Source organism: Cynocephalus volans, chromosome 5, assembly GCF_027409185.1.
Source record: "Cynocephalus volans isolate mCynVol1 chromosome 5, mCynVol1.pri, whole genome shotgun sequence".
NCBI classification, from domain to species: Eukaryota; Metazoa; Chordata; class Mammalia; order Dermoptera; family Cynocephalidae; genus Cynocephalus; species Cynocephalus volans.
The window spans coordinates 6,555,147-6,625,603 of record NC_084464.1 but is presented as its reverse complement, the minus strand read 5'-3'; the positions used below and the strand labels follow the sequence as shown (position 1 = coordinate 6,625,603).

The window sequence follows — 70,457 nt, the reverse complement described above, 5'->3', positions numbered from 1 at the left end:
CATATCCAGATTTCTCATCATGGGCAGGGGATTAACCCTTTAGCTCCTGATATAAGTTCTGCATACCTTGTTACTTGTCTTATTGGCCCGTCCTAGTCTCAGCCTCTAGTGGCTGCTTATGTTAGTAATTCCCCACACCTTCTCATTATTTGGTCACCGTGGGCTTGTGGGGCAGTGTGCATTATTTGCATAGTGCAGACGGGGAGAGGTTACTTTGTGCAGCACCTCCCCCACGGTAAATGACAGAGCTGGGAATTGCCCAGGACTTCTGACTCTAATACCTGTGTTGTTTCTTTTTCTTTTTTGACAGTTTTTTTATTGAAAGATAATTGATTATATATATTCGTGGGGTACAGAATCAAATATCAATACATGTGTACAATATGTGGTGATCAGTCAGGATAATGAGTGTACTCATGTTTACAAAATGTAATCAGTCTTTGTGACCCTTAACTAATTTCTTGCCACCATCCCCTGCTTCCCACCTCTAATAACCATAGTTCTGTTTTCTCTTTTTTTTTTTGAAAGTTTATGTATTATTGTGATTGTTTCTTTCTCTTTTTCCTTTCATTTTCTTTCTTTATTTTAGCTCCCACTTATGAGTGAGGACATGCAGTATTTCTCTTTCTGTGCTGGCTTATTTCACTTTACATAATTTTCTCTAAGTTCATTCATTTTGCTGTGAATGGCAGAATTTCATTATTTTTTTTATGGCAGAGTAGTATTCCATTGTGTATATATACCACACTTACCTTATCCACTCCCATCTGTCAATGGACATTTAGGTTGATTCCAACTCTTGGCTATTGTAAATAGAGCTGCAATACATATGGGAGTACAGGTGTTCTTTGACATGATGATTTCCATTCCTCTAGGAATGTAACCAGCAGTGTAGCTGGGTGTATACCTCAAGAAAAATACCCAAAGGAATATACCCAGCTACACTTTAGGGATTGCTGGGTTGCATGGCAGTTCTACCTGCAGTTGTTTGAGGAACCTCCAGACTGTTTTCCATAGTGGCTGCATTAATTTACAGTCCCAGCAGCTGTGTAGGAGGGTCCCCTTTCTCCACATCCTTGCCAGCATTTGTTGTTCTCTGTCTTTTTCATAATGGCCAGCATAACTGGGGTGAGATGATATCTGCGTGTGGTTTTGATTCGCATTTCCCTGGTGCTGAGGGACGCTGAGCATCTTCTCACGTATCTGGTGGCCCTCTGCAGATCTTCCTTTGAGAAATGTCTATTCAGCTCCTTTGCTCATTTTTAAACTGGGTTACTTGTTTTCTTACTGTTGAGTTATTTGAATTCTTTGTATATTCTGGATATTAATCCTTTGTCAGATACATAGTTTGCAAATATTTTCTCCCATTCTGTGGTTGTCTTTTTGCTCTGTTGTTTCTTTTGCTGTGCAGAAGCTTTTTAGCTTGATATAATCCCATTTATTTATTTTTTCTTTTGTTCCCTGTGTTGTTTCTTAATGACTTCTTGAAGAAAGGTTGGGAGGACTGCTAGTAAAATCTGCCTTTTGGCCCTGCAGTAGGGGCGCTTCCGTGAGAAGGCTCCCGTCCCTGTTGTGCTCAGACCTCACAAAAAAACTGTGCCATTGTTTCTGTTGCAATGCTGGCTGGGTCATGATGGCCCCTAGGTTTAGGAATTGTGGAAGATTAAAGCCATGTTGTTAGAGTGTTTCAGGGAAATGGGACACTGATTTACATTGAGGAAAACGTAAAGCTCATGTTTCACTTTTTGATTTTTTCAGCAGCCCCAGAGCTTCTGTAGCCACAGTGCTTGCTCATGAAGGCAAAGGGTGCAGAACCAGGCAGCCCTTTTACGGGAAATATCATTTTTACAGGCCTGGCCCTTGACGTGGTCGGGTTTAGCAACTTGTTTGAGACCACACGGGGAGCGGAGCTGGAGGAACAGCTGGCAACAAAGCTTCCTCCTTTCAGCCAAATGGTCTTTCCTAAAACTATCTACCTTCTTCAGGAAACTAGTCTTTGAATAGCAGCCTACCCTCCACCGAGAACCTGGGCTGGAAGATGGAGAGAGCTTTCCACTGGGTGAGCTGTGTGGCCTTGAGTCACCGGGATGAGTCAGGAATGGGCAGCAGTCATCGGAATGGATGTGTGAGCTTGCTAATCGCATTTCTCTCTGACTTCACTGGCTCTTCACAGAAGAGATTACTGATGCTTAGAGAATGGAAGTTGCCTGTCCTAGGAAGGGTGTGGGACTGTTCTGCTGGAACAGAGGTTCACTGCCCTGGCCCTTTTATTAGTTAAAAGGCTTACATTGTCACTGGCTCTTTGCAAGTATTCATTTAGAATCAAGTTTTATACTCATAATCATTAGAATTGTATGGCTCTCGTCTATTGCACTCTAGCTACTTAACTAGTATATTTGAAGCTATGGGCCTTTGGACATATTCTGCTTCTATAAAAATTTGAGCACTCCAAGACTCCCTTTGGGAATTCTTTTGGTGGGTGTAATTCTTTTGGTGGATGTCAGACAGAGTCACAAAAATCAGTGTTCTGCAACTTTCCCCTTGGTGACAGATCGTGCCTCATATTTAACTTTTTCTGTTTTTAAACTATGTCTCTAAGCATCTATTACCACCTTTTTGACAGTTAAGACAGCATCCTTTAGAAAGTTAAATTTGCTCTGTACTGAACTAGCCAAGAGGTAAATAAACCACAGGCAAGCCAGCTTGTACTGTGTGATCTACAGTTTCTTTGAGTTTGTTTTGGATTCACTGTTTAGTGTAGGTGAGGAACACTGCTGAAAAAACATAAAAAACCGTTCTAGAGACCTGCTATGGTAGATTTTCAGGAGTGCCTTCCATACTGAACTTTTTAACAGTGGTTCTTAGTGGAGTCATGCCTTGTGACCTACACTATTACTACATTTTGTAAATGTGAATTCTCTTTTTTCTTGGTACTGAGAGTAAAACATACAGATCCAATTAAAGGTTGTATGCATAGCCCAGTGTTCATCAGTGCAGTGAGGGAAATAAACCACCAGGTGGCTCAAGTAGAAAGCCTTTGCATTGCATTTTTTAGTCCCTGATACTTACCCCTAAGTTTTACATTTGATTGTACTTCAGAGAGACTGTTCAGTATAAACTATTACAAGAATTTATTTATTTTTCTCACACAGTCTTAGAATGCTAAAGCAGAAAGTTGATTGTTTTGAATTGTCATTAACATTTACAAGTTTTTGAATACAAATGCGGTGTTTGCTTACGCTGAAATAAGTGCCCAGTTGTCATCTTGGAATGTTATGATACATTGTATATTTACATATTTATTTTGACATACATCTTCCATAGTTGCAAATAAAATGAATAGATATTTAATTTCACTTTTGAAATTTAAACTGTAAGCCTGGTTTATATTGTCTTAGTTTATACCTCACTCTTCAGAAAAAAACAGGAGACACACAATACCTATGAAATCAACACATAATTTTTATAGACTTATTATTATTCCCCAAGAAGAACTTTAAAAACTTATTTTATTCCATGAAAAGATAGTTGCTATATAGATTCCCGTTTACATTAGGAGAAAAAGATTAAAATGCAAAAGTATTTGCTTTATTTTAGAATAAATGTGCAATAAAGTTCAAGTAAATTATCCCAGTTGCCCTTAGCAGACCAAGACACGGCATCTTAATTTTGGTTCTCATACTTTTTATTTTCAATCACAGAGTTCCTAGAATTGGAAATTTTTTCCTGATAAGCTTAAGGCATAATGGAATATAAAACACTTTTTTCAAAAATTTAGTGTTCAGTTTCCTATTTATCTAACGTCTTCTTCCTTTTGCTTCAGAATTTTCAGACAAAGTCTTTAGGTCCTGTAACTTCTGTTAGAAGAGGAGGAACAAGGGAAAGAAGGTGAAGTTCAAGTGTTTTTTTCTTTGTACTAATTCTAGCTAAAGTGTTTTTTGAAGAAAAGATGAAATAAGTTTTTAAGAACATGTTTTAAAATTACTATGATTTTATTTACTCTTGTTAATTCCACCTAGAGTATTATTACCTGAGAAAGGAAACCAAGGTCTTTATTGATATTATTAAAAGTAATGTTTTTTTTTTTCTTTTTAGTGAAAAAAAAAATAAGTCTTTGATAATTCTGAAGACTGTTTGAGGAGTGATTGTGGCTCACAGAACAGCATTTGTGGAACATCGCTACTGGACTTGGCCGGCAGCAGTATTACTGTGTCTGAAAGTCGTACATTGACTATGCTAACCTTGCCCCTTTATACATGGTCATCCAAGTAGTAACGAAGCCTTCAACAACGGATCTTTGCTATGGTATTAATTTTTGTCAAGGAAATTGATGTGATTTTAAAGAACTGTCACTGTGTGTGAACTGGGTAGGGGAAGCTATTTGTGTGTTTTCCCCTCCCCCATGATTAGGAAAATAAAACAACCAAAAAGCGTGTGTGTGTGGCACGCTTTAATTCTAGTCATCTTCTATTTGTATTGGTAGCTTGGAACCTTTTTTTGTCCTAATGATAAGGGAACTAGACATGTGAAACATGTTGATCGATAAAGGAAGTAAAATTGGTAGAAAATGCTTAAAGATATAATTTAGTGTTAATATTTTAGCTGTCATGTTTATTTATTGGTTTTAAACAACTATATATATGTGTGTGTGTTTAAAACATACTACATGAGGAACTGACCTTTAAGAATCATGAAACATATTAGGGCACTTCAAAAAGATCATGGAAAGATTCACATGATCTTTCAATTCTGTTCTTCCACAAACTTTTTGAAGTACCCTTGTATTTTCCCCAAGTTTCTTTTTAAAAAAATGTTTTTTAAACATTTTAAAACATTTTTAAAAAAAAGTTTCATTGTGAATATTTTAATGTCATTTCTTCCTTCTTTAATTTCCTTTTAAATTAGTTTTACTATATATGCTGATTCAGAAATTAGTCATTTTTAAATTACAGAAATTTAAAAACTAAGCTTTGAATCCAAAGGAGCTCATGTATAGAATACAAAAGCACCTGGATCAATAGATGCCTTTCCTTCTCACATACACGCAGTACAAACTGCTGACAATGCTGAGATTAAGTCAGGATCTCCTGAGGCATGGGAGCCATCTCACTTGACTTGCATCACGCTAAATTGAGAATGACAGGTAATATTAATAATGCCTTTTTCCTCTATAGCACTTTCACTAAGCTTCCACTCTTCTAGGGATTCATGTGGCCGTTTCATGTGTATTTGCCACTTTTCTAGTCTTAAAATGAAATTCACGGATAACATATCTTAACTACACACATTATTTTAAAAAAAATCTATATATCGTTTTTATTACCACAAAAAAGGAAATAAAAAGAAACTTGTTTGCCAGGAGAGCCAATGTTTTAGTACACAGAGGTGTAGACACTGCTGCCCTCGAGCCTTTGATGGAGCTCTCCAAGGCCTGCACCTCCGTAGCATCCCCAAGTGTGGGACGGCCGCAGCCGCAGGCTGCCACAGGTGCTGGCAGCGGAGACTCAGTAAGCGCTAGTGGTCTGCTCTTAGTGTCGTCATTTTTGAAATGGTTGAATTTGGAATAAAATAGTAGTTCTTAATACATACTTTGTCCTGAATACAACTTTGGAATAAAGTAGTCATCTTTAATACATACTTTGTAACACATAGTTTGTGCCTGTGTAAAAAATGAGTTAGGTTCTATGCTCAATAATAAACAGGTTTTTTTTTTTTACCCACATGAGTATCCAACAAGACTTTAAAAAGTTGTGAGGAATGCAGGACAGTCTTTGGCTGTGTGGACTGTCCTGGGCATTCCTAGTCTCCACCCTCTTAGAACCAGTAGCATCGTCCCCCAGTCACTGTGACAACCAAAATGCCTCCACAAATCCCTAAAGCCATCCTTAGGGCTGTGAGAGCCAATGGGTAAGCCCTAGCAAGGTACCACATGTCCATTCAGCACCACCGTTAGGAACCTGCCTTGTGGCAGTCAGCGTTAGGTGCTGCAGAGCTGAGGTGAGCGGCACTTGTTTTCTTCCTAAGTGAGTACAGTCCCGTGCTCAAGAAAGCACATGTGCCATGTCAGGGAACGTGGGGTAACGTGGCCACAGGAGGGATCCAGAAAAACAATACCTGTGGATCATTTCAAAGATGAACTGTTTTCCTCCTGCCTTTATGTTGTCTCCTGTATTGCAGAAGCCCCTCGGGGTCCTGGCCAAGAGGCCACTGCCCTCAGGAGCACTGGGTGGGATTCCAGCTCTGCCCTCAGGAGAAGAGACCGAGAACTAAAACTAGACTTGTCCAAGCCTTGGTGTTGTCATCTGTAGAAGTGATGGTCATGAGACTACCTATGCAGTGGGATAACTGTGAGAATTACAGATTTTGTGTAAAGACAGCTCAATGTCTTATACATAGTGAGTGCACAAAAAGTTGCCTTTTACTGTTTTTTTTTAACAACAGAGAGAAAACAGGCCATCAGTAAATAGAATTAGGGTTACTCTAGTACTAAACTAATTTGCTCTTTTATTAGAAACATTTAAAAAATAAAATTCCTGCGGTTTGCAATGTCAGGTTTCCATTTCACATTTGCTCTTTTTTCCCATCTCTGGTTATTTTCTTCAGAAATAAAATACAAAATTTATTAAAAAAAGCATTTTGTGCTTTTAATAAAAGTTGCAGGTTGAATGTTTTCCATTGGCTAAGTTGCCTGCCTGAGCTTAATGACCTCTGTGAGGTGGAAAAGGAGCTAGGAGTAGAGAGGACTCCGAGCAAGAAGTCTGCTGAAACATGTGCAAAGTGACCAACATCTGTAAAAAGTTCACGTTTCGTTACGTAAGTTGTCCCATAACCTCACTGCACCTCATCCTTTAGAACAAAAGAACCGCTGCACATTACCATCAGCCTCGTAGTCATGAAGTCATGAGTTACATTGGTCACAAAAGTTTTGGCAGAATGGATCTTTGTGTTGTAGTCGTTGGTACTCGCAGACCTCGACCATCAGTTATACAGCAGAATATCAAAGCCATTCCCATAGCCAGTGGAATATAGACAGAGAAAAAATTATTTTCAGGTGTGAAGGTATGTTTCCAATCCTCCAGAAAGGTGTACTAGTTCTATGTTCTGCAAATGCCATCAAAATGAGCATGCTCTGGAAGCACACCCAGAACTATAAAGGCCGGAGATTATAGACGGCAAAGTGAGCAGAGTGCCAAGAGCAGTGGCCTCTACTCTTGGTTTCTAAATAATATGCATTCCTGGCCCTTCCCAGATCTATGTAGCCAGGATTTCTTAGGGTGGGGCCAGGGGGTCTTGCTTTGAACAGGTTCCCCACCTGATTCTGATAATGATATGAATTTGGGAATCACCATAGGGATTGGAAAATAAACTCTCCAAAGACAGGACTAGCCTGCATTTTTGATTGTCCATTTGATCTCTGTACCTGGATGCTCTCTCTAAGTCTCAAAGTCCACACAGCTAAATTCAAACATCTGCACTCCATCCTCTCCCCTCCCCCAACTCCTGGTTCTGTTATCAGCGTGACTTCACTCCCTGGTGCCCAGGCTTGAAATACCAGTTTCCTTGGTATGGTTTTCTGCTTCCCTTTTTTCCTCAGACCAGTCAATCACCATGTGTTCTGTCTCTTCCCTGCATCACAAGCTTTGGCCATAATGGGCACTGGCTCTTCTCCTCCCTGTCTCCCGTCTCTCGAGTGCCCGCACTGAGTGTGGCATCCTCCTGCCTGTGGCCTCTCCTGTTGCTCTTCTGCTGTCCCTCCTAGCCCGGCTCCAGTTTCGTGTGCTCAAGGATGGCTTCCTGGGCCTCCTTCAGCAGATGTGCCCTTGCCCTCCTCTGAATCCTCTGCCGTGTGTTGCAGTTAATCAGTGATTGGCTTTTTGTTATTGGACATTAAACTCCTTGAGAACCAAGACTTGTCATCTTGACATCCCAGCAGCACTTAGTGAAGAACCGTGACCATGGTGGATGAGGTAATGACCGTTTGTTGTATTCTTTATTCCATTGCTGCTAAGAACAAGAATTAAAATCTCTTACTACTTTTTCCTACCTCAGTAGTGAATCTATCCTTATCAAAATAGAACATTTTGCTTCTTGTTTTTTGTTTTAAATCTCAAGGGGGAGGTTGATTATGTGACCAGCACAGGGCAGTTAGAGACGTCTCAGGTGAAGCACCTGGAGAGGCTAAAAGCAGGTCCTGGTGCTGCTTTTATAGGCAGCTGGAAATTACCTTTGGTTTTGGAAGGAAGGTGCTAAATAGAAAAGCTAAAATTATTTGTTTAACCGTTAATGAGGTTCAGCTAGATTGGACTTTGCGTCCAGTCTTTGTGTGAGAGAATTCTGAACATTTAGGTAAAAGAAATCCATAGCCAGTTGTATGCAGCGCAGGAGACTTTGTGCCCTCCCACTACCCCCTCACTGTGAATCCTCCTCCTTGGGAGACACAGGCATGTTGCCTCCAAGAATGCGGCGGGCTGTCAGCCTGAAGATAGAACCAGCCTGAGGATAGGGTATTGGCTTGTCAGTTATTAACAGACTGGATTAGGCTAATCATAATGGGCCGGTCATTTCTATACCAACCTGAAAGCTCTGCAGGGAGCCTGAAGACTTTACTTTTCTGCTTTCCTAGGCAAATTACTGTGGGTATTGTTTTTTAGGGTTTTAGAGGCAAAGAATTCTGAGATTTGAATCCACAATATTTTGCTCTTTAGTAATGGACTATACTGAAAACCCTTTTAATAACAATCCCTTTGAAGAAAACAATTTCAGCTTGAAAACCATTGCTCATTCCGTCCCAATGTGGACGCCCTTTTATATTGTCTGTTACAGTGAAAGAAAAGCAGAGGAAAGTCATAGCCTAGAGTTTAAACCTTTACTGTTTTACTTGCTTGGTATGTCATCTTATGCAAAGCTTTCTTAACTTAATTTTAAACCTCAGCCTTCTTTTCAGGAAAATGGGCATAGCGATGGTACTGCCCTCATAGGAGAAGATCTCATGGCAGATGAAATGAAATGGAGCGTAGCAAGCACCATCTCTCTCATAAGTGTTTTTTAAACCGAACACTGGGAGGCATTTCCTGTGCTGCTTTCATTTTGCATTTTGTTGAAGAGCTTGGTACTTCTCCAAGGAGGAGTTTGGGTCTACATGGATAAGAGTCAAGCTTGTGACTGTAACACAGGTAAACCAAATCCACAGAATGATGACTACGTCAGGTGAGAAACAAAAGAATGAAACTTGTTTCTCAAGTCACAGGTCTTGTCACTGTGACTTTGTCCCAGACCAATAGGTGGAGGTAAGCAGAATCTGAAGGCATATGGAGGCCCTCCTTTGGCCTGAGACAGGAGTGCTTTACCAACTGACTAGCTGGAGGCCCCTTTTTCTTAACTGGCTGCAGAGAGGGCCAGCTGAAACCAACTTATTCACCCATTTCTTTTGTGAACTTGGCTGATAAATAAAGAATATCTCTGGTCCTAAATGTTGTTATTGTAAAATTTATAAAGCAGACACGTTATAGAAGAAAATACAAAATATGGTTACCTAGAGAGCAGGAAATATTTAAGGATGTTTTAATGATCTCGCAAAGCTTTAAAACATTTATTGTTTTAAAACAGAGTATCACTAATGTTTAATAGTAGATTCCACTTTTAGTTAAAAGTATCAAATTTATCACATATAACTTTATATATAAATATATGTACATATATACTTATTTGTGAAATGCGGCAAATACCCAAATAAAGACTTCTTTCAGGTGTCTTTGGTTTAAAACACTAGCAACTGTAGCGTATTAGTACATATACACTCAGTAATTTCAGTCCCTCACCTTGAGTGTCAGAATCTTGATAAGTGAAACTGTGTAGGTAGTTTTGTGGTTTTTAGTCCTTGCTTGACAGAATGGATTTTTTTCCTTTAAATTAGTAAACGAACCTAAACAATGGTCCTCAGTGTGTATTACAAGTTAAATGCCATCACAAAGAAATAATCGGATTACTCCAGAATATGACATTTTTTAAGACAACTGACCTGGTTTTCAAAAAGTCATTTTTTTTTTAACTAGGGGGAAAGCATAGTGGATTGAATTGTGTCCCCCCAAACTCATTGAGGCTTGACTTGTATCCCCAGGTTTTCTGTAGTAGAAACTTACGAGTCCAAGCGGGCGTGTGAGCTCCGGGGTGAGCAGGTGAATCCAGGGAACGAGGCGGCGTTGGGGGCGCGGGTCACGGAGACGGGCGTCCGCCTGGTGCAGGTGGAGGGGCAGAGGAAGGACGGCGGGCCAGCCCCAGGCCGGGTGGGCAGCCCGCCGCCGGCCGGCTCGGAGGTGTTCTCGGGCGGCTGCTCCAGGACGTCTCGGAGCACCAGGGGATCCCACTGTGGCAGCGCGCGGGCCGCCTGCGAGATACGCCTGCCCATGACCTTCAGCGGCCTGAACCGCGGCTTCCCGACGCCCGCTGCAGCTCGCGGCGCGGCGCGCAGGCCGCCACGGCCCCGCTGCACAGCTGCCCGCTGCGGCGAGAAGAGCGAGCTGCGCGTGGACGGGTCACCGCGGACGGGAGCCGCCGCCGCTGCTGCTCGCGCTGCAGCCTCCGGCCCGGCCTGCAGGAGGCGCTGCCGCTGCCCAGCCCCGGCGGCGACCGCGCAGATCGCGCTGCTCAAGTTCAGCTCGCAGCGCAACGCCGCCGCCTGCCCCCAAAGGCACTGGTGGGAGGGCTGTCACGCCTCTGTGGAGGGCAGGAGGCCGTGGAGTGGCTCAAGACAGGCCCGAAGCAGCGACTACGCCAGCAGCTTGCGGGTCCCTCACTGCGGTGCCTACAGCTGCAGGGCAGCTGACTGGCCTTGGCTAGGGACAGGCTAGGGTCCCAAGGGGCTCGGGCTGCCCTCCAGCTGCTGTGCTAACAAATGAGGCTGGGCAGCCCGGTCTTCCTCACCAAGTGTTTGGGCACAGGACCTGCTGGCTGGCACCACTTCTGGTACCATGCGGTGATCCCTGGTCATCCAGTGCCTTTCAGCGGCCTTATCTGGGTTGCGCTGGCCGCAGATGGGCAGGACGGGCATAACATAGCTAAGGATGCGGCGTCCGCACAGCTGCTGGAGTCACTGAGTGAGTCTGGGGCTGGCTTCTTGTGGTCTGCTGGGGCTGAGCCAGGTGCCATCATGAAGCAGTGACCCCGTCCTCCACAGGCAGCCTAAACAAGGAGGCAGAGCCTGTGTCAGTCTCCAGCCCAGCAGGCCTGGGTGGCCACTGTCTGATCCCATTGGGGGAGGGGCGGGGTCCTGCCACATGTGTGACCCAGCCTCCCTGCTCGGGCAGGGCCTCATAGCACCTGGGTGGCTCGGGTTTGGCTTATGTGGTGGTGAAGGACCTTGCCCTCCCCCTCCCAGCCCAGGGTCAGACCTGACCCCATGGTGAAACCCACACCTACCTTTGTCCTGTCACCCCTCTTTCTCCCACAGCTCAGTATGAATCATGCTTATTTTCTTGATTTCTTTTGGTTGGATTTTATTTGCGGGGCCGGCTGAACCAAAGGGTCAGAAATCCTGCCGTCATCTCCACTTCTTGGCATCTGGGTTTGGCTTATGTATAGTTTTGAGTTTCTCTATGCTGGTTGTATTTATATTAAACTCCTGGCTGGTATAAAAAAAAAAAAAGAAAAAAGAAAGAAACTTACCCCCACTGTGACTGTTAAGAGGGTGGGAAATCTTGTTATGGTAGTTGAAAGGTGGAGCCTTGAAGAGCTGATTGGATTGTAGGACCATGCAGGAGCAAATGGATTAAAAATGATGGTCAGGGGTGTGATTCTGAGGACTTTAAAAGAAGAGGAGAGTCTGTCTTTCTCTGTCTTGCTCTCTCAGCTTCCACCACCTTGCAATGTGAGACCCCGGGGTCACTGTCACCACCAACAGATGGACTTGGACTTCCCAGCCTCAGAAACTGTAAGCAATAGATTTTGTTTTCTTTACAAATCACCCACTTTCAAGTATTTTGTTATAAGCAACAGGAATGAACTAACACAGAAGGTATTTGATTAAAAGAAACAAAACAAGGGCCGGCCTGTGGCTCAGTCGGGAGAGTGTGGTGCTGATAACACCAAGGCCCCGGGTTCAGATCCCATATAGGGATGGCCTCTGAGCTCACAGGGTGAGCGTGGTGCTGACAACACCAATTCAAGGGTTAAGATCCCCTTACCGGTCATCTTTAAAAAAAAAAAAAGAAAAAAAGAAACAAAACAACTGATTATAATGTGAACTTTGAGAAAGAAAAAAAGCAGCCCCTGACCACCATAGCTGAGACAGGCCATGGAGTTCTCCTACTGAACATAAACCATGTTCCAGAACACTCTCTCTGTTACCTTTCTGGAGCAAGATAAAAACCAAGACCGTTCTGTAATTGTCTAAGAACAGACAAAACCAAGAACTTTGTTCAAACCACAAAAGGGCCAGATGTCTCCCTTTCCTGCACTATTTTGCCTGCTTCTAAGTAAAAGTTAAGATAATCATAGAATTGCTCTTGCTTTTTGACAGCACCCAGTCTAGAACAAAACCACCCCTTCCTTGAACCCTCCCCCAATCAACTAACACAAGCTGAAGTCCTATGAGCCCCATCTTGAGTTGCAAAGAGTTCAATCAAATATGTCCTCTCCTCCTACCTTTACAAGTATGTTCCTGGCATCCAGGTCCCACCGCTTGCTCACCAATCAGAAACAAAAGACTGGTGAGTCCCAAATGTTGGTGCAAGGCAGGAAGTTCATTATCAGATGTCTAAGGAGACAGACTAGAACTGTCTACCACTTTAGGGTTTCAGGGGAGTTTAAGGGGGAGCGGAGGGAATGGAGCACGGGAAATGAAAAGCAGGAGGGAGGGGCACGTGCAAGGAACCAGGTGCAGTCTCAGCCAGCCTCCGTCTGGTTTCTGCTCCCGTCCTTGCTGTTATCTCAGGGTCCTGCTGGAGGGATGGAATCAGCATAGCTTTAGTGAGTCTTCCTTGGATAGCACATGCAATTCTGCCGCTCCAGGCTGACCGGAGGACAGCTTCAAGTCCATGTATATAACGTCATCTTGCCCCATAACCGAGGTTCAAAATATCAAATAACCATGGGGAAAGAGGGAACTCAGAGAAATGAAGTCCAAGGAAAAACAAAAAATCTGTGTCATTTTGAAATCTTTGAGAACCCATGCAGTTTTAGTTCCCAACATGGCTTCAGTCCTGCTCACTCCAACAACTTACCTTCCTAATTACCTGGAAAGTCTGTTTCAAGTTTAGAATTTTTAGACACCCTGAAGTTTCAGGCTGGGCCATACTGTGAGGATCACAGCCCGCACACGATCTCCCCTTCTCTTCCCACCCCGGCTCCACTCCACAAGTCAAAGAGCCTGTTGGGTTTCCATGTGGAGACAGCAACCAGGCTTGGGTTTAGTGATAATATTTGGCAAGCCTCAGCCAGGAGCTGAGTGCCCCCTAACCCACTCCCCCTCATCTCTGTCTCAATTGAACACATCTAGTTTCAAAAGATGGGCCTGCCCCCCGCAGCCCAGGAAGTTAAATCTCTGTGTCAGTGTCCTCAACTGTAAAACCTGATCGTACAACTTTGAAAGATCCTTATGCAAATGGGTACGATTAGTCACCTGTACCAGATTAATCCACCCAAGCAGGATCTGGAAAGAAGAAAGTCCAGAGAGAAAGACCATGCAAGAAGATGTCACTGGGTACTGAGAAGACTGCCACTCTGCAGCCGGCTGTTCTCACTCAGACTCTGTACATCTTTGCTTATGTGTAAAATTTGGTGTATTATAATAATTATGGTGCCGACAGGGAAAACAGGCCAAGAGCACAAGCAACATGTTCAAGATTATATGGCAGAAACCAGACGTGTCATTAGTCATATTCCATGCTACCTTCCACACCATAATGGGTTTTTATCTCCAGTTTTGTTCATTAGCTACATGTGACACCGGTCATAGGTTTCAGGGATGTTTGCTCACACATGCCTGATGACATCCTTAGGAAGGGGATGCTAGAATGATCACCACTGTGTAGAAGGGGAGACTGGGAAGGTCCTGAGAGTCACAGTGGCTTGTCCAGGGTCACATAAGTGATAAGAAGGAGGTGCTGGGGCTGAACCTCCATGTATCTCCTCCGAGCTGTGAAGCTGGCTGCACCCAGGCCTTGCACAGGGGTGTGGTCAGGCAGTGTTGGTGGAAGTGTGGGCAATAGAGAGAGTTCATGGGGCAGGAGGGTCAGCAGTCAGGTACCCAGAGGGGCAATTGCACTCTTGTACACAGAGGAGGGGTTCAGGAAATGAGGTACCAGGAGGTGACCTCACTTCCTTGACGACAGACCCCAACTGAACTCGGAACTCGGTAACCTGGCACCCACATTCTATACACAGCCCCTTCCCCAGCTCACTTGGCCACAGGCAGAGTGAGATGTCGTGCTGTATCCCGAGGTCCCGGGGCAGTAGCCCCAGGCAGCCCTGGGCTGAGAGGTTTGTCCGATGCTTACTGCGCTGGGTCAGCCCTCGCCCTGGACTCCTGTGGCCCTTTGGCAGGAGGTCCCCAAAGGTAATGTCAGGTGTCCCAGGGGAGGGCGGGCCAGGCCAGCACTGTGAGCCTCCCTGGGTGACCGCACACCCTCCTCCTGTGTGTGGGGGCGGGCATGGGGACATGGGACACCCTCCCTGGGCAGGGGCAGAGGGTGGGGGATTTATAAACCTGCTGGTTCCTGGTGTGTTCACACCTCAGGTCAGGGCTGGAGGGTGAAAGGGGACTGAGGGGGTGGCAACCACCACCCTGTACATGAACCCTGGGCCCTCAGGCTGTCTTCTCAAGTCCTCCCTGGGGTTCAGACTGGCCTCCGGCCCCTTCCCACCTGGGGGTTCACAGTGCTGTCACTATGTATCTCTCCCCTTTCCTGTTCAAGACTAGAAACAAGACTTCCCTGAACCTGGATGCCACCCAGATGGTGTGGCCAGTACCGGCAGGCACCCTGCAGAAGCGGGTGGCGCACCTGCTGCTCGCTGTCCTGGATGGCAACCGCTCCTATGTGCACAGCTTTATCCTGAGCTACAGGAACTTTGCCACTCCCCAGCAGGCGCTGCACCTGCTTTTCCTCAGGTGAGCACTCTGCCCCTCGATCACACAGGGTCACTCGGCTGCCTCCCAGCTTCACAGGACTCTCACCACACCCCTCTGAGCCTCAGTTTCCACCTGTGTTCAGTGGGTGGTAACAGGAACAAGCTCCAGTGGGTCCCCCATGGAAAGTGCTGCTCCTGAGTCCAGCCCTGTGGAAAGTTCTGCTGGAGGGGCCACGGTCGTCCTCATTCAGGATTCCTGCCCCCCCCACAAGGAAGTCTCTGTCACACCCTCACTGACCTCGTTGACTTGGGCTTCACTCTTTTCACATTTGAGATTCTATCTGTAGGCTTCTGGGTGTATTCAAAGCAGGGAGACTGGAGGCTGGCAGAGGGGCTTCAGGTGCACCCAGATATCTTGGGAGGAGTTGGTTGGCGTTCATTCCTTCAACAAACATATCTGAAGTCACACTATGTGCAGTGACTTTCTGGGCACTGACCATATTCCAATGAACCGAGGAGACTACATTCCCTGCCCTCCTGGGCTTCCATTCTAGTCAGAGGTCAGACAACCACAATAGACATGAGAAGCAGGTAGTGCCACCATATGGTAGATGTGACACCGTCCTGGTCTCCTCTAGGTACAGAAGCATTGCTTCCAATTTTCATGGGGATGGTGGACCCCTGGAGCAGCTAAAATGGTGAGTGGGGTTTGGGTGCAGATGGAGGGGCTCCCATCTCCACAGAACTGTGTGTGGTCGGTGGGGGCCTGTGGATGGGGGGCTGGCAGAAATCTGGCTGCCACACATCTTATGATTCCTGCTACAGGGCTGAGGGCTCAGGCCTTTCCCTGCAGGAAAAGGAGTCAAGATGAGCTGGGGATGGGGCCACAGGCACTGTAGGGTGTGCGAGAGGCTGGAGAGCAGAGTGAGCCCAGAGAGAACCTGCCCCCACCCCTCCCATCCAGCCCTGCCCACACCCCCAGAGCCCGTGCTGAGCCAGAGCAGGTGTGCAGAGCATCCCGCTCACACTCGGGGATGCTCACCCATGCGGATGCTCAGCTGGTGCTGGTGGTGCAGAGTGTGGTCAGGGTCAAGAGATCAGTGTCAGTGGGAAGAGGAGATGCAGATTTGGATGGGGACAGTTGGGCAGCACATCCACGTGTCAGCTCAAGTTTGGGGTTTTCCAAGGGCCCTGGGAAGGCCAGGGGAGCAGAGCCTCCCTCTGTTTCCTCATTCATCAGATATTCCTGGACACCTCCTGTGTGCCAGCGAGTAAGGCCCAGAGCAGACAGCACCCTCCTGCCCTGATGGACAGGTCATTCCAACAGGGATGGGGCAGGGACCCAGACAGAGGAAGGTGTCAGATTTCCCTGAAGAAGGGAAAGCTGGTCACACCAGTGATTGAAGGATCCCCCCACAGGGGCTTTTGCCAGGCCCTCCTTGGTTGCCAGGCCCATCTCTTCCAGGACTGCCATACTGGGGGTGGACATTGGAGGGGCTGGTCTATGGAGAGGCAGGGGCAGAGGGTAGAAGACTGCAGCTCATGCAGGGGAGCCCTGGGAGGGCAGCATAGAGGGATAGGCCAGGCCTCTGATGCTGCTGCCCACCTGTCTCCCCCAGTGCCATGTCCTCCATCCTAAAGATCTGGCTGGAATTCTATTCCATTGACTTCCACGAGCCTCCTGAATTTCCTTCTTTGAAGTTTCTGTTGGCCTATGCACACATCAACATGCCAGGATCAGAGGTGGAGCGCAAGGCAGATCTTCTTCTGGCGCAGCTGGAGAAGCTGGAGCACCTGGAGCCCAGTGAGGCGGAGACTGAGGGTGAGGAGGAAGAGGGTGGGTGCCTGTGAGGGTTTGGGGAGGGGGCTGGGATGGGCCACACAGAGCAGAGTTTCCAGAAGCAGGCTGGGGACAGGGGCACTGAGTACTCAGAACAATCATGCAGTGTTCTGCAGTGTGGGGTGACTTCCTGAGGCTTGGTCGCTGGACTTGGGCTTCTCAGAAAGACTGTCATTGGAAGAGACATAGAAACTCATGTTGATATTTTCAATCGTTGTCACTCCAGTTCCAGCTTCGGCCCAGGCTGAACAAGTGTCCAAAGAGCCAAAGCCATCTTTAGCTCCAGCTCGAGCTCCACCTCCACTGCCAAAGCCAGAGCGAAAGCAATATCCAGATCCCAAGCGAGAGCACGAGAAAGATCAGGAGCAAGATCCAGAGCCCAAGCCAGAGCAAAAGAAAGATCAGGAGCAAGATCCAGAGCAAGAGCTAGATCCTGAGCCAGAGCCAGAGCCCAAGCCAGAACATGAACAACATCCTGAGCCAGAGGAAGAGCAAGAGCAACAGCAAAAACAAGAGCAGGATCAAGATCCAGAGCCTGAGCAAGAGCAAACACTAGAGAGAGCCAGAGCACGAGCCATGGCCAGGGCCAGGGCCAAGGGAAGAGCCAGAACCAGAGCCAGAGGAAGAGCCAGAGCAAGCTCACCTAACCACCCCTGAAACATCAAAAGAAGTAGAAGAAACACCAGCATCCAGGGGAGCCCTGGATCCATAACTCCCACAAACACCCTCACTAGTCCCCACTCCAGAGCTGTCCTTCCCCTTCCCTGCCACTGTGCTTGTCCTCATTTTTCTCTTTGTCCTGCATCTCCCAAATTTTATCATCTTTTCTCTTCACTTATATCCCTTGTATAAAATAAAGTGTTTTAATATTTTCAAAATTACAATTCAGTGGCATGAAGTACATTTCTCATGTGGTGCAGCCCTCACCTCTGTCTAGTGAGCGAACAGCTTCATCAATTCTGTAGCCATTAAGCTGTCACTCCCCATCCCACCTCTCCTAGTCCCTGACAACCACTCCATTTTCTGTGTGTGTGAATTCACCTATCGTGGATTGTTCCTATCAGTACAGTTATGTTATGTGGCCTTTTGTGTCTGGCCACACAATATGAGAAGGAACTGATTAATTTTTATTTTATGTTTTTAGTAAGAGGAAAATTACAGAAAAATCAAAGACTATATGTAGAAACACAAAGCCCCAATATTTACTATTGCCATATCTTGAAATAAGAACTACTTTTGAATGACTGGAGAGCCAGATGCCACAGAGGAAAAGACTGACTTTTGCTGGTCAAAACAAATCAAGAATAATGTCCAAAGCTTAAAAGACAAACCCCAGATTGGAAAATTCTTCATGGGCAGAGAAAGGGTAATATGCATCCTAGTGGTACATATTTCATTTATCCATGTTTTTAAGGGGACAAAGGATATGTTCCTGCAGTTCCAAAGGGAAGCAATTCACATGGCCAGTAAATGTCAGACATCCGCGACCTCCCTTATGATGACACACAAAAATTTACACACTATTGAGATGTCATTTGCCCCATCAGATGGGCAGGTCTGTATGTCTGGTGATGACCAGCTCTGGTGACAATGTGGGAGAAGAGGTGCCAGCGGATGTCCTGGGAGACATGTTCGTAGATACCCCATCTCAGGAACCACTCAGCAACTTCTATCAAAGTGAACACGCGTGTCCATTTGCCAAGCAGTGGTAATCCGGGGAGGTTATTCCACAACCACAGCTGCCCAGGTTTTCAAGATTTCTGTTGAAGTGTTTTCATCACCACACTGGTGGAGGTAGCAAGGGGCTGGCCACGTCTCTAACATCCTGTACAGGGGCTGCGTGTTCAAACCTGGTCCACATGGACCTGGGAACATTGAGTGGCTGCTGAGCTGCACACAGAAATTGTCATGTAAACATGTCATGAAGGCCAGTCTGTATTGAGGGTCTCAGGTTGAAAAACATCTATGTGTTGTCAACATGCATACACACCTGTAGGTAAATGACTGTTTAGGTGAGAGAGTGAGACAGACAGACACAGGACAGAGGAAGTCAAATGGGAGAGACAGCCTGGGAGACGTGACCAAGCCATGAATGAGGACCAGCTCTGCTGGGTGGGACTTTCAAAACCTTTTATTCTCCTTTACGAGACATGTGAATATTTTTAATATGCACATTATTTTATATTTATATAAACATTAACAGCACATTAAATAATATCCACTAAACACTCACCTACTAAGTAAAGTACATTACCCGGTTTCAATTTTTGTAGGCACTTATTACAAAGACAAAAGATAATTATTATACATAAATCAGTATTTCAATATGAATGAAGAATAACATTAAAAACACAGTCCTTCCACCCAGAAGCCCAGTGGGTGTCCACTGTGGTGTTCCTCTTTCCTGTTCTTGCCCTGTGTGCAGGCACGTGTGTGTGTGTGTGCAGGTGCGTGTGTGCAGATGTGTGTGGGTAGGTGTGTGTATGTGCAGGCGTGTGTGCAGGTGTGAGTGTGTGGAGGTGTGTGTGGAGGTTTGTGTCTTTGGGTGTGTGTGTGCAGTTGTGTGTGTGTGTGCAGGGTTCTGTGTTTGTAGGTGTGTATGTGCAGTTGTGTGTGTGTAGGTGTGTGTGCACATAGGTGTGAGTGTGCAGAGATGTGTGTGCATGTGTGTATGTGTGTGTGTGCACTTGTCTGGGGAGAGGGTGCTGTATGCCTGCAGAGGACCTGCTGCCCCAGTGTCAGGTGAACTCGGGCATGCCGAGGGGACATGCATGTGCCATCAGCAGTTTCACCACCCTGGTGTCCTGTATCCAAGGCCAGGACCCTTTGCACCACTTGACAGGCCAACTTCTTCAGTCAAAGCACCACTTCCTCTGCACAGTCCTTCATAGTTCCCAGCTTGCTCTGCATCGTGTGATCACACTCAGACCAGCCTTGGAGGAGGTGGCCATCACTGGGTGTCCCCAGCATTATAAACAAGGAGCCCTAAGATCACACTGAGGAAGAGACTTCTCCACAGTGACAGGGCTGCAGTGACACAGCATGGTTCCAGTCCAGCTGCTGCCGCCTCCAGGTGTGGCTGCCCCATGCCGCCACCTGCACTGAAGTAAAAAATGCCCAGCACAGTGGGGGGCTGCCACCTCTGCTGCCCTGGACTCTTGTCCCCACGTGAAGCACAGGAGAGGGTCGAGGAGGGCCTGAGGGCTGCAGCTCCAGGGAGCTGGAAGGTGAAGAGGAGCAGCCACATCCAGATGTTCAGTCTGGGAAGAGAGAATTCTGTCAAAACGCAGAGCTGTGGCCAGTAATTACCTCGTGTCTTTGTGAAGTGTATTGCTGCACATCCCTGCTCAGCAAGAACTGCTTCTCCCCAGCCTGGACATCTGGGAAGGGAAGGGCTTGGAGCCCTGGAGAGAGGGGCCTGTTGGGCCGGAGCTGGACTCGTGCAGAAGACAACATTCTACCTCCTGAGCTCAAGGGGCCGGGGTGGGTGTCTAAGAACAATGCTTCCCTGAAATCCTCTCTGTTTTATCATTTATCTTTCTCTTCCTGAAGAATATACTTTCCATTTTAAGATAAGACAGGGTTTGCCAAGATTGCAAACCACACTGAGGAGTCAGTTCTGGGTTTGGCAACCCCAGTACACCACGTGATCTAGGACCTACTTGTCTAAGCTCTTTGTTCTGTTGTCTGGCAGCTGTGGTAAGACTGGAATAAGAAACATCTGCAGTGAGCAAACAGCCTACGGAGAGCAAGGATGGGGCGCCTTTCACCTTGCTGACACTTTAAAATTGCAGATGGGGGTTCTTGGAAGACGTAATTATTAAAATGATTAAAATTCAGTGCCTGCCCCCTAATGATGGGCATCCTATCCTAGCACTGAATTGCTGTTCACTCCTCTGTGAGCCAGTTCGCCACTTTCCAGTGGTCCGTGACCACAGCCTGTCGTAGCCGGTCCTACATGGTCCATGGTGTCCGTCTGGCTATGGAAGCAAAGTACTTGCCATGAGGACAAACACATGAAGCCTTGGAGTACGGGATGCCCTCAGCCTGAGGGAGCCTCAAGGACACCCTCCGTGCACACACCAGGGAGACAGCCATTTTCTACTCAGAATCATTCCAGAACCTCCCCCAATATTGCTGACATTCTCCTTGATGCCTAAAACAGGAAGCAAAGAACTATCTGGATGCGTCCAGAAGATACCGCCCTTCCAAACGAGCCCCTGACTTGACTCACGGCAATAAAAGCAGCTTCAGTCTCCTCATCCACACCAACTCTTAAAGGACACCAGAACCATCTCTAGGAGCCACAATCGATGTTCTCAACTTTCACACGACACACGACGTGATTCTTGTGTCGATGACTGTTCTCAGGAGAGGGCTGGAAAATCTCAATAACTGTCAGGATTTTCTCAGTAAAACCAGTGAACGTCCGTGGATCTAGTGACAACCAGCAAAGAGGAGGAGGTGGTGAGCTTCCTCACGCTGGATGAGGAGTGACAGGAGGTCAGCACGTTTACCAGCCGTGGTCAGCTCTGATGACTTTCCAGGGAGATGTCTTCAGTGGCTGTGTCATTACACTCTTTCATGAATTTGTAACGGAGCCTAACTTTAAACAAGAATATAACCAAGAAGGGAAAGTCAAGCCCAATAATGAGCTCACCTTCAGCAGAGGAACGTGGGGTACAGCTGTGCAGAAGGACTGAGGGTTCGCAGCCCAGCCCGGGACAGGAGAACCCACCTCTTACTCCTAGTCAGGTGCTGGGGAGGGTGCAATGTTGGACGTGTGTTGACAGATGCTCCATGAGGCCTACCCAGCATCTGGGAGAATCACAGCAGAATTCCAAACTAACTGTGAAACAGACTCCGCTGATAAAATAAATAGGCCCCAATATGAACATCCAGAGACAACCCCTTCATACCAGCCCTCCACCCTTGAAGTCCTCTGATTGCTGAGATCTTCTCTACGACACCTGGACTCTGCTTCCACTTCAGGCCACCCCCCCAGCCCCTATCTGTCCCCCACCCCTTTCATCCAGCTCCTGACTCTACCAAAGTTGAGCTTCCCCTTCTGAAAATAGGTTGGAGACTCGATTTGTCCATAGTCACTCTGTACCCTTCAAGAACAGCCTACATATCGGATGCTCCTCTGGTCTGAGCTGCTTTCACCTAACATCACAGAAAGAAAACCAACCCCTGCATCAGGGGAATCGATGGTTGAAATGTAACAGACATAGGCAGGAAAGAAACAGAGCTAAGTGGTTCCATTTAATCTGCCCCAATCTTTGGTGCTAGGTGTCACAATCCAGCCACACCCAGAGCTTAACAAAAGGGACTATGAGCTTCAACCACAGCAGTCCCACGTTCTTTTTACCTGGAGCCTGTACAGCTTTACAGATAGTAACTTGACATGTACACCCCTGATGAATTTAGTCCCCCGCTTTATAGCTTACAGCATATAAAATGGGATACTAGATGCAAAGACTTGGAGGATGAGGGGTAGACATGAAGGGAACAGGAGGCTGTTGGTGCCAGACCACCGGTAGCAGAAGAAATGAAGTCATAACAATGGATAGAGGAAAAGAAACCTAGAAACTCAACATTTTATTGTCACATAGTACCATGATGGCTGTTTGTAAAATTTTTATGTCAAAAAATAGTTAATTTGCTTCTGTACACTCTAATTAAGAAAGTACCACGCTATGAAAATAAATGCTTCAGTGCCTTTCTGGATAAAGAGAGTGAGGTATGAAGAAGAAAAGAGTAAGTATCAGGATGTCAGCAAAGGGGCTTAGAACTAGGATGTTTAAACAACTTTCCCTTCATTTGCCAAATCCATTTCAGTTTTAGGGGCTTCCTGGAGCACTCCCTGAGGTCTCGGGCCCCTCCTCTGAGCTCTCCCCTGGAGGAAAGTAACTGTTGCCAGTTAGACCTATTTTTAGCACCAAGGGGAAAATGAGACCACAGGGGCCTGGCTTATGCAATCCGGTGGCTGGGCCTGCTCAAGAGAGAGCACAGAACATTCTGATTATCACTGCTTGGCTGTTACTATTATTGTTGTTATTTTTTTTTACCCAAGGGAGAAAGACAAAAATACTGTGGGATTTATTTAACATGATCTTGGCAAACGCCTTCTGCCTCCTTTTTAGGTGAGTACCTGCGGGCGGGGAGCAGTGAGGTCGCGGGGGCGTCCGGGGCGACGGTGGGGGACCGGCGGGGACCGCGCGCCGCGGAGCGAGCGGGGCCGGGTGGCGAGGACACGGGCGGAGCGAAGGGAGTCGCGGCTGGCTGGCTGCGCGGGGGACTGGGAAGGAGACTTCAACGTCCAGCCATCCCCGCGCACAGACAGCCTGGCTCGCTCACACGCCGCGATCGCACATATTTCCTCCAAATTAATGGGTTCACATTGCGGCCACTTAAGAAAAAAATCCAACTCTTGATCTGGAACAGGGGAAGGAGAGGCGGGGCTCAGAGACTGGGAGGGAAAAGTCGTGCCAGGTCCACCGTTCGCGGTCGGCTCCCGGTCGCGGTCGGTCGCGGTGCAGGGCGTGGGTTTGTCCAGGAGCTCCTGGTTGGACATCAGCGGGGGAGCGCGGGCAGTCACCTGCCAATCAACCTCTGGAAAATGCACCCCGTTTCCTCCCTCCCGGAGCCCCTTCCCAGCGGCTCCACCCCCTGGAACACTTTTCAAGTGTGTCCCCACCGTTTCCCTCCCTCCCACCCACCGCGACCGGAGCCAGATGGGTGGGCGGGAGTGGAGGGCTGCGAGCAGCGGTACCGGCCTTCCCTCGCCCACCTCTGGGGACCCGGGACCCCGTAGTTGGTGGGAAGAAGAGGCAGGGAGGCCAAAGTTTGCTTCCTAGGGTGAAGAAGGTGGGGGGGAAACGGATCCGAGCAAAGACCGCTGCCCCTCTGTAAAGCCCCCTTCCTCCAGGGCAGGGAGGAGGGGCTGCCCGGTGCCCCCGATCCGCACAGCAGCTTCTTTCCCACACGGAACTCTCAGGCCCTCGCCCCCTATTATCCTATGGGAAATGGCTGCTTAGGAAGAGGGTCTAGAGAAAGCAGTCGCCCAGCTGAGTGCGGAAGAGTGTGTGCCAGGCTGTGTGCTGACAGGAGTCCCAGGCACGGCTTCTGCCACCAGGTAAGTGCCCCATAGGGGGGAGCCCGGGAACTACTCGGTGTGTGTCAAAGAAGCACATGTGCTTCAGTGCCGGTGCTGCTGCAGCCGCCCTGCCTGGCTGTGTGGCCCGCTGTGAGCCCGCTGTGAGCCCGCTGTGAGCCCGGCACCATTTCTTTCCTGCAGGAGGGGCCCGGGGAAGGCAGGGGTGGGGGGAGGCAGGTGCTGGTTACAGGAAGAGGTATGCGGTCTAAGAAGAACTCTCCAGACTGTACAGGGGATTGGGAGTCAGCGAGGGTGGACGTTGGTCAGGCCCCGGGCCCTTGGCATGAGTTCCCAGGGGGCATGGCCCGGCTCTGGGTGGCCTTTCCCACCTCCCTAAGCGGCAGGCAGCTTCTCTCTGGGGTGGGAGGGGTGAGTAGGGAAGCTGGAAGATGCTCTGGGCCCACTGTGATCCCCCAGCCCTTCCAAGCAGCCCTGGGGAGGTGGCCTCTCATTGTGAAGGGGCTATTATAAAACCTGACCTTTTCTCCCACTGCTGATTTGAAAACCCAGCTTTCTGGGTCTCAGAATGATCAGGGCCAATAAGAAAAGAAAACTGTATTTCAGGCAAAGCAGCCAGATTGCCCGATGCTGAGCTGCACCCCCCACCCCTTGCCTGCAGGGCTCCCTGGTGGGGGCGCCTTCTGAGGGCTGCGGGTGGAGGAGAGCAGCGTGGGCCCCTTAGCCCCCTCCAGACCAGACCCCCATGCTGTAGTCAGGCTTTCCCCAGCTGAGGAGTCGACTCTCCTGTCCTTCCCAGAAGTGGCATTGGGGATCCTGCTCACGGTGGGTGTGTATGTTTGTGTGTGAAAGTGTGTGCATGGGGGGTTGGTCGGAGGCTCCCACCTGGTGTCTGTGACTTGAGTGCTGAGTAGTGGTGGTGGCGGGAGCAGGAGAGGAGCAGGGGCAGCATCCCCTCGGGGCACAGCCGTTTAGTTCTCTTTCCTTTGAGAACTCCTTTTCCAAAGCTGGGCTGAGGGCTTAACTGAGTGGCTGCAGGATATTGAGAGGCTCTGGGTCAGGCCAGCCAAAAGAAAGGGATAGGTTGGTGGCAACTTTAGCCTTAAGGCCTTTTTCCTGGCAAGGAGCCCATAGTTGGGAGTTGGTTGGAAATTCCACGTGCGGGAGAGGTTTTCCTGGAGCTTGAGTGTTGGTAGGCAGTCTTGGCTGGGGGTGTGGTGAAGCATCTTTCCAGGAGCAAGGGCCTTTGATGTGGCCTTCCCAAGTTTCTGAGTGAGGTCTGTGGGTGGAGGACCGTTGGTGGAGAGAAGGGCCTTCCTTGCCCAGCCCGCTGACCTGCAGCGTTGGCATACCCAAAGAGAGAATGAGCTGGGAAGGTGGCTTGGAACAGCGGAGCTGGTCAGAGGGCCCACTTCCGACTGGCATTCTAGCTGTTGTGGGGACCTCAGGAGGGCAGGTGTAGTTCTGTGTCGTCTCAGTTGACCCATGTCTCTAGAAGTTGCTCCACATGACTGTTCCTGGTGGATCTGAGTTTCCTCCTGACCTAGGATTAGGAAACATCACCAGGATACCCTCTGCCCTTCACTCTCCTAGGATTCTGCTGAGGCCTGCAGGTTGCTGCAATTCCTTTCTCTGGCTGGGCATGATCGGTTCTGGGGTCACAGTGTGGTGAAAGGATGCCTGGACCTTTGCAGAGCAAATCCCTGCCCTGGGCACACGTGCCAATTGGCAGGATGGGGAAGCCTTCTTTTGGTTCGGGAGCCTACCTAAGCTTGTGTGAGGATCATCCCCTGGGGTCCTGGGCCCCACCAGCAGGGCAAGGAGAGTAAGTAAGCATCCTTATTGTCCACCCCCCCTAGGCTAATAAATACCCTGACCTTTAAGGGTGCTTTGAATTCTGAGCCTACAGAAGGCCGAGGATGAGAGGATGTCCCATTCCCAGACCTCCTCTGGCTGTGCAGGCTTTGACTCAGTCAGTGTGGGAGGGGAGAAGCCTGCCGGGACACTGGGCGGGGGTAGCAGGTGCCAGTGGCCGTGTCGGCTCAGCTGCTCCTGAGTGGCCCAGATGCACCCAGGTCCTGCTCAGGGATGTTGGAATCTGCTGAAGCCAAGAAAGAAAGATGCTGCCTCAGCTTGTTGCAGGACACCTCTGCAGCCCGCGCTTGGGCAGATGCCCCGCTGCCCTGCCTGGGCCTCACACTCCACTCTGCGATTTCTTCTCTGGTCCAGTTCAGTCTGGCCTTTAGCTCTTCTTGTTCTGGGGCAGAGGTATGGTCACTGAGAGAAGGAAAGGTCATTTGCTGTGGCCCTGAGGTCTTCTCCATCCCAGGCCCTCCCCAGCACTCTCTCCATGTGGTCTCCTTGTGGCGTGGGTTCCTTTTCCCTCAGGGCTCTGGGGAGGGACAGGCTTGCGGTGCTGTGCTCTGCCTCTAGCTGTCGCTGTCCCCCTGCAGTAGCTCCCCCCTGAGCAGGGCCTCCTGAGGGAAGGCGTGGCCCTTCTGGGTAGGACGAGGGGATTCTGCAGTATTCTGAGGGGGAGACTTGTGGCCTATGATTTTATTATGCTTTGGGGTGGGACGGAGTGGAGGAAGTCTCCCAAGTCACTATTTGCACCTTAGAAAAAGCAGTCATGGCTCTGGGACATGGGATGGGCTTTTTCTGCACAGGATATGGAATCAGGGCCTTAGGAGATGACAGGGGGGCTGGGAAGAGGATGTCTATGTCTGGAAGAAACCACTTGGGAGCTTGGCCTTGAAGGCATCAGGCTGGCCTCTCCCTGCCCTTCACCTCTGTATAATCTTCTCCCCCAGTGCCCTCCCTTCTGAAGCACCATGGGTTTGGACACCAGGGGCAAAGGATGGAGAGGGCTGGCTGATGGGTGCTTGCTCATTTGCGGGGAAGCGAGGTCGGTCTTCCAGGCCAGAGTCCAAAGGAGGTCTGGGGGGAAAATTTCCCTTTTGCCATTGATTTATTTGGCTTTTGGAAGGCAGAAAAGAAAGAGAGACAAGGAGAGAGGGTTTCAGGGGATGGGTGGGGAGGAGAGGAAAGAAAATGAGAAAGAGAGAGGAGGAGAGAGAGAGGGCCCGTCAAGAACGGATAAAAGGTGGTGGAGAATCACACCCCCTGTGAGGTGGCAGGAGAGGCGTGAGAGGCAGAGACAGGAGAGGCAGGGCCGGAGGGAGGAATGGGACTTGCTCTACAGGCTTGCCTAAAGCACTTGCTTCTGGGAGAGCTGGGGTGGAACTTGTCCCATGGAAGGCAGAGTTCAGGTCTCCATCTGGTGCAGAGTCGGGCTGGGCTGGAAGGGAATGGGGCAGCCCCTGCCTGCTGGACACGCCTGGACCGTAGAGTTTGGCTTCTCTCTCCCTGTCTTCTCTTACAGTCTAGCAACTCAGAATGAGTAGAGTAGGGGTCGGAGGGGCTTTTCTGCTTCTGTGGGTGATCTTGAGTTGTCATCTCTGTTCTCTGGGCCTCAGTCTCCCAAGGGTAGAATGTGGGGTCCGGACTGTGTGTCTCTCTAAGGTCCTAACAGACTGTGCAAGTCCAGTGACTTTCTGCTGCTTTCACGGCTTCACACAGCGCCTTGTATGGGCCTCTGGCTGGAGTGGGGTTTGCAGGAGGCCTGGGGTGGTGTTGATCTGAGAGTCCCCTTCTGCACCCCAGCAAGCCCTGCAGGTCCCAGCTCTGTGCTGAGGCTGTGACATTCTTCTCTGGACTCCTGGTGTCTTAGACTGTCTGTAGTCTCAAGCGAGGGACTTCTTGGCTTTCCTGTGCTGTGCTCCTAGCCCCAGTGCCGGTGCCAAGGAGGAAGCCACCCTGGTGGAGCCAGGGGAGAATGACGGCTGAGTTCTAGTTGGGTTTGAGGAGGACTATTCCACTATGTTGGCCTTGGTGTGCTTTGGTGTAAAATGGGCGTGAAGTTCCCAGAAGGGCCCCCGTCCCTGGGCCGGCCTCTGGGGTCCTCACTGATGCTTGTCTTCCCTCCCCACCACCCAGACGAGACCCTCCGCTCTTTGGCCAGCCCTTCCTCCCTGCAGGGCCCAGAGCTCCACGGCTGGCGCCCCCCGGTGGACTGTGTCCAGGCCAATGAGCTGTGTGCGGCCGAATCCAACTGCAGCTCCCGCTACCGCACGCTGCAGCAGTGCCTGGCAGGCCGCGATCGCAGCACCATGCTAGCCAACAAGGAGTGCCAGGCGGCCCTGGATGTCCTGCAGGAGAGCCCGCTTTATGACTGCCGCTGCAAGCGGGGCATGAAGAAGGAGCTGCAGTGTTTGCAGATCTACTGGAGCATCCACCTGGGGCTGACCGAGGGTAAGCCCGGGAGGTGGCGGTGGTGGGCCCAGGGTTCAGGAGGGAGGACTTGGTAATGGGGTGACTGGCCAGCTTTCTGTGTCTATCCACCAGGGGAATCTAGAGCCCAGAGGACGTAGCCACCCCACCTGGGAGGGTGGTGTGGGAGAAGGCCAGGAGAGCTAAGGCTGGAGGAAGGGGAGATGAGCAGGGTGGGGAAAGAGCAGGACCACGGGATTTATGCAAGGACGGTGTGAGGTGGTCCCAGAGAAGGCGAGAGTCACCAGGTGGGTGGAGAAGTAGGAGGGAGGAGAGAGAAGGGCAGGCCATGTGCACGCAGAGCACTGATGCCCAGAGCAGCCAGCCCCTGGCTCTCCCCTGCCCTGTCCTGCCAGGCAGCTGAGCCCAGAGCTGGCTGCCTCATCTATCTTTTCTGCTCCTGCCTCCTTGCTCCAGGAGGCCCGCCCTTCATGTGGCTCTGGACCCTATGGCTGGCCAGGAGCCTTCTGTAGCTGGTGTGTGGGTAGCAGGTCGCACATCCCTTGGCAAGCCTGCCTCCAAGTGCAAGGTAGAACCTGTGAACCCCTCCCCAACACCCTCCATTTCCTCTCTCTCCAAACTGGGTATTCTTTAGGAGACATTCATTTATTAATTTAACAGCTGTTTATTTGGAGTGCACTCAGTGTCTGCTAGGCATTGCAGGAACAGTCGAGAACAAGTGGTGCAGCCTTAGTCTGCAGGGAGCTTGTAGTGTGGGGTGGGGTGCAGGTTAAGGAAGGGGGCGTGTGTCATCTGAGGGCATGGGGGCTGTGATGGGAAAGCACAGGGCGCTGTGGTGGCACCTTGGAAGGGCATCTAGAAACCTCTTGTTACCAAATCTAAAGAGTCTTCCTGGAAGAGGCGGCCTCCAAGCCGAGATGGAAGAGTGAGTCAGAATTGTGTAGGGGATGTGGGAAGAGTGTGGGCAGTGGAGGGAACAGCATGGGTGAGGCCCAGATGTGAGAGAGGGACCTGCCTGCGGAACTGAAAGTAACCCGATGTGGCAGAGGGTGGAGTTGGAAGCAGGGAGAATTAGGGGACAGAGCAGCGGGGTGGGTGTGACATCTGGTGGGTTGTAGGGAGCCCTGAAAGGCTTTAAGGGAGATGGTCAGACCTATGCTTCCAAAAAATGTTAACGTGGTTTCTGTGCAGAGACTAGAGTGGAGGGACTGTTGAGAAGCCACTGCAGAGATACAGGCTAGGGATAATGGTGGTGGAACCAGGACAGTGTCAGGAAAGGAGGAGACGCTCTAAGAGCTGTTCAGAAGGTAGAAGCAACAGGTCTTGGTGACTAGTGAAGTAAGAGTGTGAGGAGAGAGAGGAGTCATGGAGGGCACCCTGTTTCCTGTCTTGGGCCACTGAATGGATGCTCGGGCCATTCAGAAAAACAGGGAAGGCTTTGAGGGGGAGGGTGGGTGATGGTGAGTTCATTTGGGGGCATGTGCCTCTTGTTGGCCATACCCTGCAGACCTGCAGGTATGGAGCTCAGGTGAAGAAGCGGGCTGGAGAGAGAGATTCAGGAGTGGACGTCAGCCTGTAGGTGATCACCGGAGCCAAGGGAGTAGATGCCGTCACATGGAGAGGAGGGCAGTGATGGGGCCCCTGGGACCATGGACATTTAGGGATGGGAGGGGGAAGGGGAGCCTGTAAGGGCGACTGAGAAGGCCCTGGGGGAGAGGTGGGAGGACCAGCAGAAGAGCAAGGGAGGGGCTGATTCTCAGAAGGCAGGGCTGTCAACAGTACCAAGTGCTGTGGGTCAAGCAGAAGGACTGACATGTGGCTGCTGGGGGCAGGAGCCTGGTTAGGGGGTGCATGGTAGCTGGGGGATGGGATGGTGAGTGTGGACACCTCTCTCCAGAATTTTGGTGTAACAATGGGAGAGGATTGGGTAGTTTATATTCTAAGGTAGGACAGTAGTGATGGAGATGTTGAGGTGAGGAGAGAGGGGTTCTCTGTGGAATGGTGCCCTTGGGACAGGCGAGGGGTGGGCCCAGGGCATGTGGTGGGGATGGTGGATTATCCTCAGAGCGGAGGAGGAACACTCCCTCCAGCGTGCTGGAAGGGAAGGAGGAAAGAGACCCACTGCGAGTGTGGAGTCTGGGTAGAGAGGGACTCCTGACCTGTGGCTGAGATGGCTCAAGTGCACTCTGAATATAGGAATGAGCAGTGCGTGTCATTATTAGTGTGACCACCACTCATGACAAAGTAGTTCTTTGTGACTTGGGCAGCCTCATCTCCTAGCAGCGTCGATTCCTAGAGCTAGCAAAGAGGGCCGTACTGTCAGCAAGCACATGCATTTTGTTCTGCAAGAGACAGGGAGCTGTCTTCTCCCAGAGCCTGACTCTGTAGTGTACAAAAGACGAAGGTTCCTGATTCCTGAGCTGGGGAGTTGTGTTTCCCGTTTTGTTTCTGGCAGCCTTCAGTTTCAAAGCAACAGGTGGGGGTGGGCCTGCTGCAGGCTACAGAGCGGACCAGGAAGAGGGAGGACAGAAGTGCCAGCAAGCAGAGCAGGCTGGGCCTTTTGGCGCAAACAGCCTTCGGTGTCCCAGCGGCTGGCTCTGGCATCACTGCATCAGAGCACGCAGGACAAAGGAGGCGTTTCTCATTCGCAACAGCAATGCTGTGTGCATTTAGCTGCCCGCTGCTGTATGCACTATGGACGTCTATCTCTGGTTCAGGGTCTTGAGATGGTTTATTTGTTCATTTCTTCAACAAACGTCTGTTAAGCACCTACTGTGTGCCTCAGAGGGTGACAGCCAGCATGCAGGCCAGGAGACTTTTCTCCAGGCCTGATCTGGAAGAGTCCACCCCCGCTTGTCTCCTCCTGCAGAAGCCTGTCTCTTCTCCGCAGGGAATTACACTTTCTGCTGAGTCTTGGGGGCTGGAGGTAGTTTCTGACCAGGAGAAGCCAGGAGGCCTTTGAACAGCCAGTAACGTTCCCATGAATGACAGGGTCTACCTGAGAGTTGAGCTCTCATGGCTGGGGTTGAGCAGTTTCCCTGGGGGAAGCTCTAAGTCCTTCCTCCCTGTTCCTTAATTACAGTTAATACATGGGCTTGGGCCGGGGATGAAGCGGGGCGAGAATCACTGAGAGGAGGGATGTGCGTGGGTTTGGACTTTCCTACTGCTGCCTGGCTTCTCTTTGGCCACTGCTGGTGGGTGTGATTCACCGTGGGGCTCCCCGGGACACACAACGACCTGGTGGCAGAACCCAGGCTGGAACCCAAGGCCCCCAACTCTTTATCCAGGCTCCTTACTACTGCCTTGGCAGAGATCCTGTGGCCTGGGGCTGTTTCTGTCCTCTGTCACTACCACCACCCGTGTTTGTACAGTGGGACTGTCACTGTTGGCTGCATGGGGGCCTTAAGACCAGGTCTCTTGCCTTCTCCAAAGGTGACACTGAAATTTAGAGTCTTCTCATTCCTCAAATGTGAAGAGCAAAGGCCTCTCCCCCATGTCCATTCCCAGAATCTGACATCCTGGATCTGGCTTCTGCAGTCCAGGCCTTGGGATTTCCCACTGGTAGATTCTGTTGCAGGGACAGGTGACATGCATTGACTTAGAGAGTATGGGCCCCTCTAAACCAGTCCTGGAAGAGGCTGTTTCCCCCTAGAGATGCCTTTAGTCGATCATCCTGGCTGATCCATACCCAGGAGCACAGCCACACCAGAGGTAGAAGGGCAGGACAGGCCCCGCTCTGGGGGCTCAGTCTGGCTAGCAAGAGAAGACTGATCCTGGGAAGAGTGAAACGATGACAATACTTATTTAAGAATGATTTGGTTTCAATCGCGTTTTGTATGTCGGGGGACAGTTTTCGTAGTGTTGAAGCACTGGGGCTCTGGAGAAAATTGCCTGGGTTTAAACCCTGGCTCTGCCGCTCACCAGGTGTGTGACCTTGGCCAAGTCACTCACTCAGTGTCTCTATGTCCTTGGTTTCTTCTCAGCAAGCTAAGGAGAATAATGGTGCCTACCCCACAGAGTAGTTACGAGAATGAATATGAATTAATGTATCTAAGGCACTTTCAGTAGTGCCGGCACACAGAAAGCACAGTATGACCTATTTTTATCATAAAAGTGATTCCTGAGCTCTTATCTTGTTTGGCCCCAATAACTAGCAACGGCTGGTAACCTCGCCACAAGTTGTTTCTCCAGGGAGTATAAATCGAGTGCCAGTGGGTGGAGTGGGGGACACTCAGCTCATACAGGCTGGCGACGGGCCCTGAAGGTTCCAAGGGAGAAGGTGGGATTAGACCCAGGCCATAAAGAGGGAGCAGCGTTTGTTTAGGTCAGTCGGCAAATGCCAGTTGGGCTGCCACTGTGTGGGCTGGGTGTCGCAGGCATAAGGGGTGAGGTGAAGGCTGGAGGCCATTTTTTTAGGAGGGGATGTGCCTCCTAGTCTTTGGGGAGTCTGTACCCTTTCCTGGGGGTGTGCTGGGCATAGCAAACTCCCTGCTCTGTCAACCAACTGGGGGGTTAGTTGAGTCTTAAGTCCTAGCCTCTGGGTAACCCCATGGACTGTGTATTAGTCTGTTTCTGTTGCTTATAACAAAATACATGGACCTGGATAATTTGCAAGAAAGCAAAATTTATTGCTTACAGTTTCAGAGGCTGGGAAGTCCAAAGTCCAGGGAACACATTTGGTGAGGGTCTTGGTGATGGTGACCGTGATCCAGGGGTCTCAATAGCAGAAAATGGTGGAGCAGAGAGAGACTCTCACATGCTCTCCTTTGAAAGCCCTCAGAACCACACCCCTAACCATCATTAATCCATTCACTACGGCATGGTCCTACAATCTAATCATCTCTTCAAGGCCCCACCTTTCAGTTACCATAATAGGATTTCTCACCCTTTTAACACTGTCATGGTGGGGACCAAGCCATCAACACATCAAACTTTTGGGAGGGACACAATTCAATCCACAAGCATCCCCTTACAGGACGGTTGCAAGCTGCTCTCCTGGATGAGTGGTGCCTTCCTGTAAGTGCTCCTGGGGATGCTGCCCACCGCTGCTGGCCCTGAGGCAGCCTGACCTGGCTCTGGGCCCCAGTGCATGGGAAATCAGTGTGCAAGGCTGGGGGTCATCCCCGGCACCCCTGCCCCTCACACATGCACAGTCTGAGTGACTGTCCTCACCATTAACATCTTGGGAGGATATTTCCCTTCCTGTAGAGGCACTGGCAGGGGCCAAGATTCCCGATGAGGTGGTCGGGGTCTCCAGGTCAGCCCTGTGCCCATTATCTCTTGCTGTTCACGTTTCCAGGCAACCAGAGCCTCCAGGAGAGGTCTGAGCAGCTGGCAGGTGGTGGGGAGGACTGGTAGGGCCTGCAGGAGGGGGGTCAGGCAGGCAGGAGCTGGGGACCAGGCCTCCCACTCTCTGGTTCATTAGCCCCTCCAGCCAGAGTCTTCTGGTGACATGACAGGAAGCAATGAGGAAATTCTGTCCTCCTTAGTGATCTGGTCAGAACCAGGGTGGTGTGATGGGAAAAGTAGTGGTCTGAGGGCCAGGACACCGGAGGTCAGCTCTGGCTCTTCCAGGAGTAGCTGTGTGATCTCAGGCAGGTTGCTTCACCTCTCTGGGCCACCTCAGAGCCCTCTCTTGTGAAATGAGGACGTTGTACTGAACACTCATGAGGGGCCCTTTGGCTGATCCTGTGCTTTGTACCTGGCCTTTCATGGGCTCTCACTGTTTCTCCTCCCCTGAGTCTTTTTTCCAGAGTATTCGGGAGTCCTTTGAATAGGGTTGTTCATGCAGGGGAGGTCATGAGAGAAAGTATTAGGTGGTTCCGATCTGCTCTGGGGAGCTCATCCTCTGGCTGGAGAGAAATAGCTTGCCCACATGAAACGTTAAACTTTTCACTCCTAACTTGCCCTAGGGTAGCACTTTTCACTCCGGGCAGGGCTGCCCATCTCCACCTCCTGATAGCACCAGCCCCAGTGGCAGAACGTTCCTCGGGTAGATTTGCTAAGTGCCAGGGAGAGTTCTGGACAGGGGAGCCTGTGTCTGACGCCAATTCTCTCTTCCAGGGGAGGAGTTTTACGAAGCCTCACCCTACGAGCCGGTGACCTCCCACCTCTCAGACATCTTCAGGTTTGCTTCAATCTTCTCAGGTGAGTGGGTTCGTGCTGGGACTTGGCCAGTTGCCCCTTGTCCCTGTGGCTTGGTGGACAGGGCTCTGGGCTTGGACTCAGGCATCCTGGGCTTCTGTTGGTTCTGCCCTGCATTGGCTTAATGTTTCCAAGCCTCAGTTCCTTGTGGGTGAAGGAGACCATAGCAACCCTCTCCCTCGGTGGTTTATGGAATAAAGCATTTGTGGAAATGACTGTGCACGATGGTGTCATGGAGCAGGTCTTGAATCTGAACCTGATGTCCCTCTTGATGTTGTTCCCTCTTTCCTGCCCCTGGCTCTTCTACTCGAGGCTTTTCTACTTGGCCAGCTTGCTTAACCTCTCTGTGCCTCAGTTTCCTCAGCTGTGAACAGGGGGAGTAACAGTCCTGACCTCATGGGATTGGTGTGAGCTCTGAAGGAGCCCATGGGTGGTAGAGCCCTCAGCGTGCTGCGGGCACCTGTGAGTGTGCAGCTGGCCGTGGCTGTCGGTGGTAGTGCTACCACACTCCCCCGAGGGCTCTGCTCCTGAGTGCCCTGAAGGCAGCTTCCCAGGGATGAGTGTCTGGTCCCCAGGCCTCTCCCCAGCCCGGCCTGCCCTGGGGACTGAGGAGGACCATGTTGAGCTCCAGCTTTACTTGCCAGGGCCCATGTGCAGAAGCCAGATGAGCTTTGTGGTTCTTTCTTCTTGGCCTGTTCCTCTGGCTGGGGGACCCTGGGCCCAGGGCAGCCTGCTCCTGCTTGGCAGTGGGGAGAGGCTTCCCGGTCTTGGGATTGCTCCGTGAGGGGTGGGACTGCTCTTCCAGGAGTCAACACTGGTACTCAGGGGTGGCCAGAGTGGGTCCTGTTCTCAGGGGTCTCTGAGGACAGGGATCTGGCTTACAGGCTCCAGGCTGAGACAGGCAGTTTTGTGGCAGTGTCTGAAGTCTTTTGAAACCAGGGTTTCTCAACAGCAGCTCTATTGACGTTCTGACCTGGCTCATTCGTTCTTGTGGGAAGAATCGTCCTGTGTGTTATAGGACGTTTAGCACTGTGCCTAGTCTCTACCCACTGAATGTCAGTAGCACACCCCCAAGTCATGACAACCAAAAATGTCTCCAGGCATTGCTTTTCGCCTGGGGGTCACAGTCCCTGACAGTTGACATTAGCTGCTCTAAAGTGTGAACCGAGAGACTTTCCAGGGAGACCCCGAGCCCTTTCCAATGAAGAATTCTCAGGACAATGTTTCTCAACTGTTTTTTTTCTCAGTTATTGCTCCCCAAGGAGAAAAATTAATTCTCCCTGACTAGAGCTATTAAATACCAAGGAATCAATTTTCATCACAAAGGGTCAAGTTTTGGGGGGCTGCAAACCATTGTGATATCTACGTTGCCCACCCAAGAACCAACATTTGCTCCCGTTGGTGACCCTCCCTACCATGGAGAATGCAGGTCCCAGAGGGTGGGGAGGGGATGACACTCACATCCCTGGCGGGAGAAAGCCCGGATGCTGTGAGAAAGGAGGCATGGGCTGGGGTGGCTGTTGGGTGAGGGTGGATGGAACGGAAACCTCGAAGACGATCACTTGGGTTAAGCATCCTGCCCGGCTCTCTGCAGCTCATCCCTGTGGGGGCACGGCAGAGGCACTGGGCACAGAGCAGGCCCCACGCTGGTTCTGCCTGTGGGCACTGGGGTAGCTCTGTGAGATCCATCGACGGGGCTGGACTAATGGTGGGCTGACCGAGGTCCTTCCTAACATAGACTTTGATTCCCACATTCTAACACAGACGTTGATGCTCACGTTTCTTGATTAAGTTTGAATAGAAATTCGCCATGGACCGTTTCTTTTGAGACACTGCCCTGGGGCTCAGATGGAGGGGTAGGGCACTGTTCACTTGTGGATTCTATGGTGGGGATGCCCTGGTGGCCCCCAAAGCACCCATGTCCCCCCCCACCAGTAGCTCAGGTACCAGCTAAGTACGACTGTGTCGACAGGTGCTGCAGGTTTACTCCAGTAAATAGATAACATTGGCTTGCTCCTGAATGCCGAGGCTCGGCGGGCCTTTCCTTAGGCCGGGCCCTTGCTTGATCCTGGACTCACAGTTAAGTATCTTCCTAGCAGAAAATCTTTACTTAATGGACTTGACACTCTGTGGGACAAGGATGTTGACAAGACAAATGAGGAAATTACTGGGTCTGCAGCTCAAGGAATCGGCTCCCTGTTCCCTGCTGCCTGGGGATAACTGGGCCCCACACAGCCTCTGTGCTCCAGGGCCCTCGTCCCAAAGTGAGGGCCAGGCTTTGGGGACTGTGATGGTCCCTCCTCATCACCCCTGTTGACTCTGCTCCACCAAGAGCAGCCCTAGAGCTGGGTGAGTGGGCGCCTCTGTCTGGGGAAACTTGGACACATAGCTGGAGGGGAGGCCCTGGCCCTGCCAGCAAGAAACCAAGCGGCCTTAGTGGGGAGCAGGAGAAGGCGGAATCGGGAGTGGGAGGCTGGATTCCACTGCAGCCTGTGGGGCCTCAGGCAGGTCCCTTCCACCCTCCAGACCACGTGTTTCTTTTCTGGAGAATGAAGTCATGAGATTAGAGCAGTGTTCCTCAACCTTGGTTCTATCAAGGCACATGGAAAATGGTGATATGGTAGGGCGAGCAGACTAGCTTGGAGCTCAGGCCAGCACAGGCCCCCTGCCTGGCTGCCCTTCGGCTGGGGGGTCCATATCTGGGACACATATTGCCCACCTGTGTGGGCACGCTGGGTGGGAAGTCTTGGCCTGGGTGACCCAAGATCCTGCCCTAGTGCTTTTGGATTCCAAGGCTGCCACCCTGTAGGACTGTATGAAATCAGGTGGGAGGCCCCTCCCTGCTTCCACACACCCGTATTTGGCTATATGTGGCCCCCGGCACCGTCTCTGTGTAAAGAGGCTGTGGCAGGGGCATGGAGTCTTGGTGGCCTCCTCTGAGCTGCCTTGGCCCGTCTGGGGCACCAGGGGATGATGGTGCTGTGTCTTTGGGGCCTGGTTGCTGCTATCTCTTTACTGTCTCCCATCTGAGAATTTGGTGCCTGGTTATAGGGGCCTCCTGGAACATCTGTTGTTGTTCATCTCTCGCCCCCTCTCTCTGCTGGGGTCCTCGGGAAGTCCTACTGGGATTCTGCTGACAGTGAAAGCTGCCGGGATCCCCATAACACCCTCTGATGGCCAGAAGCCCTGGGGCAGGGCATGCCCTCGGGCTCTCCCCGCCTCTCTGCCTAGTTCCACCTGACAGGCCCGGGTTCAGTGATGGGTCAGCTACTCCTGAGTCCAAGGCCAGGCAGGGAGCAGTCTGGCTGTGTCCTGACCCACAGTGACAGTGATGGAAGCTTCCAGATGTCCTGCTCTCGCCTTATACATGGGAAGAGAGTTTTCATGGAGACGTAAGGTTTGTCCCATTTCTAGCAACTCCAACTGCCCCCTTGAAAACAAGACACAAGTGTTTAGGGGCACCTGGTGCACAGCAAGAGCATGGGCCTTGAGCCCGCAGTTCTGGGTTTGAATCCTGACTCGCCACTTAGAGGGGTGTCTTGGTCCTCACTGTGGCTTTTTTGACCAATGGTGCCCATATCCATAAGATGCACCTGTGATGCTACTAATAGGGTTGATAAAGAGCCATCTTTTCTGCCAAGGGTGTTTGGTGGAGGCCGGAGGTCATCTAAGGGGATGCAGGGGTGCAGGAGCTGAAGTCAAGCATCCATCTCGTCCCCAGGCTTCTGTGACTCTGTGAATACTGAGCCCTAGCTGGTCCTGTCTGGGCAGGCAGGAGAAGATGGAAAAGGTGAGGAAGGAAGATCTCTCAGGCAGAGAGGCAGCCGAGGGAAGGAGGTTCTGGAGGGTGGTATGGAGCGTGCAGGGGCAGGTCTGATAGGAGCGAGGGTGAGAGGGACTGGGTGGGCCAGGCAGCGGTGTCCCTCACCACCACTGGGGCCGTGCCTCAGGCCAGGGAGAAGTGGCGGGCAGGTGGCCTTGGCTGGCGCTGCCTGTGCATTCTGGGGAGGGGCAGGGGGTTTCTCGGGCCTCTGCTTTTCATGCAAGTGCTACCAGAGGCACGGACGGGCATGGAGAGTATTTATGGAAACATTGTTTTCCTTTCTGTAACCAGAAGGGGATTTAGGAGTCAAGTCGGCCCACCCCTTCACCTCACAGAAAAGGAAACTGAGGCCCAGAGAGAAGGGGCAGACATAGACCAGGTCCAAGTCCTGGTTCCACCCCTGCCCAGTGTGTACCTTAGGCAGGTTCCTCCCCACTCAGCCCCTGTTTCCTCTTGCCCAACATGGGGCCGGTGGAACCCCTGCCTTCTGGGATTTTTGTAAGGTTTGAATGAGATAATGTGGGTAAGTGCTTGACCCAGTGCCTGGTGTGTTGCGCTAAACTATGTTAGCTATTTAAACATTACTGTGGAGTGATTTCTCCAAGCTCATATGGCAGGTTGTGGCAGGGCCGGCCTAGAACCTGGTATTCTGGAAACAGAAATGGTCGCATGCCTTTTGGTGACATGGGGGCTGGAGTGGAGGAGACCAGGTGCTTTTCAGTGGGCAGAGGGGCCCTGAGGCTCAGTGGGAGTCTTGGGCCATGACTACCTTCTTGTGCTGGGCTGTGACTGGGCAGGGGCGGATGGAGGCTGCTTGGTGGCCTTTTGTGGATTGCAGGCAGGAGAGAAGGTCAGTGTCCACTCTGGTTGGCCAGCAGGCCTCTGGGGTGGGCCTTCCTGCTTGAATGGAGCCAGGTGAGCGTCAGGGATGTTCTTGCTGGAGGCTCCAGTAGTCTCCTTTTTGGGGTCAGGAAGGAGAGAACAAACATGCAAACAAGAAGCCTTGCGTATGTCACTGGGGGGTGAATAACACCTTCCCCTGGTGCTGTAGCACTTTGATCTTGTCATGGCACTCACTCCCACGTGTTGGGGGCATGTGTGCCGTCATGGGCTTGGGTCTGTGTCCAGTGCATCCATCCTCTCTGCGTCCGTCCCTGGTTGCCTAGCACTCTGTCCTAATACACAGCCACAGAGGATCCTGGAATGGTGGGCAGAAGGTGGACTTTGAGGCTGGCGAGGCCTAGTTTGGAATCCTGGCCTTGCCTTACCAGCTGCATGACCTCAGGGTCACCTGACCTCCCAAACCTCATCTTTCTCGTCTGTGAAATGGAGTGGTCAGCTGCCTTGCAAGGACCAGTGACGATTCGCGGCCAGCTCCTCACAGGGTGCCGGCACACAGGAGCGAGCTCCCCAGACGGAAGCAATTGGTGTCACTGTCTGCGGACTGGAGTGAGCCGGTAGCCTAGAGGGAGGCCTTAGACCTACACAGGAAAAGGTGACTAGGAGTCCAGGCACTTGTGAGGTGCCACATACATGCTACCTCTCAGAGCAGCTGGAGGGGTGGGTCCTGGCGGGGCTGGGGGTGCAGGAGGCAGTATGGAGGTGGCCGGGCTGGGGCAGGACCTCGGAGTGGCACTGTTTAGTTCAGTAAACACTGAGTCTCAATGCATTCCAGACAGGTGTGAGCCACTACAGTAAATGAACCTGTGTCCTTGCTGCCTGGTGGGGAGGGCAGATCCACTTAGACACCCAGTAGGTGGTTTATTGTCAGTGGCCCTGTAGACCAAGTGCTGTGCCAAGAGTGCAGGAGAGGCAGCACTGGGCAGTGCCTGGGGAAATCAGGGAAGTCATGCAAGAGGAGAAAGTGGGATCTGGGAATGAGGCCCTTCCTGGCAACGTCATGGCTGGGAGGCCTGGCCGAACTTAGGGTGGTGAAGCCTTCTGATCCTAGTGGGCTCGGGACAGTGAACAGTGGCAGACAGGAGAATGGCCTCTCTGAGATCTCCTCCCTTGGGGCTCAGGATTACTCCATGACAGAGCTCGGGATGACTGCTCAGTTAGCGGGGTTCAGTCCCTAGGGAGGGGCTGGGCTGCCCTTGGGTGGGATGAAGGGAATTATTTCTGGGCTCAAGAGTCAGTCCCCCATGAAGTTTCCATCAGTGGCCCTGGTGGGGCTGGGGGAGGCTTGGGCTGGGTTTAGCTCTGCTGGATGCTGGGGGGAGCCCCTTGCCTTCCCTGGGCCTGGCGCCACTGAGGCAGGCCCCACACCTTGGACTGCTGAGCAGAAGGATGGAGAGTGAGGCTTTAATGCTTCAGGAGGTTGGGCTGGTGCCTCTCAGAGACCCCGTGCTGAGGCAGCCCCCGCCAGGAGGAGGTGGGGATGTTGGGGGTGGCATGAGGAAGAATGGAGGAGCGGGCGGCCTCCCTCCCTGCCCCCTTCATGGTGGCTCGGGAAATAAACTGCTTATCCTCAGATTGTCTCCCTGAGCCGAATGCAGAAGCATATTATTAAAATTTCAAAATTGCATTCTTCTTCTAACAGCTGTCAGAGACTCTGAGTGTCAATGAAAATTGGGCTTTGCTGCAGCCCTGTCACCTCTGACACCTCTCCTTTCAGGGAGGATTTGTCTGATGGCCAGTGAACGGTGTAGGGTGGGGAGAGTGTGGGGACAGGAAGAGGTGGGCTGTCTGGGGGGATGGGGTCAGGTGACTGAGTGGCTCTGGCCATGCAGGTGGGCACCTGGGACCGAGCAGGAGGAAGCCGGCTTCCCCAGCTGGGGTGCCGCAGCTGGAGAAACGCACATTTCCCCTCTCCTGTTTCCCTTTTCTGTCTCTCCCCACCAACGATTTGCTCACGCTGAGGGGTGAGCAGGGTGTTGGCGACTTCATCTCTGGTTCCCTTTGGGTCCAAGGAAGAGACTGCTATGAAAGAAGGACCAGGAGAGAACAACATGGAACCCCAAAGAAGGGCTTTTAGTGTGGAATTTCAGGCGCTGTGGCTGGGGTGAGGTTTTTCTGGGAGAGGGTGTTTTCTGGTCCCCTTCGAATCTGACTTCCAGGGACCAACTGCTGTGTGTGAGACAGGCCCTGCCAGCAGCTGGGATGGGGGGCAGCTCATGATGGGCTCCTCCTGCTCCTGACAAGCTCCCAGATAGTGCATGCAGGTTCTGTCCTTCACGCATGCCTGGCATGGTCATGTGTCAGACTCACTCTAGTTTATCCTGATATAGGACAGGATAGGTACCTGCGCTGAAACCTCTCCCAACCACATCTGTCTGCATGCTCCTGGAGCTCCATGGTGTGCGGAGAAAGGAGTGCAACGAGGAGGGGGCTGGTGTGCAAGGAGAGTGTGTGTGTGTGTGTGTATGTGTGTGATGTGGGAGTGTGGTCCGGTGTGTGTGCATGCACATGTGTGGTGTGTGTGTGGGGGGTGGTATATGCGTGTGTGTTAGTGTGCGTATGGGGTGTTGTGTGTGTTAAGAGTGTATGTGATAGTGTGTGTTAGCATGTGTATGGGGTGGTGTGTGTGTGTTAGTGTGTGTATGGGATGGTGTATATGTTAGATTGTGTGTGTGACAGTGTGTGTAGGGGAGTGGCTTGGGTTTTGGCAGCAGCTCTGTGGCTCTGTCTGTGGACAGGGAAGTGGAGGGGAAGGCAGGCAGGAGGGACAGGGAGGCGGAGCCTGGGTGGGAGCGTGGAGCTGGGAGACTGGCCCTCCCCAGCTCAGAACAGTCTTAGCCGTCACTACTCAGGGAACAGCCGCTGCTGCCTTCAGGCCTTTCCTTATCTCTTTGGAAAGCTCTGCGAATAGTGGGACAGGGAGGAATGCGGAGGGGCACTGGGAGGTGGGAAGGCCGTCATGGCCGACCAGCAGAAAGAATGGTAGCCTTACCTCTGCATGCGGGGGCATCCTGCCCCACTGCGCCCTGATGCTTAGGGACTCTCTGCAGAAGAAACATGCGTGTTCATTCATCCCAGATACTCACAAGTGTCCTTTGCATGCCATGCCCGGCTCTAGGTGCCAGGGAAGCATCAATGAACAAAGCGAGCCAAGAAACAAATTTGCAAGAAAAATGTAAGACGGCAATGAATGCTGAGCAGAGAAATGAAATAGGATGAGGGACAGAGGTGACTGGGAGTGTCAACATGTGACTCACAGGATGGACCCAGTTGTGGGAGGGTCAGGAGTTGGCAGAAGCTCCAGGTACGAACCTGCGTGTGGAGGGTGGGTGGGCAGGAAGGCCCTGTGGATGCAGAGGCAGGCGGATGAGGCTGCAGGCCAGATTACGGGGTTTGGACTGTATCTTGAGAGTGATGAGAAACCAGACAGTTGTGCAGTGCAGTATGATTCATGCACTTGGAAAGATGGCTCTTGTACTCCGGAAGAACGGCTCATGGAGACGGGGGCCTGTCCTGCTTCCCAGACAGGAGTGGCAGCAGGGAGCCCCCTGGAGAGGCCGCTGCTGTGGCCCAGGCGAGGGATGGTCGTGGGAGAGGTGGAGAGCAAGCCTGGGTTTGGGGTAGATTTTGGAGGTGGGTTGAGAGGATGCAGAGCTGGAACTATGGATAACTCTGATACTTTGGGTGCGAACAACGATGAAACTCCATCGACCAGGTTAGAGGGGAGAGGTGGGAAGGAACGGGTTGTGGGCGGGTGTGCAGAAAGGAGGAGTTCTGTTTCAGCGGCAGCGTTAGGAGTGAGATGCTGATTAGACCTCTTGGAAATACCAAGTAGGTAGTTAGATGTAAACCTGGAGTTCTGGGGAGAGGTCAGGGTTGACTCATAGATTGAGGGCTATTAGCATATAGATGGCACTTAAAGCCATGGCACCTTGAGGTCACAGCAGGAGAGTGTATGGTCAGGGAGAGGGGAGGCTGTGCTCTCCACGCAGAGGAGGAAGAGCCAGCAAAGGAGGCTGGGGAGGGAGGGGTGGCCAGCACAGTTTCCAGAAAGGGGTGATGAGCAGCTGTGCCCGGTGCCCCCAAGAGGTCGTGTGGGAGAAGTTGGGTACCATGGAGTTCATGGTGGTCTCTCTAGAAAATCCTGCGTGGAGAGTGGGGTTGGCAGCTTGATTTGGGGAGGATGAGGGAGAGAATGGGAAACGAAAAGGGAAAAACAACCAGAGACCACCTTTTCAGGCTTTGCCAGGAAGGGGAACAGCAATACAGGGGCTGAGGGGTCATGGCGGGTTTTGATTTGGGGTTTGTGTGTTTTGTGATAGGCAATAATGGCGGCACATTTGTATGCTGTTGGGAAAGATCCACGAGAGAGGGAGAGACTGAAGGCTTAAGAGGGGAGGCCCAAGTGGGCACCTGCCCATATGGCATGCACCAGCACACATGGTACGGCAACCTTTGATGGGGGTGGGTCCTTTCTCCCTAGTGATAGGGAGAAGGTGGGCAGTGCACAGGTGAGATGGTTGATTGTTGCTGGGGTGGGAAGGTGAGGGATTTATGTCCAAATCTGCTATTTTTTCATAAAGTATGAGGCAAGTGCTATGGTCTGAATGATTGTGTCTTTCCCCTCCCCACCCCCATTTGTATGCTGAAATCCTAGCCAGTAAGGTGGTGGTGTTAGGAGGTGGGGCCTTTGCCAGGTGATTAGATCATGAGGGTGGAGCACTCAGGAATGGGATCAGTGCCCTCATAAAAGAGCCCCAGAGAGCTCCCACGTTCCTCCCAACAAGTGAGGACACAGGGAAAAGACACTGTCCATGACCCAGAAGGTGAGCCCCCCCCCAGACACCACATCTGCCAGCAACTTCATCTTGGACTTCCCAGCCTCCAGAACTGTGAACAATACATTTGTTATTTATAGGCCACCCAGCCTAAGGGATTTTGTTATAGCAGTGCGGACAGACCGAGACACAAGGTAATCAGCTTAGAACAAGGGTGGAAGAGAGAGTGTAGAAAGACTGAGGCAAGAGAAGGTTTGAAATGCCATTTTAAGGCATTTGGGGTCAGGAGTTTAAAGTGAGACCAGTCAGGCTGGTTGTGCATGCATGTGTGTGAGTGTGTGTTCCTAGAGATATTCAGCTGCTCAGGAGCCAGCATGGAGTAGGAGTGGCTGGTTTCACCGGGGTTGCTGGTTAGTGAGGATGACAGAGGAAGGCAGGGGTGGAGGTGTTCAGGCGTGTGCGTGGGGCCAGGAAGTCTAGGCTGGGTGTGGAGGAAGTGAGCACAGCATGGTGGGATGGTTGAGGGACGGCAGGTGGCTGGGTCAGTAGGTCAGGGTTCGGGGGAAGTTTAGGGATTGCTGCAGTAGGAATTTCAGAGAGGTTGCTGGAAGGTGGGGAGATAGTGGTCTGAGGTTGGGATGTCAGCATTCCAGGGATGATGTGGGTGTCAGTGAAGTCGAGGCCAAGGGTATGACTGTCGATTTGGAGCTAAGGGTAGGAAGAAGTCCCTGCAGGCAGGAGGACAGGTGGGCAGGGAGGTCGATTGTTGTACAGACTGTCCCTGTTGAGTGGCAACCACCAGGAATGGTGCCTGGGAAGGGATGGGGGGAGCTGGGTGTGAGCCAGGTGGGGGGTCATTCCCAAGAGAGGGGGCTGGTGGGATTGGTAGGTGACAGCCCGGGGGAGAAGCTGGGGTGGTGACCTTCACAGGGGGATGGAGGGCCCAGAAATGACCAGGAGGAGACAGAGGCCCTTTTCCACCTCTGGGCCTGGAGCTCAGTCGCCCACAAGCTGCCCACTGGTCACTTCTTTCACAATTAGTATGCTGAATCACTAAGTCGCTGATTTTACCAAACACATTGATTTACTCAGACTTTTTTTTGTAAATTGTCGTTAAAGCTGTTAGAAATTCACATTGAATGGTGTTCATGGCTGTTGAAGATTTTTGCAAATGGTCTTCAGAGCTGCATTTTATGATATATTTAATTTTTTGGAGTCTAAGGGTCATGTCTTGAGGTGGACTTCTCATAGTGAGAAAAGTGTATTTCATAGTCAGTAAACAAAACGATAGCTTGTGATTGGCATCTCGAATCCTACATCCATTCATCATAGATAAAAAATGCTGAGGGAGGATTTAGGTCAATTACATCAATATGAAATGCCGCACTTTTGGTTGTTAGTAATTATAAATACAAAATTAGAGTGGATATGCCATTGTGGGAATTGGTGTGAGAATGGTAAAAACCCTAAATGTAATAAAACCCCCAAACGCCAAAACTATATTTAATATAGAGCACTCAAAAGTGGCCAAAAAATTCCCTTCACAGTGAAAGAAGGAAAGTTAAATTTTTAACTGCTAGAATCACAAAATTAAGACTAATCTGCATTTTAAGGAATGAAGAAAGAATTTTAAACATGGTTAAAATTTGACAAAATATAAAATGATATTCAAAAGCATCCAAATTGATTTTTTTTTCCTGAATTTCTTTTCAGTGAATTTGCTGTTCATCAAATTAATCTTTGGCAGGTTGTCCTGCTTCCAAAAATACAGCTTCCCCTGGAGAGTGCTGGGGTGGCTGCGTATGGTGGCAGGGCAAGGACCTCTGCAAGGTCACACGTGGCATCTCCTGACTGCCCCTCTGACTTCCGTTCCCTCTAACTTTTGCCTCATTCAGGAAGTTTTGGCCACTTTCCTCATCCTTTAGACAAGGTACATGCCCGGCCGCTGCCTGCCTCAGGACCTTTGCATGTGCTCTTCCTTTTGTTTGGAATTCTCTTACGTTGGATTTTTTGTGTGTTTTGCTCCATCTTTCCATCTCAACTCGATGTCACCTTTTACAAGAGGCCCTTCCTCATCTCCTAGTCATTCTCTTCTGAAATCCTTATTTTCTTCCTAACACTTACCAGTTCTTTAAATTACCTATTTACTTTTTTATGTGTTCATCACCAGGCTTCTTTTTACTAGAAGAAGACCCCTGGAGGGCAGGGGCTCTGTCTTCCCTGTTTACAGCTGGATTTCCAGGGCCCGGCATGTACTTGGTGTGTGAAAATATTTGTCGACTGACTGCTATTTGACCAACTGCTAACTGCAGGGCCGTGGGTGCCGTTCATGGAGAGGCAGGCATGGTTGGGAGCCCTTGTGTGTATGTGCGTGTCGCTGTGTGCACACATGCTGTTGTGTTTGCATGGGACCAGAGTAGATAGACTCCTCTTAGCCTGCTGTGGTTGACCTGTGGTTCTGGCTCATAGGAACAGGGTGGGACAGGGGAGCTCTCCCAGACCTCCAGCCCTGAGTCTTGCACTGGTGTGTCAGGTGTGTAGGCAGGAGAGTCACAGAATATAGGAGACCATGTATCTCAAATCCTATCATTTTTCAGGTGAAGAAATGAAACTCAGAGAGGGACATGGATTTATCTGGGGTCTTACCCAGCTGGGAGAGGCAGAGACAGAGTCAGGACCCAAGTTGTCTGACTTGCACTTTAGTGGCAAGCTGCACAGCTTGGCCCAGAGGTCCAGGTGCAGACACTGCAGCTCTAAATGGTATTAGGGGCAAATGACCAGCTGGCAGTTTCCTGGAAGGCAAGAAAGGAAGTTGAAACACCTGGGTCCGCATTGGCTTGGAAGCATTACAGAATGGTGAGCGTCTTACTGCTGCCCCTGTAGGGAAAGGCCTGTATGTGGTTGGAAAGTCTACCTTGATGAGCTTCTTGGTTGAGGTATGGTGAAACGCCCAGGTGGCACACCTAGGTGACAACAGAGGGCCACAAACCATCTTGTGTGAGGATGGGTTTGGTAAATCGTGTGCTGGGTTGGGGCTATGTGTGCTTGGGGAGGGGCCGCAGGAAGCTCAGCCACTCCTCTAGGTATTGGTTCTCAAACTTTGGAAGGTGGCCTCTGAGATGTGGGGAGCTTGTGAGATCCTGACGCCTGGGCAAGAGCCATAGAACTCCTTCCTCAGTGGGTCTGGCATGGGGCCTGTGAGTCACAAATGCACGAGAGCGTAAGCACCTCTGTCCAAGTCAGTCTCTTCCTCCTAGTGCATGCACGTCGCTGCTGGGACAGGAGATGGGGCATAGGAATAAATATTTTTATTTCGTTAGCTGTGCATCTTACTGTGTGTTAGAAAGTTAGAACGATTGTAAATATTATCATTTAGGACAAATCTAGGTAGGTACTGAAAAATTTACAAAGTGAGTCAATTAAAGAAATTAAAACATTTCATTTAAGAATTAAGGGATTTAAAGAAAAAATTATTAGTATAGGTGGTACTGTTAATGGCCCCAATTATATAGGCGGTTCTTGGGCCGTTGAAGCTTGGTACACCCAGCTCTATATAAATGCCAAACAAATATTTAAAGAAAATCTGTTGGAAGAGCGCTCACATGCCTGCCTGCTGGGGTTCCCCACTGTCTGGGGCCAGCCTGGTGGTGCAGGAGGGCGGTAGGCTCAGGGCCGCACCCTAGGAGAGAGGAGGAGAGACTGGGCGGGCTGTGCTGGGCTGGGGTGTGGTGGGGGGCAGTGCATTGCAGGTGTGCATTGGAACCTCTGGTGGAGGGAGGGAAGGGATAAAGAAGACATAGAGTGTCCCAGTGCAGGGGGTGGGAGGATGTTCACTGAGGTTTTTACAAGTGCCAAGCATTGTGAAATGCCTCCCCCTTTCTCCTGGGCAGCAGTTTACCATCAACCCCTTGGCCTTGTAGATGTGGGTTCCTCTTAGCAGCCTGGGAGACGCACGTGGGGTGGGAGCTGGAACATGTGTTGGGGGCAGGATCTCGTGGGTCAGCCTGGGCCTGGGGTGCGTTTCTAGCTCTTGAGTCCCTCCCAGGCCTTGTGTGGTTCCAGCTTTCTGTGCAGGGATGGGCTGGGGTAGGCAGAGGGGTCTAGGATTCCTGATCCTCATCGCTGCCCTTTGCACATTCTAGTTCAGAGCTGGTGGCCCGCAGCAGCAGCCAGGCGAGGTTTGTGTTTGGAATTCCCCACCTCCTTCATGCTCCATGAAGGTGACTCTCCTTGGGGACTCCAGGGAGAGGAGCCTCAGGCTATGGAAAAGGCAGCGCGTGGCTTGGGAAAGGCACAGGATGCCATGTACATGTTACTGATGGCTTGCATGCTCCTGGCTGTGTGCCCTGTCCTGCCCTGACTGTCACTCAAGGTGAAAACCATAGTGGCATCCTGCTTGGAGAGGGGCCTGGCACTGTGTCAGTGCCCAGGCCAGCTCCATGGTAGAGTGGGGCCCCCAGCATCAGGCCACCCACTGCTGCACCCCCATGGAGGATTGTAGGGGACGTAGCCAGGCAGTTGCTGTTGCTCTTGCCATGTGTCTTGATTTTTTTTTCCCTGGGAAATCTACCAAGTTTTGGCCCAGGGGTTTACATTTCCCAGCCCCCCAGCAGAAGCTTTCACTATTCAAGCTCCAAGAGAAGCCACCAAGGCTGTAATTACAGGGGCATTAGCTCAGGAACATGCTGGGAAGAGCAGGACCAAGCACTTGGGATCCCAGAAGCGACCACAGGTCTAAATTAGCTGCTGTTCTGTTGGCAGTCGTCGCCATGCTCCTCTCTGGAGTCCCTCCTGGTCGTCCCTCCTCCACCTTGCCCGCTCCCCAGGCAGCATGTGACGGGGGCATGGACAGCTGGTGTGGGAGAACCCCTCCCACAGAGGCAGTGTCACCCCAGTAGACTTTGTGTTGACAGAGTCCTGGGGTCCTGCACAGTTTGGTAGCAGCTCAGGGCGTTGCTTGGGGAGGGCCCTTGCTTAGCTCTTTGGACGTCCTCTCTCACCCTTCCCTCTCTCAGTCCTTCCCAGCTTTGCCCCTGCTGTTCCTTCTGTCTGCGGTCCCTTTTCTGCCCTCTTCACTTCCTCTGGCTCTGTAGTTTCTGCAGTGATGTCTCTGCTGCCATGACCCCTAGGTCTGGGCAGGACACTTTCTTCTCTGTGCCCTGACTTCCCGACACAGAACTCAGTCCTGGCACCGGCTGCTTCTCTGTCCTCTGCTGAGTCTTAGGCAAGGCTGCAGCCCCTCAGTGTCTGGGGAAGTGCCTGGCACAGAGTAGGCCCTCAATAAAGATGTGTTAATTCATTGATGAGGAAAACAAACCTCGATTCTTTTTCTGCTTTAATTGTCCCTAATGCTCTCTTTTTTTTAGACTTAATTTTTTTTAGAGCAGTTTTAGGTTCACAGCGAAATAGACAAGAAGGTATGGAGATTTCCCATCTACCCCTCGCCCCCACGTATGCGTAGCCTGGCCCACTGTCATGTCCCCCACCAGAGCTTTGTAATCAATGAACCTGCATTGACATGTCATTATCCCCCATAGCCCATAGGTCACATTAGGGTTCACTCTCGGTTCTGTGGGCTTTGACAAACGTATGGCGACATGTATCCACCATTATAGTATCACAGAGAGTATTTTCACTGCCCTAAACACCACCTGCTCTGCCTGTTTATCCCTCTCTCCCTGCTAACTCCTGACAAGTGTTCATCTTCTTACTGTCTCCCTAGTTTTCCTTTCGAATGTCACATAGCTGGAAGCATACAGTGTGGCATATGGCTTCTTTCATGGAAGGCTCCTCCGTGACTTTTCATGGCTCAATAGCTTATTTCCTTTCATCACAGAATAACAGCCTATTGTCTGGATGTACTCCCCCCCCCCCTTTTAATTTTACAGCAAGAACAGGGAACTTTTCTCTTTGCCTCTCTAGGGCTGTCACTGGCTAGATCAGGTGCTGGGGTGAGCGGCTCAGTCTTCATCCATCATCTGCCATCTGTTACTTCTGAGCTACTTCTGGGCCCCACATTGATAACTTATCATACATGGTCTTGTATCGACCACAGTCACCTGCTCGGTTTGGCGTCCTTAATAGTATTAGTCCACATCTGTGAGCACTTATTATAAACCAGACCCTGTCCTAAGTACATTGATTCTCTCACTCATCAAATACTTACTCAGCATCTATGTATCGGGCACTGGATATTGTGGACAGAGCAGCAAGCACCACTGACAAAGCTCCTGCCTTCATGGAGCTGATATTAGATACAAACAAATTAGTAAGTGATATACACTGTGGCAGGTGGTGAGTGCTGCAGGAAAAACAGATCAGTGTAGGGATAAGTGGAGTGCGTGTGGGGGGTTGTTATTATGAGGAGAGTGGTCAGGAAGAACAGAGAAGGTAATATGTGGAGCAGAGACTTAAAGGAAATGAGGAAAGTTGCCTGAGGCAAGTGTAGGGGTGGGAGATAGCCTCCCAGGCCTTCCTCAGAGAACTAAAAATAGACCTGTCTTATGACCCAGCTATCCTAGTGGGTATATACACAAAGGAAATGAAATCAATGTATCAAAAAGACACCTGCACTCCCATGTTCATCTCAGTACTATTCACAATAGCCAAGAGACAGAGTCACTTTAAATGCCCATCAATGGATGAATGGTTTATTTTTTTATTTTTTAAAATTTTATTAGTTATGCATATCCATGGGGTACGAAGCTGACCGTCACCATTTGTGCCCAAGATGTGATGGTCAGATCTGCATTATCAGCATGCCCCTCACCACAAATTGCATTTATTCCCCATGTCCCCCACCCAGTTAATCTCCGACCTCCCTACCCCACCCTATCCCGCAATTCTAGGTGTGCTCTCTCCCTCTGCAAGCCCAACACACCACCGTGGTCTTTCTTTCCTTCCTTCTTTCTCTCTTAGCTCCCACTTATGAGTAAGGACATGTGATATTTTTCCCTCCGTGCGTGGCTTATTGCACTCAACCTAATTTTCTCCAAGCTCATCGATGTTGCTGCGAATGGCAGAATTTCATTCTTTTTTATGGTAGAGTAGTATTCCCTGGTGTATATATACCATGTTTTCTTTATCCAGTCGTCCGTTGATGGACACTTAGGTTGGTTGCATAATCTTGGCTATTGTAAGTAGAACTGCGTTGAACATGGGAGTGCAGGTATCCCTTTGACATGATGATTTCCATTCCTTTGGGTATATACCTAGAAGAGGGATTGCTGGATCATATGGTAGATCTGTCTGTAGTTGTCTGAGAAGCCTCCACACTGTTCTCCGTAGTGGCTGTACTAATTTACAGTCCCACCACCAGTGCAGGAGCGGTCCCTTCTCTCCACATCCTTGCCAGCATTTGTTGTTCTCTGTCTTTTTGCTTATACCTTTGACTAATTGATGACTAGTGATGTTGAGCATTTCGTAAAGTGCCTGTTGGCCATTTGTATGTCTTCCTTCGGTAAATGTCTATTCAGCTCCTTTGCTCATTTTTTAATTGGGTATATATATATTTTTTGCTGTGTAATTGCTTGAGTTCCTTGTATATTCTGGATATTAATCTCTTGTTGGATGTATAGTTTGAAAATATTTTCTTCTACTCCGTAGGTTGCTGTTTCACTCCGTTGATTGTTTCCTTTGCTGTGCAGAACCTTTTTAGTTTGATGTAATCCTGTTTTATTTTTTCTTTTGTTTCTTGTGCTTTTGGGCTCTTGTTCATAAAGTCTGTGCCCAGTCCTAGTTCCTGAAATGTTTTCCCTATATTTTCCCTTAGTAGTTTTACAGTTTCAAGTCTTATACTTAAGTCTTTAATCCATTTTGAGTTGATTTTAGTATTGATGAGAAGTGCATGTCCAGTTTCAATCTTCTGCATATGGATTCCCAATTTTCCTAGCACCACTTATTGACGAGGCAGTCTTTCCCCCAATGTATGTTTTTGTTGCCTTTGACATGTATCAATTGGCTGTGAGTCTGTGGGTTGATTTCTGGGTTCTGTATTCTGGCCCACTGGTCCAAGAGTCTATTTTTTGCCATTATCATGCTGTTTTGGTTACTCTAGCTTTATAATATAATTTTAAGTCAGGTAGTGTTATGCTCCATTTCCCCCCCTCAGGATTCCTTTGGCTATTTGGTGTCTTTTGTTTTTCCATATGAATGTTAAGATTGTTTTTTCTGTTTCTGTGAAGAATGTCATTGGTATTTTGATGGGGATTGTATTGAATATGTAGATCACTTTGGGTAGTATAGACATTTTCACAGTGTTAATTCTTCCAATTCAAGAGCATGGAATGTCTTTCTGTCTTTTTGTGTCTTTTAAAATTTCTTTTAGTAGAGATTTGTAGTTCTCATTGTAGAGATTTTTCACCTCCTTGGTTGAATTGATTCCTCAGTATTTTATTTTTTTGGTGACTATTGTAAATGGGGTTACTTTTCGATTTCTCTTTCTGTTAGCTCATTATTGGAGATTGTAAATGGAACTGATTATGGGGCATTGATTTTGTATCTTGCAACATTTCTGAAATTTTTAACTAGTTCTAAGAGTTTTTTGATAGAATCTTTAGGTTTTTCTATATATACAATCATGTCATCTGCAAATAGGGACAGTTTGACTTCATCTTTTCCAATCTGGATGCCCTTTATTTCTTTCTCTTGCCTGATTGCTATGGCTAGTACCTTCAGTACTATGTTAAATAGGAGTGGTGAGAGTGAGCATCCTTGTCTTGTTCCTGAACCTTGAACCTTCAGTTTTTCCCTCTTCAGGATGATATTGGCAGTGGGCTTGTCGTAGATGGCTTTTATTGTGTTGAGATATTTCCCTTCTATACCTAATTTGTAGAGAGTCTTTATCATGAAGGTATGTTGAATTCTGTCAAATGCTCTTTCTGCATCTATTGAGATGATCATATGGTTTTTGTCCTTGATTTTGTTGATGTGACGTATTATTTATTGACTTGCATATGTTGAACCATCCTTGCATTTCTGGGATGAATCCCACTTGACCATGGTGTATAATTTTTTTGATGTATTGTATTCTGAATGCTGGTACTTTATTGAGGATTTTTGCATCTATGTTCATCAGAGATATTGGTCTGTAGTTTTCTTTTGGTGTTGTATCTTTTGTTTTGGTTTCAAGGTGATACTGGCCTCATAGAATGAGTTTGGGAGAGTGGCCTCCATTTCAATTTTATGGACTAGTTTGAACAGAATTAGTATTAATTCCTCTTTAAAGGTTTGGTAGAATTCAGCAGTAAAGCCATCCTGTCCTGGGCTTTTATTTGTTGGGAGATTGCTGGTTACTGCTTCAATCTTGTTCTTGTTATTGGTCTGTTCAGGTTTTCTGTGTCTTCTTGGTTCAGTCTTGGTAGTTTGTATGTGTCCAGAAATTTACTCATTTCTTCCAAGTTTTCAAATTTGTTGGCATAGAGTTGTTTATAATGGTCTCTAATGATTTTTCATATTTCTTCAAAATCAATTGTAATGTCTCCTTTTTCATTTCTGGTTTTTGTTATTTGGATCTTCCCATGATTTGGATCACCCATGATTCAGATGTTTGTGCACTTAAGGTTGTGTGCTAGTTCTCTTAGAGATGCTTCATTTAAAAAATTTTTTTTTTCCTTTTTCTTGTTTGCCTGAGTTATTTCATAAAGATCATCTTTGAGTTCATATATTCTTTCTTCAGCTTCTTCTAATATGCTGCTTAAGCTCTTGGTTGTGTTCTTTACATTTCATTGAATGCATCTTTAAGTTCCAGGAGTTCTGCTACATTCTTTTTTAAGGTATTAATCTCTTTTTAAATTTCCTCCTCCATATCCTGGATATTTTTTCTCATTTCATTGTGTTGTCTTATAGAGTCCTCTTTTATCTCATTGAGTTTCCTTAAGATAGTTATTCAAATTTCCTTTTCAGTCATTTCAAGGGTCACCTATTCTATAGGGTCTGGTACTTGAGAGTTACTGAATTCCTTTGGTGGTGTCATATTTTCTGATTTTTAAAATATTTACAGTATCTCTACATTGATTTTTTTTTTTTGTCCTTTTTTTTTGTGACCGCGCTCAGCCAGTGAGTGAACCGGCCATCCCTATATAGGATCTGAACCCGCGGCGGGAGCGCTGCTGCACTCCCAGCGCTGCACTCTCCCGAGTGAGCCACGGGGTCGGCCCTCTACATTGATTTTTGGTCATCTGTTAGATCAGTTGCTTCTTCTATTACTGTGGAGTGAACTTTAAGGAGAAAGACTTCTTCATCTTTTTCCAGGGTCCTCCAGTGACTCTCCTTGTGTCAGTGAATTCAAATATGTATTGGTCCATCTACACAGTGGTTGTGGATGTTAAGGCAGTGAGCTGTCCTTGCAATAGTATTAGCTATTGTTATACTAATATAACAGTATTACTTTATATAATAGGAGGTGGTGGCTGTTACAGACTACTTCTTTGGAAGCTGTGTGAAGCCTCATGGCAGTGGTGCAGCATGCAGGGTCCTGCCTTCTGTGTGGGTGGGGCAGGGGTCTGGCGGGTGGCTGGCCTGTTCTCCTGGCTGCCTGAGTGCCTCCCCTGTCAGCAGCAGTGGCTGGATCAATAGTTTAAAACAAGTACGGTATATATACATGATGGGATACTATTCAGCTAGTGCAAAGGCCCTGAGCCCAGGCCAGGATTGGCATGTTCCAGATCTAGGAAGCCAGTGTGGCTGGAATGTAGGAGAGTGAGCCAGAGGTGGGGGTGGTGGGAAGGAGGTGAGGTCATATGGAGCAGTGCTGGCTAACAGAAATTCAATACATTTCACTGATGTATGTAATTCTAAATTTTCTATAGCTACCTTAACAAAGTAAAAATAAATAGGTGAAATTAATTTTAATAGTACATTTGTTAACACCATATATCCAAAATACTATCCCTTTAACATGTAATCAAAATAAAAAATTACTGAGATACTTCACCTGATTTTCTTTGTTACTAAGCTTTCAAAATCTGGTGTGTCTCTCCATATCTTGTGTGCACATTGGAAATGTGCTAGCCACATTTTACGTTCAATGGCCATGTGTGGCTAGCAGACACCATATTGGACAGCACAAATATAGAGCCTTGTGGGCCATACAAAGGCCTCTGAGTGACATGGGCAAGCCAGTGTGGATACTTTGGGGCCCACAAACACTCTGCCCTAGGTACTAGAAGGTTCACTCCAGCTGCTGTGATGAGAGAAGAGGAGGTAGGGAGTGGGGGCAAAGGCAGAGCAGGGAGACTGGGAAGGAGGCTTTTACCAGGCACATGGTGATGGTGGCTTGGATCATGGTGGTAGCAGCAGTGGGTAGTGAGAAGTGGTTGGATTAGAACTGGCGGCTTTTCCTGATGTGGTTTGTGAACAAGACAGGAGCCAAGGAAGTGCCAAGAGTTTTGGCTTCTGGAAGGATGCAGTTGTTTTCAGCAGGATGAGGAAGACTGTCAGGGGTGGAGGGTAGCCTTTGGGGAAAATCTGGGGTTAAGTTTGAGATGCAGCTGTTGGGGTTTTAGGGAGAGTTGTCCAGTAAGCAGTTGGGTGCAAGAGTCTTGGGTTCAGGGGAGAGGTCTGGTCTGGGGATATAAATCTGGGAGTGAGAAGCTTATTGATGATGTTTAAGGCCATGAGATGAGCTGAGAACCCTATGGAGTGAGTGTATATAGAGAAGAGGGCTGAACCCTGGGTAGCACAGATGGAACCAGCAAAGCAGGCTGAGCAGGAGAGTGCAGGTAGGCAGCAGGGAGACCAGCAGAGAGTGGAAGGTAAGTGAGGAAGGGGGTCGGGAAGGAGGGGCAGTCAGCCGTGTCCAGTGCTGCTCATGGGTTGAGGGACACCAGGCCTGGGGATTCCTGATCACTGATGTGAGGAGTGGGGACATACACCAAAGCTGACATGGGTTCAAGGGAGAATGGGAGGAGAGGAGAAGACAGCTGGTATAGGCCGATGGTTCTCCCTGGCATCCCACCATGCTGGGTGTGATCTGGATGCCTGCTCTGGTTTGCTGCCCATGTGCTGGGTGACCTTGGGCAGGCCCCTTGCCCACTGAGGGCCTCAGTTTCCTTATCTGGAAAATAAGGGGGTTGGGTTAGATGATCTCCCATCCAGCTCTTGCCAGAACATCTAAGGAATGCATGTGCAGACTGGATTCTTGCCTCCCTCCCTCTACCTGTGGTCAGGTCTGACAAGAGATGCTCTGTTGGTGGGAATTGGCTGGTGGTGGAGCATTTGGTGGTCCCTGTGTTGTGCGCCCCCTTAGAATAGCTGAAGCTTGTGGAATGGTGGGGGTAGCCACCATAGAGGGGATGTGGCACTTCCCCAAAATTCTGCCCAGTGGGGTGGAATGTCTGTGTTCAAGCCATGCTACCCCGTGAGCCATGGCACAAAACTCAAAACACAAAACCCACTGCACTAATGCCACCAAAGTCTCAGCACATCTGCCCTTTGGTTGCTTATGTGCTCATCAGAGTCATATGTCGGGGTCCTAGGCTGGGCTTTAGCTTTGACCTCACGCTTGCAGGACTCCCAGCCCAGGGTGGCAGTAGCAGCATCCCTTCCTCTCCTCCCCAGGGGGGCATCTGACATGTGGAGGGGCAATTCTGGTGGTCATAGTGGTGAGGTGAGGATGTTGGTTCTGGTGCTGTTTGTACCCTGGCTGCTGTAGCTCCCATCATGACAATTGTCCCACCACACGTGCTGGTGTGCTTTTGGCAGGTGCTCACGGGCCCTAGGCTGGTCTTGGCTCAGCTGCTCCCTGGTCGTGTGATCTTGAGCCAATCACGTTATTTCCCATGTTTGTCCACAGGGTCATGCATGTCTAGTTGCTTGCCTGTTAGGCTTGTGATGAATTTTAAGTAAGATTTTGTATTAACACTCATCATTGCAACAGTGACCATATGTGCAGCTTACCCTGTGCCAGGCACAGTCCTGAGTACTGTGTGGCCCTGTATATTAACTCACTGAATCCTCAGCACAACCCATTTCACAGATTAGTGAACTGAGGCAAGGAGCGGGCATGTGAAAGCATACTGAATGCTGGGAGGGGTCTCCCAGTGAGTGGGCAGCTGTGTCCTCCCCATGCCTGTGTTGGCCTCTGACCTGCTCTCTCCTTCCCTCTGCAGGGACAGGGGCGGAGCCGGTGGTCAGCGCCAAGAGCAACCATTGCCTGGATGCTGCCAAGGCCTGCAACCTGAACGACAACTGCAAGAAGCTGCGCTCCTCTTACATCTCCATCTGCAACCACGAGATCTCACCCACCGAGAGCTGCAACAGCCGCAAGTGCCACAAGGCTCTGCACCAGTTCTTTGACCGTGTGCCCAGCAAGTACACCTACCGCATGTTCTTCTGCTCTTGCCAAGACCAGGCGTGCGCTGAGCGTCGCCGGCAGACCATCCTGCCCAGCTGTTCCTATGAGGACAAGGAGAAGCCCAATTGCCTGGACCTTCACAGTGTGTGCCGGACGGACCACCTGTGCTGGTGAGAGCCCTGCTACAGCGCCGTGGGGGTTGGCAGGAGGTGCTGTGGGGGGCCGGGGTACCCCTTTCTCTGCATTCCCTGGGACCCATTGGATTATGACCCTGAGCCCAGCCAAAAGGGGGTTGGGAAGGTTAAAACTGATATGGACATGTACAAAATGAGTCATTATCCATCCATCCATCCATCCATTCATTCATTCATTCGTTCGGACCAGTTTTATCATGTGCTTTCTCTGCTCAGCCTCACGTTGTGTGGGAAACCAAGATGAGCAACCGAAAGAGTTTATGAAATTATGGACTCCTAGAGCCTTGGAATAAGAAGGGACCTTCAGAGAATTTAGTCTTGTTTCTAAAGGAAGCTCCTGCCTGATACCCCAACAGAGGCCATGGGGTTATCAGGGAAGGTGCTCTCTTAGATCAGAGAGCCAGCTCATTCTGTCCTGAGCTCTGAGCCAGTGTAGGGTTGGCTGAAGGGTGGGTTCTTAGCCTGAGTCTGAATCCTGACTTTACCACTTATTAGCTATGAAAATTTTAAAAACCTCCTGAGCCTCTGTCCCTTCACCTGCAAACCAGGAATAAAAATACCCACATCACAGGATCATTGTGAGCATTAGATTACATACGTGTGTCCAAAGCTTAGCGCAGAGCCTGGCATACAGGAAATGCTTGACAAGCATAGCCTTATTCTTAGGAAGGTTTTGTTTTTTTGGTTATAGCGAGTTGAAATTTGGCTCCTTATATTTCTTATGTTTTTCCTGATTGTTGTTAAGTATTCGTTGAGCCCCCAATGTATGCAGTGCTTGGTTCCAAGGTCTGGGCACAGTGTTCTCCCAGGAGCACACAGTCCAGCAGGGGAAACAGACCAGGGCAGCAGTGATTCCAGTTCAGTGGGATGAGGCGGTGGGCTCCAGAGGAGGGAGAACAGGGGAGCGCTGCTGCCTCAGCCTGGGGGTGTGTGTGGGTGGCTCTTGAGCTGAGCCTTGGGAAAGAGAAGGAGAAAGCCAGGGCACGAGTCAGCTGGAAAAGCATACACAAAGGCTAGAGAGTAGGAGAGATCCTGGGTTTCTGGGGAGCTGCAGGTGGTGGCACTTGGTGCGGGCTGTGACATGAGGCTGCAGGAGACTTAGGGACTGCAGTCAGCATAGGTGTCTGCAGATTGCTTGCTATGTTCTGGACATATGGGCTTTATGTCTCATTTACTCCTTGCAACAGGGCTGTGAGGTAGGTACTGTTATCACCTTTACCTGCCAGATGAGGAAACAGAGACAGAGGAAGTGACTTGCCTAAGGTCACACAGCTCATATACCTCAGAGCTGGGGTTTGAGCTCTGCTGCTTTCTTTCCAGTGTGGCATAGTGCCCTGGACTAAGATAGTGGCTATGGGGATGGAGGAAGGTGGATTGTCTGAGAGACTAGTAAGTAGACTTGACAGGACTGGGTGACTGTCTGCAAGTCTCCTGGAGGCAGGAACAGTTTCTGTTTTGTTTACTCACACCTTGTCCTGTACAGACAGCCTGGTACATGGCGAGTGCTCCATAAACACTGCTTGAACGGATATGTGGATCGTGACTGCTGTTTTTCCTAGTTGAATAACTGTGGGGCCACGGAACCATTCAGTGGAGGTGGTGTTGGCCATGCAGTGTTTTAGTTACTGGGGGACCATTACCATCTCCATGGCAACACCTGGGGGGCATTTGGACTTGTGGGTCTAGGGCTTAGTAATGAGGCTGGAGACAAAAGCTGGGTTTGGGAGTGATTGGGCACCTCATGGATGAGGAAAGTGATAGCTGTGAATGAGATGGCCTGGGAAGGGTTGGTAGAGCCCGAGAGGAGTCTAGGCTGCAGAGGCCTGCAGATTTGGGCATCCTCAGTGTGTAGGTGGTACGTGAAGCTGTTGGTGTGGACAGCGAGGGCGGAACTCTACTGGAAACACCAGGGCTTATGGGAGGGGTGGAGGAAGGGGAGTGGGAGAGGAGAGGCTGGGGAGGTTGGAGCATACCCAGAGAAGAGTGGGCCCAGAAGCCAGAAGAGAAGGGGATTCTGAGGGAGGGAGTGGCTGAGCTGTGGTGGCACAGAATGTGTGTGCATGTGTGTTTGTGTTGTGCATGTGCACACGTGTGTGTGGCAGAAGCCAGACTGCAGTAGTTCCGGCCTGGTGCAGATGCAGAAGTGGAGGCACTGGGTACAAACCACCTTCTTCAGAAGGAGAGAGGGCCAGTGACAGGGGCTGCAGAGGGCTGTGGGGTGAGGGAGGGCTTCTTTTCAATATGGGAGAACGAAGGTTGTAGTATGCCGAAGGGGAAGCGCTATTTTGTTTGGTTTGGAAGTGAGCTCTCCTGGAATTCAGAGAAGGGACTGATCCCAGAGCTAGCTGCAGGGCTCGGGGAAAGCTCTGTGAAGAAGGGGGCTTTTCTCTTTTGCTTACTTAAAAAGAATGCACCTTATCGCCTACACACATGGATTGAGGTGATTTAAAATAAAACTGTGCACACAACAGTAGGAGGGCTAGCAGTGGAAACCCAGTGCTCAGAAAAGGAAGAGGGAGGGGTGTCACGCCCATGTAGTCTAGCAGTTACTGAACTTGAGCTCTTAGCTCTTGGTGGCTGGGATAAGGGGGAAGCGTGGAGGGCCACTTAATTCCCAAAGCATGATAGAAAGGAGCGTGCTCATTCTTAAATCGAGACACATTCTCTCCTTGTGCTAAATGCTGAAATGACCTTGGCGGGCCGCATCATACGCAGCTGCGTGGAAGGACAGAACAGACGAGGAACCGGGCCTTGAAGGGAGGGCTGGGGACCGGCATGAGTGCAAGCCCAGGACCCCAGTTGCACCCAGAGAGCTGGGTGGCTGCAGGGGCCTGGCAAGGTGGGCCTGGAGTCAGGCCACTCAGATGTCTGCACTGGGAGTCTCGAGCAGAGGGGCAGCAGGGACACCAGCACATGCTTTGTTAGTACCGTTTTCAGGAAGGATGGACGCATAGTGCATGGCTCCTGCAGGGTCTGCGGCCCCGAGTGAGGTGGGAGAGTTTGGAGCAGGGTGCATTTGCTGGCGTGGAGGACGTCTGCCTGGGTAAAGAGCCAGAAGGGTTTTTTGTTGGTTGGTTTGTTTTTCTGGAGGAGGGGGGAGCCGGGAACGGGAGAATTGGGAGATAATCTTCACACTGTGGAAAAGAAGGGGTGTTTAACCAAGGTTAAGTATGGGGAGGGTCAAGATGGAGGACTCCCAGGAGCCAAGGGCTGACAGTGCTGAGAGGTGCCGAGCCGAGTCGCCATGCTCTTTGCACAGGGGAGTGAGTTTAAACAGCAGCAGCTCCTGGGCCCATGGCGGCGCAGTGTCTAAGTTACTGAGTTAGGTACATGGCTCACTTTAGGAGGCCTGGGGTCGTGAGGAGGATGTTCTGGTTGCAACAGGATGCAGCTGGCGAGCTGCTGCTCTGGAAGCAGGGCTCTCCTTCAGCCAGTCTCTCCCCAGCTCCCTGCCCACGTGCAGATCTACAGTATGGTCCTGGAAGAGGCAGGGAAGGGGCGAGGGCGGAACCCTTGGTTGGTATGAGTCTGGCAGGGTCCTTTCGGGCTGTCACAACATGACGGAGTAGCCTTGAGGGAACACTGACAGCAGGTGCAGGGTGGACTTGGTGGCCATGGTGCCCAGAGTCAGGCGCACCTGTGTGGGACCCTGGGTGGTCCTAGACAGGCCATTTCACTCCATGTGAGTTCATTGATTGGTTTCTTCATTGATCAAACAAGGATGCTTCACCAAGGCATCTTGAGGGACCCTTCCAGGTCTTCCAGATCTTCCAGGTACATGGTTCTGATTCTGTTGTAGTAGTTTTCCAGTCTGCCTTCTCCCTCTTCTCCTGCTGTCCACCTAGGTTATATTGCTGGAGAGATGAGCTCTTTGTGTAAGAGCAAATGGCCAGAGAAGCCTCATCAATGTGAGTGTGGGGAAGACTGTAGCTGAAGGGCCCTTCTCTCCAGTCTCTGCAGGACCAGGCCTGCCAGGAGAGGACCTGTCTTCTTCCCATGCCCCTGCAGGCCTGGCTTGCTGCCCCACGTGTGACCTGGGCTTGGCTGTCCACTGAGCACAGGAAGGGCTGTGCTTCCTTCTTTTCCTGGGTTTGGCTTCCTCCAGGTTTCTGCCCTCCAGGGTGGGTGCCACAGGTGGAAATCTTTACTGTGAAAATGGAGGAGCCTAATGCCATGGTGTTGGGAGCAGGAACTGGAGACACCAACCGCAAGGTATTCTTTCCAAGACACTTTAATGAACAAAGTTCGTCCTGAAGGGAGTCATGGGAGTCATAGGGAAACTTCTTTGGGGACTGACTCTTTGGAAATGAGACCCTTGTCCTTGGACATCTTCCAGGAACATTCTCCATGCTCAAGTGCTGTGGCACCTAGTCTTGACCTAGCCAGGCCTGCCTGGCCCCCTCCATTCCTCTTGCTCAGAGAGTTGGCCCAGTTATGTCCAGTCTTCTCGCTGAGTGAATCTTGGCCCAGGACTTTTGGGGGGCAGCCATACCAGAGCCCACCTAACCTGGTGCTACAATGAAGCAAGTCCACTGATTTGCACAGCTAGCGGCAGGCCTCGTATATCACCCATGTGATATTTAACAGGCTCCGCTGTGCTGTCTTATTAAATATCACTAATGATAAAGTGTTGGAGGTTTTCTTTGATCTGGGGTTTGAAGAAGCTTGATTCATCAAGGATATCTGCTTGCTAGGCCCTGGGGTTATTGGAAGCACTTCCAAATCCTCCCACCACCCTTTGGACTAGGAGCAGCTTGGGGTCAGTGACCGAGGGATGGACACTCTGGGAGTGGAAGCTTCCTGCTCTGCCCATGGTTCAGGCTGGCTTTAAAGTTGCCTCCCAGGAGCCCAGGCCCTGCCCTTTGCCTTTGTCTGGTCACATGTCTGAGGCTTCGGGGCTGTAGACTTGAGCTCATCAAGGGCCAGGGAAGACCAGATGAGGAATTTCCTTTAAAGGGCTTCTGATGTGGAGCCTGGAAAGCCTGGAGAACTTCTTGGAATGAATCCATGGAATTTGGCTCGATTCTCTCCAGCCCCCCAGTGGGCCATGGTCTATTTTTTAAAAAAACATATAATCTTTTAGTTTCTTCTATCCCAGCTTATACTCATTGCAAAGATGGTCTCAGATTGCGTGTGTGTGTGTGTGTGCATGTGTGTGCGTGTATACGTGTGTGTGTAGTGGTGGTTGGAGGTTGTGGGGAGGATGATTCTGTTGTCCTGTAAACTGTGTGCCCTCCAGGCCTCGTTTGGAAGAGACCCTCTGAAATGCCCTGTTCCTCTTAGTCTGCCAAGAGGATATAAATAGCTCCTTGCTGGCCCTGTGCCGTCTTCTAGGCTGCAATTTAACCTCTGGGTGCTGAGGACGTGTATAAATAGATTCCAGCCTGGAGCTATCCTGGTAACCTGGGCTCCTTCACGCAACGGACAGTGTCCTTGTCCGAGAGGACTGTCGGGAAGCAGGGGTAGTGGGGCTCCCCCACCTCAAGGCTGTCCTCGGGGCATGGGGAGGTGCACTCAGCAGGCTGCCCCTCTCACCTGGCTGGGGAGTGCGCACTGCCTTTAGGCAACGTGGATGAACAGGTCTGGGTTTTGATTCTTGGCTCCTTGGAACTGTCCCGCAGCTTCTTTTAAACTCTCTGTAGGATCTGTTTGGCTGATGTTTTTAGCAAATTATCTCTAAATGGCAGCAAATAATTTTTGGCGTAGGAGTAAGTAGACTGTGGGGTTTCCAGGTCTTCAACTTCTTTTAAAGGAGAGATCTTTAATATCTGGAAATTATATGCAGAGTTTTGTGTGTATTTTCTAGAGAGAAACTCATTGTGTTCATTAGACTCTCCTTGAATGCGTTCCTTGATCTCCCAAGGCTTAAGAAGCTCTGCCTTCTCCAGATGACCAACTTGGATGGGATCTCTGGAGAAGGGTTTTGAATCTGCTTCCTGGCTCAGCAGCACAGAGGGCTGTGGTTGATGAGTGACACCTGCCACAGGCATGGGAGGGCAGAACGGACACCCTGCTGGAACCCAGCCAGTCATTCTGCGCCCGTGGATTGCCTATAGCATGAGGAATAGAGGTCTCGTGACTATTCCTTTATTAATTTCACAACGATTTATTGACTGTCTGCTTTGGGCCAGGCATAGTTTTGGGGTTGGTGAGTTGATGAAGAAGTAGAGAAAGGTCCCTGCCCCCATGGCACTTAGAATCTAATGACAGGACACTGTGTTTTTGCCTCTGCAGTGGTTGGAGAGCCACACCATCATTAGAGGATGGCATTTCCACTTGGGTTCTCCTGATACCTGATTCTACTCTGCTGTCTGCTAGGTCTTCCTGGGATCACTCTGGTAGCATCAGAGAGCAGCCTCTTCTTGGGGGAGATGAGCCACAGACAAATAGATTTTGCTCACGGGTCTGCTTGGCCTTGAGCAGAGGTCTCAGTCCAGCAACCACATCTGGCATCAGAGCAGAGCTATACCTAGGAGTGACAGGGGATAAAGAAGTCACCACCTTCTGGAAGAAAACCTAACCACCAGTGTTGGCAGGGAGACTCTCTCTGTGGGGAGGGGCTGTGGGATCCTTAGCTCTGCTGGAGACCCTGAGATCCAGCCTCCTCTTGAGGATTCCATACTGGCTCCCTTTGCTGCTCTCAGCAGGGCCCTGCTCACCCCTGAAATCTGGGCCCTTAACTCTGGAAGTGACCCTTCCTGGAATTTCCTGTGGCATGTTGAGACAAGACTGGAATGTTGAATATCACTTTACTAAAGGCTCTGGGGAAATAAACACAAAGAGAAGCTCCAACCTACATGTCTAATTTACAAGATGTGGTTTATGCATCTTCCTGTATGGCCACGACATGCATATGGGCATGGCTACATGAAGCATCTTTCACCTTCCCATGCAGGCTGCTCTGGAGGCATCCCAGCTCCACAAAGCTCCCACCTAAGGCAGGTGAGCTGCAGCCCCTGCCACAGCCCACGTGGAGCTGAGCTTGAGGACCCAGTTCACCTCTGGGTAGATGGGGAGGAATGACCCATTCGAGGAGATGTGACTTTTGCAGAGAGTATCAATACATGCCAGAGGCCCCACCTTCACTTGGGCTCATGTGGGGCAGGAACGCTTTCAGCTTTGCTGGTCTTACACTTACTGTGGGCTCCTGGATTGCTTCTTTTTCCACACTTTGACGTGGGCTCTCTCCTTGCCTGGGGCCAGATCACACAGGGCCTTGCAGGCCATGGCCAGGACTTTGGACTTCTGGGTACAGTTGGAAAGGAGCATCTGAAGCCAGGTAGTGAGTGACCTAATGAAAGTTATGGTATAAAAGGATCACTGTGGTGACTGTGCAATAAAGGGGAGGTGGCAGAAATGATCGCAGAGAGGCCAGGAGGCGGTTATTTTGGTGTCACCAGATCAGAGATGGTGGCCATGTGGAGAGAGACGAGTGGGTGAATTGGAGATATTTTGGAGATGGGAATGATAAACCTTGAGCTTGGGAATGAGGGCGATGGAGGAACTCGAGGTGACTCACAGGTTTCTGACTTGAGCATTTCGGAGGTGCATGTGCCATTGGCTAAGATAGTGAGGACTTTGGAGAGATAGATCAGGAATTCCATTCCGGGCATGTTAAGTTCAAGATGCTTTGGAGACATTTGTATCTGGTGCTCGACTGGAGTTATAAATTAAGGAGTCATTAGCATTTTTATGATGTTTAAAGCCAGAGAAATGGTCAGGATCCTCTGAGGCAGAGTCCATGTGAGAGGGAGTGCGGGAATGTGCCTGGCACCCCCTGAATGCGCGTAAGTGTGGGGTGTTGTCATGACGGTGCCTAGGAGTCCAAAGAACAGGCTCTGGAAAACAGGGAGTAGATGGCTGTGCCAGAGCTGTTGAGGGGCCCGGACGGCTGAGAACACACAGGTAACTGCTGGATTTGGGAACGTGGAAGGGCCTTGGTGACTCTTGCATGGCAGTTTTGAGGAAGTGGTGATTACAAAAACCTGATCAGTGCTAAAGACATGTTCCTGTCGTGGACAGTCCCAGGTGCGCCTCCTGGTACTCTGCAGGGCCACAGACACAGCTATAGCGTGGACATCACGGACTCGCTGGTCTCTGGTGCTGGCTCCGTATACTGCACTATGATCCAGACCCTGGAACATCCCGCCTGGGCTTGGAGGGGCCAAGGTACAGTTTCCACTGACTCGGCTTCTCCTGCTCTGGCCAAAAGCATCTTTTAGATGTGAAGCCTGAAAGAGAGACAGCTCCTGGGCTGCCCAGAGGAGCCTTGCTTTAGAACAGGCTTAGAACAGTGCGCAGGTGGAGGCAGAGGCACTCCGGGGGCTCCCGCGGTGGGATTGCTGGCCGAGGTGTTTTGGGGCTGGAATGGGACTTTCCCTGTGGCCAGCCTCAGGATGTACTTTGCCTTCCCGGGTCAGATCCCCAGAGGTGAGGCAGCCCTACCCCCATTCTTGTGAAGTAACATGAACCTTGGTATCCTGGAGCCAGCGTGAGCTCCAGGGCCCTTGCAGGGGCTCCTTTTGGAAGACTCAGAGACCCCGTGTGGTAGCCCTGTTATCTCAGGGTCTCTGAGCTTGGTGAGCATTGCAGACCACCGCTGGCACCTTCCTGCCTGGAGTAGGACTGGGATGTTGAGTTGTGCACAGAGGAGCAGCAAGGTATCTATCTGTTGCTCCTCTAGAGCGGGAGGAAACTTTGGGATAGCTGCTCCCACCTTGCCTGACTCAGGACACATGGCCTCAGTCTGGCAGGAGTGCTCCTGAGCACAGTGTGATCCTTCCTTCTCTGTGCCCATGCGGGTTGTGCTGAGCACCGTGACGTGCTCAGGAAAAGCACCCGGAGCAGAGGACGAGCTGCAGTCACTTGGCCCTGGTTTCAGAGCCATGCTTCAGTGGTGGCTTGAGTTTGGTCACGTTCTTTAATGTTGCAGTGCCTCTGCTTTCCTTGTGAAAATAAGGACAGTGCCACCCCCATGGAAGCTTTGTAGCCCATTCAGCACAACTGTTGGGGACCTCTATTTCCAGGTGCCAAGCAACTGGGATGCTGAGATAAAACAGATCTGCCTTCAGGAGCCCACGGGCAAGTCCTGGCTGCGAGGCTGGCCCCCATGGGCTAGGAGGTGCTGTCTATGCCGAGTTTGAAGGAGTGGGAGGCCTGGACAAGGAGGTGGCCCTTCTATTCCTTGTAGAGGGAATGTGTGTAAAAAAGGGGGAGCCCAGGAGAGGCCAGGGGGAACCAGCTTATACATCCCTGTACACTTTTCAAGGAGTTTGGTTTTCTCCAGAAGACAATGGGGAGCCATGAAGTATTTTAAGCATGAGAGTGACATGATCTAATTGGTATTTTAGAAAGATCCCTTTGGCTTCTGTGTACAAATAGGTTAGAGGAGAGGGATGCGGGGTACAGGGTGTCCTGTGACGAGACCGCATCGTGATGGGGCTTGAGGTAAGGACAAGGCAGAGGGTTAGTGCGGAGGGGCCAGATCGGTGGGACACATCAGAGACCTCCAGGGGTCAGTTTCGTGGACGTGTTGGTTGTGCACAGTGAAGGGGAGGAGCCCAGGAGGATGCCATGGCCTCTGGCCTGGTGGCCATCTGGCGGGTGGTACCATTTCCTGGGAGAAGGGTGGAGGAGGAGGAGGTCTGGGGCATAGATTGAGGATGTGTGGGTTTCAAATTTGTAGTTTGCAAGCCTTTGGAATGCACAGGTGTAAATGTCAAATACAAAAATATTTGTATATCTGGGAGTTCAGGAGAGAGACAGGGCTTGGAATCAAGATTATTTGTATATCTGGGAGTTCAGGAGATAGACAGGGCTTGGAATCAAGATTATGGGATTAGGGTTAATAATGCGTGAAGAACAGCAAGCATCGCCCAGCACATAGGCACGTGGTAAACACCAGCTCCTTCAAAGAGCACCTAGGCTCATTTGGGGAGGCAGGGCTCACCCGTGTGAACCGCTGACTATGAAGAGGAGGCTGTTTAGTTAGGTGTTGCAGCGATTAAACTGCTTGCTGCAGGCGTTTGGAGAAGGGGAGCGCTGTGGCTGGAGAGCTGGAAGGGGTCCTGCAGCTGGGGCGGAAGGAGGGGCATCCTGGGGCAGAAGCTTTGGAGAGAAGGAAGGGGTCAGGAGTAGGAAGCAGGACAGAGCATGGCTTGTCCCAGGCAGGGAGGATGAGACCAGAACAGAAGGTGCCAGCTGTGGGGGGAGTTTGTGGGGGACAGTGGGGTTGGGGGGAGTGTGAGAGGCTGGAGCTTTGAGGTGCCCTGGGAGGTGCCGAGCAGACAGGACCTCCTTCCTGGCTGACCCCATCTCCAGCAGGCCCAGGGGTCTGTAAACTTGTTGCTGAACTAGAGAACGAAACAGAGTCAGGTGAAAAGGGGTTAGGAGTTATACTAAATCCTGATACCACCCCTGCGATAACTAACTGTTATCTTGTTGGAAAGTAGGATGATTTGCTTTGTTAGGTAGGAAGTTCCCCATCCTCAGAGATGCAGAAGCAGAGGCAGGGGGCCTCCTTGTCCCCATCAGATGAGTGTCAGGTCAGATGGCCTTTTTAGGTCCCTCTGAACCAGTGTGACTCAGCGTCCTCGGGCAAGGGAAGGGAATAGATTGTGTGATCCAGGAGACTTCCCCCACCTGTCCCTGTCCTCTCCCCTCTCCCCCCTCCCCCCTTCTCTTCTTTTTCTCTCCTCCTTTCTCTCATTCCTTCCTAATTCTCGAAATGAAATTCATTTTCCCGTTTTTGCAGGTTATAAAAGCGATATGTGCTCGCTCATTAGAAAAAATAATTCAGGCAAGACAGAAAGGCATACCTAAGGAAAGTAGAAATCACCCCCAATCCTAGCACCCCGAAATAAGCCGTGGCTAGCATGTTGGAGATTAGACACTTTCAGCCTTCTTTTTTTCCTTGTGCATACACATATTTTAATAGAAATGGTGTCATGCATACGTGCTATTTTATAAGCTGTTTTTTTTCCCCAATACATTGTTAACATTTTTCCATCTCAGCACACATAGGTTTACTGTTTTTTCGGTCTAGTTTTCCCTCATGGGTTGTGTCCCTGTGGACGGCTCGAGCAGTTTGTCTTTGCACACTCATGTGTTGACTCTTATCATTCAAGAAACACATGTCTGGATCGGAGCTTGCCAGGTGGTAGGGGACAGCCATAGCCTAGGCTTTCCAGGGGGAAGGGGATACTCAGGCAATGGGCCCCTGAGAGCTCTTGGGTCCCCGACTGGGACTTGCCCAATGTGAAGCGGAGAACAGGGAGCTGGAATGAACCAGCTGTCTTCACAGCAGGTGGGGCGTGTTTCTGGGTAGTTTCCATTTGTGGCTTGGGCTCTCTGCTTGGGGGTGTCATTAAGGAGAGTGATCTGTTTCCCTATAACTTCTTAAGGCAACGCCTGGGCAAGGACCGTAATAGAACCAATGAATTTTAGACTGGAATATGCAGAGGCCTCTTTAGCAACCATCCAAAGACTCCAGGAACGATGATGCCCAAAGTGGAAAGTTTTGGGAACTGGCATGTGTGTTGGCATCATTAAAACATCAGCTGGCTGGCAAGAGAGTTGCAGAGTGTTGTTGGCAAGGCTGCGCCTCGAAGGTCTGGGGTGGCAGATTTCCTCCACTCAGTTCTCTTAAGTGTTTTGTTTCTCTGGGAGAGTTTTAAATAAACCAAGCAGGGATCATTGCCTGCTCCTTGCTAATCCTCCTCTAGCTCCAGCAGGGATGATTGGAAATCCCTACAAAATCAACATGTAGTAGCTACCAAGTGGCTGCCAGTGAGCTCATAAGACTTGGGGGCTGCAGCCTGGGGAATTAGGGTGCGACTTCCCCTGCAGGTGGGAAGAGGTTAGAACTGTGCGTGGATGGGGGTGGGCCGTGATCTCCAGCAGCTGGGCGGGGTAGGAAGAAAGCTGGTATGAGGGAACAGATCTGGGATGCTCCCCACCCGTCACCTCCTTCCCCTGGCTGGGACTTGTGCATAGAAGCCCAGGGAGAAGGCGGTGGGGGCACCTCCTCTGCCTGTTTCTGCAGATCCCTGGTCAGGAGCACACTCTCCTTTTGCAGGCTCATTGTCTTCCTGTTGCTTTCTTTTGGGCATGTGCCATTAAGGAGGTTGGGCCAGTATGGGGTCCTCAGAGAGAGTACCCGTTGGAGCACCTGCAGCTGGTGGGGAAGGGTGGGCCTCCACTCAGCTGGCTGTCTGTGCCCTGGACAGCCCCGCCGCTGGCCTGCGCACCCTGCCTTGTCCCCTGCATGTGTCTGAAGGAGAACTGGCGTGGAGGAGGGTCCCTGGTGTGTATACCGAGGGGGCAGGCACGGGTGGGAGGAGGTGTCTCTGTCTTGAGTGTGCATCAGTCTTATTCATGATGGGATGAAGGTGGGCCAACTGGAAGGGTGGCAACTACGGGACTGGGGAAGCCAATGTTGTGCCTAAAAATGTGGCTGACGAAGCCCCAAGGATCTGTGATTTCACCTTGAAATAGAGGTAGAGGAGCTCTTAAACATTGTTCCAACAAAATTTCATTTTATAGATGGAGAAGCTGAAGCCCAGAGAGGTAAAGTGGTTTTCCTAAAGTCACACAGCTCAGGAGTGGCAGGATCCAGACAAAAGATCAGTTTTGCCTCCCCAGGCAGTGCCCCACTCTTGAGACAGCTTGGCCTGGTCGAGGGTGAACGGGACAGTGAGAATAAACCTGGGCCCCAGACTTGGGAGATGTAACATCCCTGACCCTCTGTTTTCTTTTGAAAAAGAATGGACAGAATCGAGTCTGTCCTGTCCACTTCACAAGGTTGTTGTAGAAAATGAGAGAATAGCCGTGAAGTTACTTGGAATGTTGCAAAGTTTAAAAACAGGATGCTCCCAGCACCGGTGCTGGCCTGCAGACTGGCTCTGTTCCAGCGGGAAAAAGGTAGGCCAGCCGTGGGCTGTTGGTTGGAGCCCCCCAGAAGAGTCCAGGGCAGCATGGCCTGGGTGGCTTCATGCTTAGGTACATGCAGAGCCC

The 70,457-nt window shown here is 50.5% G+C and overlaps 1 protein-coding gene across 1 annotated transcript; it reads left to right on the top strand.

Moving 5' to 3' along the window:
- Positions 1-23,014: 23,014 nt before the first annotated feature.
- On the top strand, positions 23,015-57,423 carry LOC134378216 (GDNF family receptor alpha-2-like). Its single transcript, XM_063097206.1, has 5 exons — positions 23,015-23,049; positions 24,573-24,580; positions 28,017-28,331; positions 34,374-34,457; positions 57,065-57,423. The coding sequence occupies exons 1-5, from the start codon at positions 23,015-23,017 to the stop codon at positions 57,421-57,423; spliced, it is 801 nt and encodes a 266-aa protein (XP_062953276.1).
- Positions 57,424-70,457: the final 13,034 nt, after the last annotated feature.

What these genes read in the sequence shown, in the direction of transcription:
- LOC134378216 (XM_063097206.1), top strand. Translation starts at nt 23,015, where the DNA reads ATGATCTTGGCAAACGCCTTCTGCCTCCTTTTTAG. An exon ending in CCACCTGGGGCTGACCGAGG is followed by an intron (nt 28,332 to 34,373) that starts GTAAGCCCGGGA and finishes TCTCTCTTCCAG; the next exon opens with GGGAGGAGTTTTACGAAGCC. An exon ending in GTTTGCTTCAATCTTCTCAG is followed by an intron (nt 34,458 to 57,064) that starts GTGAGTGGGTTC and finishes TTCCCTCTGCAG; the next exon opens with GGACAGGGGCGGAGCCGGTG.